This window comes from Mchenga conophoros, linkage group LG19 (genome assembly GCF_057382185.1).
Source record: "Mchenga conophoros isolate Kocher_MC1m ecotype Shallow Benthic linkage group LG19, M_conophoros_male_GT1.1, whole genome shotgun sequence".
In the NCBI taxonomy this organism is placed as follows: Eukaryota; Metazoa; Chordata; class Actinopteri; order Cichliformes; family Cichlidae; genus Mchenga; species Mchenga conophoros.
Genome location: NC_140544.1, coordinates 739228 through 806866, shown reverse-complemented (window position 1 = coordinate 806866; position 67639 = coordinate 739228). Strand labels below are relative to the sequence as shown.

Here is a 67639-nt window from a genome sequence, read left to right as displayed (position 1 = left end):
TTTGATATTAGGAAGCACATTTTCTCAATTTTGGTCACATTTTCTGTTTGTAGCATTTTCATATCAGACAAGTTAAGAATCTCTTCAAGCTCACATTAATTCGTGCGAGCCTCACGGCAGACGTTTTTACGTCTTATCCGACAAAGATACTTCGTTTGTAGTTTTTTACTTAATTTTCAATACTGCACCGTAACATTGTCTTTTTCAGTCTTATATTTGTACATGCTTTAACACTACACAAACACTTTGAGTCTTACTTCTTATTCGAGGTAGAACATGTAAGGATGTTATTACAGTGCACTATTGAAGTGAATCTTAAAAATCAGACATCTAATCATTTTATGTCATTTCCAACAGCTGCAGGAACGTGTAGTCGGACTACAGGTTCAAACCCAGGACGGCGACGTCTGTGTGTTAATGTGTTACAATAGCAGCCAGGCACAATCACATTGTTGCATTTCATAAGCTGGCTTGCCGAACACAGAAGCAAAAAGATATTGTTGTTGCTACGTTGCAACAGCCGTGCAGCCTGTAACCATGTAACAGTTAGATGTGTGACACTGATGCTTCCCAAAAGCTGTTAAAAACAAAAGTACAAAGACTCTGTTTGATTCTGCCATGTAGCTACAGCCAAGATGAGCCTTGCATCTGAGGTGTGCACCAGAAGTGTAACTTATGACAATTTTCCAAAATGATGTTAAAGGTGATATTTTTCCTTCTTCCAGCTCAAGCCATGCAGTGTTGGCTCCACGAACTCTGGTCCTTGTTGCCGCTTCTAATCTGGAAAGCACAAAAATCGGACTTCATTCCATAAATGTTTCCGTTTTGATCATTTTACACAGAGCAGTTCAGCATTCTGACAGGTTTGAATGTCCCCAGTTCAGCTTTCAAACTCAGCAGCTGCATGTGTCTCTGTATTATCAACGTACACCTGAGAAATGAACAGCCCAATAATGCATCGTGTTGATGCTCTTTTGCAAAATCACTCATGACCATTTTCCCATCTACATACTGTAACTCACATTTTTACTCATGCACCACTCAGTGCTCGGCACCCTGCCTTTGAGTGCTTCAGAAAATAGCAACCAGGCTTCTGACCTGAACTACGGCCAACCACAGGTTTGTAGTGAGTTTGTGGGTCATTCAAATAAATCTTCTGAAACTCTTCTTTATGGTGGTAAACTTTTATTTAACACAGTTGTTTTTTTCTGGGTATGCACTCACCATTTGACTGTTGATCACACGAGTGTTTGTGTACAGGCATGCATGTGAGGAGCTTGTATATGTATGTACATGTGCTGCATGCTGGAATATGCTTTAATTTGTGGATTGTATTCAAATTATAATTCACTTTGTAAGGCCACGTTTTAAAAAAGCTAACACATCCTGTTATTATTAAACTTTTCAGCCACATTTAGAAATAATGATCCACATTTCTAGATGGCTTTTCAACATTTTTCAAAGTGGAAATCTTTAATCTGGCAAACTCTTCCTCACAGTGTCTTTTGTTGGAGATGGTCAGCATGACCTTCATCTTGTCCTGAGCTTATTGTTTGTGTGCAAGCTTGTGGTTTTGTTTTAAAGCCAGTACTTCAGGACTCGGTTACTTCTAAACGAAGATGTCTTTGTCTTTCTCTAACGCATCGTCGTGATGCACCGGCTCCGCTCGGGCTGACACAGGAGTCAGCCACAGTTCAACCTGATAAGAGCTGAACTTTGGCTTCATGTACGTGGACTCACACAGTTACACAGTTACCATTGTGTATTTGTGTGTGTGAGTTGTCTAACATTTGGACAACTGCTTCTCTTCAGTATTGATCCTTCACTCGTCAGTATCTCACACCCTGACTTGATGCTGAAGAAGACTGACTGCTGTGTGTATCTGCACGTTTTCACCCTGACAAACTTGAGTCATTACATCTTATTATGTTTTCTAACTGAACTCCAAAGTCCTGCAGTGTTTGGGCTGCAAGCGCTAAACCTGTGCTGCTTTCCTTGTTTCAGTCTGTCACAGATTCTGCATCTTTATATGCTGAGCTAGCCTCACACTATGACGGCCTGTTTTCACTGTCTTTTTAAAAATGGAAGAAGACCTGCGTGGTTTGGCTTTCAATGTTCAACGCATTGTTCTTTTTTGTCCACATCAGGGCAGAGTGTGGGTCACACAGGCAAAAGTCATGTCAGCACTGGAGAAGGAAAAGGACACGAGAGGTTCTCCAACACAAAAGCAGGGACTTGGCTCAGCAGTGCTGGGTATAGGAGAAACGTCTGAGAATGGAGCTAATTGTGGTGAATACAAAGCTTTGGCAATGCAGGGAGCCTCTATCAGATGCCAAGGTTTGTGTGTGTGTGTGTCTGTGTGTGCATTCCCTCACTCATTTGTTTGCTTTGTCTCCCATCTTTCTCTAGAGACTCTTGTGGAAGTAGGCCTGTCAACTGGCTGCCAAACAAACCTGATTTAGCCATTTTTCTGCAGACAAACAATCACGTTTGGTCCAACAGCTGGTGAATGGTGGCTGGTGAAAAGCGGCTGAATGGCTTTGGTTTCAGAGGTCCTGAAGTGGTCTAGGTGGACAGCCTGCTTTAGATCTCAATTAGCCTCAATATACAACACAGTGTTCTCCGCCGGAGGGCTCGGCCACGATTTACATGCACATTTGAGCTTCACAAATGACAGACTTGTGTTACTGTTAGCTGTTGCTTCACTGCTGCTAACATCAAAAGCCAAGAGCAAGATGGTGCTTTGACTTTATAGTGTGTGTATGACTTCCTTCCACTTTATACCCTTTACATCCATCTATAAGAGACCAGAGAACATGTCATTTTAAGGCTTCGGGCCCATAAAGACTGGGCTGCGGTGCACATAGTTATCGTAAGGTTAAGTAATTATTCATGTAGAGATAGAAACAGACTTTTATTGAACCCCTACTTCTGAGAATTTACCGTTTGACATTCTGTTGCCCCAAAAAGTTATTAAAACCACCAAAGTCCCTGAAAATGCACACTTTCCTTCTGCTTGAAGAGATTTGGCTGAACTGCTGTTTTAGAAGCTGTTTGAGGCTGATGCAGAGAGCAAAGTATTTGGATGACTGGAGAAACAAAGACACAGATTAAACACATTTCTGTCAGTTATATGTGCACATTATGAAACTCGGAGCTCATATTTAAAATAACAGTTATGACAGTCGTTTCTTTTTCTGAGATGTTTCTGTGATGAAATTCGCCAGTTCAGCCTCATCCATCAGCACACCACCCGGCCATCTATGGTTAGGCGTAGGACTTGGATTTGGTTAATTCATTGTTTCACCCCCAAAATAATCTGTTTAGTGTAACATTGTGTGTGTATAGCTCCAGGTTTGACTCAGTGTATACAGCCTAAGTGGGCTGGTCCACTCAAATAGATTCTAATTGAAGGCAAACCTATTAGGACAGAACATGTCGGGCTGAGAGCACATCCTTTTTCTTGTTTCCTCTCTTGCCGCCTCATTATATGAGAATGAATAATGACAAACATATACATTAACCACTGCCATAATTGTGCTGGAATTAATGATTCTGAAAATAAACCTCTCTGAAAAGAGAGGAGGGAAGAATAAAAGAGAGAAAATAGGTCTTGAAGTGTGAGTGCGCACGTTTGTGTGAAAACGTGCGCACTCGTAATGAGAGTTCAGCGGCGCTAACTTGCTCTAAATAAATCCATCATTAGCATTTTCTCTTTAAACGGAATAATTTCAACTTTGATATTGGTAATTGTGCTTAAGGCCTTTAGCGCTCCTCCGCGAGCCCTCAAACACTCGCTCCTCAGCCCATGCAGAGACGATCAGAGTCGAGCTTTATTCACTTAGCACTCCATTCTGAAGCAATAATAACGAGGCTCGCTCAGCACCGTTAGAATAAACCAAGGCAACACCCAAAGAGGGCGTGAATCCAAGTAGGTATAGTGCAATATATATGAAGGCAGAGCCACAGAACACATGTTCAATAACACTTTCAAACAGGCTCAGACAGCAAGAACAAAAGAGTCTGCTGTCTGCACACGCACACAGGAACACATTCCCAGTGCCACAGAGGGGCTTGTGGTTTGCATGTGGCAGTGGATAACCAATAGAGGGTGGTGTTGCATTGCTGGTCTGAGCTCAAAGGGTCATCGTGCTGAGCTGTGAGGGAGCGAGAGCGGAGCTCATCACCAGCACTTCTAATCTGCTTTTCATCACCAACGAATGGATTTTAAAAAATGGAAAAAGCTGCTGTTAACACTGGATAGGTCAGCTGCTCTTTGATACACTGGATGTTATAAATATGAAGTGCAGTTAATGTGTGTCTTTAGCATTGATCTGTCTCAAATCAACAATAAATAAATGTAGAATTTAACCTCTTGTAACGTGTAGAAGTAGTTCAGGCTCAGGGTTAGGCTGCACAAGCACAACGTCAAAAGCTAGAAGATGTTAGAGACATGAACATTTCACTTTACAGTTCTCCACGTGGAGATTCAAAAGGTTTCTAAATTTAAAAAAGGAATATAAAGAGACCAAACTAACGATCACCTAAACAGGTCACCGAGAAGTGAAATCTTTGTGTGATTGTTCTTTTTAAAGGCTTCATTGGAGCTTTTTACCAAATCTCATAAAAGTGTGTGCTTATTGTGCTTATAACTCCATGATAAAAAAAACAGCATTTACTGGGCGTATCTAGCTTTAGTATAGAAGCTTCTGATTGGCTTCTCTCAGTGAGCTCTCCATGTTCGATCTCACATTGTTTCTCTCTGCTTTATCTGCCAGCCAGCATCTGAACAGATCAACATCAATATTAGCAGCGAACAGTTGTTGGCAAAGTGATCTTAAAACTCTAAAGGACATCTCCATGTCCCTCTAATTAAAATTTAACCACCCAACCGAGGTGATGGGCGATAGGAGGAGCGGTTGAGAGGATGGGGGTGGGGTGGGGGCTTATTTAGCATTAACATAAAAACAAACAGCCTCATATATATATGCAAATGAAGGAAGGGCAAAAGCAGGATGCCAGGAGCCATTCGCCATAACTCACACTGATGGCCTTTAAGTGAGAAATCGCTTTCCAAAAATGTCCAATAAGAAAGTGGAACGATGCACCTGTCGCCCATCTGACTAATGAGCCAATCAGGTTGCAAGGACAAGGAGGCACATCTAGATCGTGATGTTGGCCTGGAGTGTCACTTCATGCTGAAGGTGCTCATGATTCCAAAACAGTGAGTATTTCACTGCTTTTGATGATGACAAAAAATGGCCTAAAAAGTCAACACGGCTGCAAACCTGCAATTAGAGCAGATTTATTACTCGCAGGCTTTTCCGAGCAGAAACCTGAGAACCAAAGGCATCTCTGAAGTTTGTGTGCACGTGTGGACTGAATTTGAGCAACAATGCAGACGGCGTCTTCTTCTTTTCTGCTCCTACATGTACGAGGTGCTTAAAGCAGCTTTAAGCACACATCTTCATTTAAAAAAAAAAAAAGGCGCTGGCACCGAGTGGTGCCTTAAAACTGACAATGATTTACATTTCAACATAATGCTCTCTGTCGCCTGTTATTGTGACAAAGTGCTGCACGTATCCCTCCCAAATGAAAGTGGGTGTTCTGTTGTGTGTGCGACAAAGACATTTGGACAAACCTGCCATCTTCTTCTTTTTCTCGTAAATGAGCATGGGAAATCTGTTTATGTCCTCCTACAGTATACTGGTGAAATAAGCAGAGGCTGGTTGGGAGACAGCCCGAGCCGCAGTCGAGATGAGCCCCGTGAAGATATATTTGAGAAAGAGAAGAAGAGGGACAGACGAGGGAAAAAGTCCAAATAGATGGGGAGAGGCATTCTCGCTGAAATATGTGGTACTGACAACACCTGGCCCGGGAACAAGCTACAGGCTACAGGCGAGGAGGGAGGAATAAAAGGAACCCCGAGGCCTTCGCCACGACCATTCCTACTGTGAGGCTTAGGAGAGACTGAGACCCAAGTTGGGGGGATGTGTTTGCAGGATGAAGGATTCTCAGCTGAATGGCCTCAGCTTTAAAACTACAACAATAATAATAACACTGATAGTTTTTGTCAGGTGGTGTTTCCTCAGGAAGACTGACACCGTTTACACACATTCACCTCCAGGTTTCTCCAAATTTTACTTGTTCCTCTTTTCGTATCCTCGTATCCTCTCCCACCGACGACGTGTGGAAATCACAGCCTACCTCTCTGTTTAACAGTGGGTGCTGCAGCAAACCGTTTATCTGTCATCAGCCTGGAAACTAAAACACACACACACACACACTTTTCATCTAACTGTATTTTTTTAAATAACAACAACAAGATAATAATCAGTTTCTATAAATTCTTCTCTAAATTATCAAATGACATCAAACTATTGTTCACTTGAAATCCTCTTAAATCCTCACCATCATTGTTTCTTTCCTCCAGTTTGGCACTGAAGTCACCGTGAGGTCACAAACCTGCCCAATTTTTGAAAGTCTCGTTCTGAGCGCCTGAATTAAATCCCCACGTTCATATCGCTTACATAACTGATTAATGCTGTAATGCCATCAAACAGTTCCGACAGAATGAGGCGTGTATTTACAAACTAGAAGCTACCCACGCGGGTTATTATTAACTAATTTGGATGTGAATGAAAAACGCGTCAAACATGTGCGTGTGATCGATACGTTTGTGGGTAAATTTAGGCCACAGCGACGCACTGATCTGACTCCAAGTCGGAGTGAAATAAATGTGAAATGACATTTCAGGCGGTCTGCTGAGGAAGGGTGCGCATCAGAAAATATTTAAGGAGTACTTTTGTTTTTGCACACGTGCACGTTGAAAGGAGAGAAGAGCTGTACAGTTAGCAGGAAGGCCTCTGATGCGGTAAAAGTCACCTTATGCACTTGTCACCAAATTTGGTCAAATAAAAATGTGAATTTAGGACAAGTGGATCCGACAAAGTGAAGTAGCGTAACGTTGAGACATTATGGAAGTGCGTGGATTTTAAATGTGAGCGCAAAGAGTCCAGCATCATGTGGACAGCCGGCACGGAAGCCCCTCGGGTCACTCTTTAACAGAAATAAATGCGGCAGTGAGGCTTTATTGGCGGAGATTACCTGAGCGACTCTGACCACTGCTGCCGTGCGCACCACAGACCCGTGTGTGTGTGTGTGTGTGTGTGTGTGTGTGTGTGTGTGTGTGTGTGAAAGCTACCACTAGTCGCCCCCAGTGCTCTTCAGTCTCCACTTTCCCTTCTCACCGCAGACTGAACGTCACGTCCGCACTTGAACTTGAGTTTTCTCCCATCGTAGAAGCCAGAGAGCCACACAGAGCCGCTCAGAGCCGCACGCACAGTCCAGGGGATGCGGGACTCACAGAGAGCAAACACAGTGGCTTCGCTTTGACTCGAACAGTTAAAGTCTCACCCGCCCGGCCGCTGCTGTCAGTGCAGTAGAAGTGCCAGCCACTTGGCCACATTTCGAGAAGTGCCGGGAAGAAAACTGGATTCCTTTTTTACGCACTCCACCGCGCAGGAGCGGGCAGTGGCCGGATAGTGGACACAGGTAGACACTGACCATCAGGAGGTGACCTCTCGCCCCCTTCCGTCTCTCCATCCTTCACTCTCCGCTCCTCTCTCGGCTCGCCGCTGACAGATGGTGTAAAAGCGACGGAGAGAACAGCGACCCCCTCCCTCACCTCAGATCGAAGAAAGGAGGCGCACAGACACATTGGCACCAAACTCCGCACGAGCGCCCGGCGCTGCGCCACGGCCGGCCACCGCGGAACGCAGGAGCCACTGCCCGCTGAAGAGATCACCTCCAGGGCGAGATTCGGCCCAGCGTCTAGTGGTCAGCTCGGGGGGCCGACAAGCAGGCTGTTTGTGGGCGGATTGGTCGGTTATAGGAGCCGGAGCGGGAAGAGGAGGAGGAGAAGGAGAGCCGACCCTTCCAGCGCCGCTCTCCGGGCGATGCCAGTGTAAATGCCAGGGCGATGTCCCGACGCAAGCAGGGGAATCCGCAGCACCTGTCCCAGAGAGAAATAACGCGTAAGTGTTGACACGTTCAGTTTTTCACGCGTGACTGTGCAGAGGAGCTGATTTATTGAAGTACTTTTTCCAGGTGATAAAATGAATATTTTCAGAGCTGGAACAGAAAGTTTGCTTCCCCGAGGCCATCCTCTCCTCTCTCCCAGTTTACGGACAAAATCAGATAAACGCTTTATTTTGCGTTTATTTGATTTTTACTCTCTATAAATAATTACAGTGAATTTAGAGTAAAAAACGTCCACAGCCGCGTCGGACTTTTACTGTAAAAATCGCTCGTGGAGAAATTGTACTTTTTTCAAACTTTATTCTTCCACCTCTTGTTTGAAACGAGGGGCGAGCAGCGTGATCACTGCGCGGATAATTACACTTTATTTGTAATGTTTTTCAGCTTCACGCGCTCCCCGGAACACATTAAACAAAGGTTAAAAAAACAAACAACGCACCTCATGTTAGAAAAAATGCGTTCGAGCTAATTCTGCTAATTTCTTTTTCATGAAGACAGCGTGGATCCTTCACGCTGAAGCGTCGGAGAACTTTACACGTTTTCAACAAACAGGGTTGTCAAAAAAAAAAATCGTAATTTTATTTCCTCGCGCACATTTTAAAGCGGCTCCGTTTCACGTCTCTTTTCTTTTATCGCCGTCTTCTGAATTTTGCACGTTATAGTTTCCAGTCCGTCCTGTTCGTCTGTTTAATTGGCCCATCGCTCTCATGCTGTTTTCTGCCGCACGCATGCAAAGCTCATTCCTCCCGTGGCTGTAATATTAATGCCAGGTTTGGATTATTTAATCGGTCTGCAAAAAAGAAAGAAAGAAAAAGGGTTTCAGGGTTTCCCTCACGGCGCGTTAAAGCGGAACACAGTGAGTGACGGCGTCTCGGAGATAATTCCACAGAAGGTTAATTTCCAACACCTCTTAGCTTATTATTGATTTATTTTTAAACAAACTTATGCGACACATTTAACGTCTTAATTACTCAAATTAATTTCCAATGACAGGATCACTTTGCCACTAAACTTCTCAGCGTCAAATAATATTTTCTGGCCTCAGATCAGTTTTGTTGATGGACTTAAACGAAGACCAACAGTAAATCTTCACAGTGGTTTTATTTCTTTTTATTTTTTACGATCTGTATGTTTGGTACTTTACTCACCTCTGTGCTCCGGCTGCAGGTTATTTGGGGAGACTTCTCTTGTGTGAAGGCTGCCAGATCAGATCAACTTACACTACAGTGTATCAGTGTTCACCTCAGTGTGTGTAACATTTAGCTCTCAGCCTGAGTGCATGCAGGGGTTTGAGGCCACACAGGCATCTGTTTGCTGCGAGGCCATCGTGGTGTCGGCCCAAACAGAGACCAACACCTGAAGTCACTGAGTTAGATTAAAAATGTGCCCTCACATTAGCAGCAGACAGAGGTAGCACTGGTGCAGGCCCAGTTTCTAATGGGGCTCATTGTGATATCAGCCTTTGCTGCTCAGAGCAGACGGATAGACAAGAAATATGAAGGTGGAGGTTAATAAATGAGCAACGAAACATGCTTCTGCACATCCTGTAATTTATGATTTACACACACACATGCATTTATTTATGTGAGCGTAGACGTCAACAGACACACACACATATGCATATGAACACACGTGAGTGAATCCTCCACTCGTGCCAAAATTTTCAAAGAATTCTTCCGGAGCTGTCAGGTGATAAAATCCCTCTGACCTGGCTCTCCGTGATTTATAATTTGGATTTTGCAACACGACACACACCACAACACAATAGCTGTGCACTTTAGAAGAAGAGTTGCTTCTTAGTATATATGCAGGAAGAGCCAGGAACACCGAGGTAGATTTTGTGCACTTTGGCGTCACAAAGTGCATTCCGACGCTCCCAGTTTCCTGCAAATCTTCCTGATTCTGATCGCAGATCATTCACACAGTTTTAAAAATTCTTTCCTTTTTCCAGTTGATTAAATCAACAAGCGATCACAGTTTGGAGCTGATCAGCTGATCATTGCCCTCACTGAACACGGAAGAACCACTTGCATGTTTATCGTCTACATCTACACTAAATATGCACCAAACCCAGCGCTTCCCTATAACAGTAAAATCAAACAAGAAGCCACCCAGAGCGGAATTTGGTGCAACTATTCCCTCAGGGGCAGGAGCTTCATCAGTAGGACTTTATATTGTTGTGTTTGTCTCACAGATTTGGGGGCATTTTTTTTCTTGTAGCAGCAGCAGACAGTTTACACCTGAAGGTGCCTCCTGCTTCTCATTCACTCCAAATAAGCCTGGCTTTGCTCTGAGAGGCTGATTTAAGCATGAAAAGACACAAACAGGACGAGAGCTGCCATTGTAGTCTCTCACACACACACACACACACACACACACACACACACACACACACAGAGGGCTGTGTGTAAATTGCACTTGCCCACTTGAGATGCATGTTTCCTTTCGGCTTGTCAAATAGCCACGCACCCTGCTGGGGCTATGTCTTTGTTAGAGAGAGGGGAAGAAAGAAGTCAACATCTCCTTCTTTTAAGCGTTCTCTGGGTGAGGTGTGGTTCAAATAGCACAAATGAAAATGCACTGCTTCACTGTGGCTCATTCAGGGTCACGTTTGTGAACGATACGTAATGAAAATCCAAATAGTTTAATGCTCATTATTTTCAGAAACGTCTCCCGACTTAAAGGGTAAACAACAACAACAAACAAAAAAAAACACTTCATCATGTTATTTCCACGGCGACTGTAAACTGACATAAATAATGTCCGTGGTGATGTGGTGTGTTTTTTCTAAAGAGACGTAATTTACGCAGCTGCCGGGTTTTAAACCATCAACCACATTTTTTAGTGGTTAAAAATAAAATGTGTGTTTCCTTAAATTTCCCACAATTTTCCTTCCCTGTAAATTATGATTTAAGAGCTTTTTATTGTTGCTGGAAATTAGAAAACATTTAAACATTTATGTGAACAAATATAAATGTAACCTTAAAGGTGGAGTGTGTGAGCGGATGAATGCAGCAAGTTTGCCCCAAAGCATGCCTGAACTCATTTAACGTGCACGCAGTTTCACACCACTACATAACACACACACACACACACACACACACACACACACACACACACACACACACACACACACACACACACACACACACTCCAACATATCCTGCATACCTTTGTAAGCTGTCTGTCTTCTCTCTGTTTCTGCGCCTCTTCCTGCTAGGGGGAGCTCTCAGGCTGTCAGAGCCACAGTGCTCTGCCAATGAGAGAAGTGGAAATGTGCTCTGAGTGTGTGTGTGTGTGTGTGTGTGTGTGTGTGTGTGTGTGTGTGTGTGTGTGTGTGTGTGTGTGTGTGTGCGTGTTAATCAGATGACATCAGCGCTGAAAGACCACATTCACCTCTCTTAACTGTCAACAGCTGCACACTCGACTGTCTGCCTCTCTGTGGCACTTCTTATTTAGAGCATACATGTCGATTCACAGCAATGAGTGACTGACACATTTCATGTGTGTGTGTGTGTGTGTGTGTGTGTGTCATTGCGTATGACTGGAGCCACATTTTAAAGTTGTAGTAAATTCCTGTGTGTAAATATTTCTGCATGTATTTTTGTCCTGTGTGTTCTTGCTCTGCAGACAAACGTGCACTTTGTTTTAAAACACATTTCATAATATTTCGTTTTTCATTAGAAATCTGCAAATATAAGTTTATTTGATTGTTTTTATTTCTGTGTATTTTGGTCTATTTGGAACATTTAAATTTAAATGAGTAAAAGAATAATTGTAGTATTAAAATGACTGCATGTGCTGATTCTGAAAATGAGCCTTTTTTGCATGTTGCAAAAAAAAAAAAGAATTAAACAAACAAACAAAAAGCATTAGTCACTGTCTTCACCTGACAGAGGTGAAAGCTGGATGTTGAAGTCCACCTCACACTCAGTTATGCTCTTCGGCAGATGAGCCAGTGACACAGCTGCTCTGCGTGTTTGTGAGTAGCACTTGTTTTCCGCTGCAGCACCTCCTGGGCAGGTGGCTCTGCTCGCATCTCTCTGTAACTCGCTGTCGCTGCTGTGGCGGTGGACTCAAATACACCATTACAATCCTTTGTGCGTTTGGCAGCAGCGCGCTCCTGATTGGCTCGACATGGTCACCCAAACCTCACCCAGCACACAGGAGTTACTTTGAATTACCTTAAATTGATGTTTATTTCAAACTCGACTGACTTTGAAAACAGGTTGTGAGTAAAACTGCGTCCTCGCATATTTTAATCGCCTAAACACTGAAAATGATTCTTTGAAGTTTCAGCTAAAAGGAAACTAAAGCCAAACATTTCTGAGGCATTTTCAGTCTCATAGGTAGAAGAAGAGAGGTGACAGGAAGTGAGTGAAGATTGAAACCGGGGGGGACGTGATACCGGTTGCTTCCTTTAACACCTGCAAACAAAGCGACATGTTTACAGCAGAAGTATCGAGTTTAAAATGTTGCAATAAATGTTGAAAATGTATTTTTTATAAAAAGAACAAGAAGCTGGATTATCTACAAATAAATGAAACAACTTTTAGTCGCCACGTACAATAAATATACGTCCCAAACGCGACTGTGAAGTTTTAAAAACTGTATCTCAACACTGACTTTGTACGGAAAGCCACTTCCTGTTTAGACGAAAGTGTTCTGAGGGCACATCTTAATGTTGACAGTCTCTGCGGTGGCAGATTATTTTCATCACTTTGAGTCTTCACTCGTCTGCTATCACCGACATCTACGGTCCGTCACGTACGAGTCACGTCCAGGACCAGCCTCGGCTCTTCGCAAAGAAAAGTCGTTCTTGCAAAACAATAAAAAGCTCATAATTTTAGATAAATAAAGTGTGCGTGCAGCAGCGTGTACACGTGTGTAACAGTACACAGTGACGGTGCGGGTAAATAAACAGTTTATCAGTCGACGTGTAAGCGAGCCGCCGTCAGCTTTGAGTGCGTGCCGTGAGGGAGTGTGTTACTCTGTGTGAGTGTGATGTGCAGTCTCAGCCACAAACATTATATCTTGATTTAAGAGAGAGAGTGTGTGTGTGTGTACGCGGTAATGGTAAAAAACACAGAAGCCAAGTCGAGTTTTCATCATTTAAGTCGAGACCCGCGCACGCGCGCACCATTATCACTGGTCTCAACTGGCAGAATCTTTCTGGTTCTGGGAGCAATTTTGGTGCTTTTCCCATCAGCCTAAGTGTGGCGGCAGATAAAAGTAAAATCATGAAAACAGCTCTCGAGGAGAGGCGGAAACAAATATTTGATGGGCATGTGGCCAGCAATGTGCTCCCGTTTGTGTGAAGGATACGTGTGAGAGATTTCCATGGATTTACAGCACACGTGTGGTGAAAGGTGGTGAGACGGAGGGAACCAACCCCAGAGATGATCACCTGCTGAGGGAAAACATTTGCTCTGAATTCAAAACTAAGAGAACCTACAAACACCGAATTCCCAAATCCTTCTTCAGATCCGTCGGGTCGCTGGTGATTTGTGTAGGTTAGGGTCTTGTTAACGCACAGCTGACATTTAGCAGAAGAACAATGAAATAAATTCATCTATTCAGCGCACAGCTAACACAAAACTCTCTGGTCAAACCTTCTGCTATGTTATAGTATTGATATGCTGCCTGTCATATCTACGTATCGCTCTTACCCGACTCACCCAAGCCTCGTTAAACTGATGCAGACTTTAGACCAGCTCTTTAAAAAAAACCCTATCAGTCATAATTCTAATGTGAGGTGGGGGGGTCACCGTACATGTAGATTGGATTTGTTCCAGGTCAGCTCACTGGTTTTATTCTCTCTAATGTTTAGTACTGGGAAACATGCTACCACTGTACAGGACAGATGGCTGCAGCCTGCAGGCCACACGCACACACACACACGCACACACACACGCACACACACACACACACGCACACACACACACGCACACACACACACGCACACGCACACGCACACACACACGCACACACACACACACACACACGCACACACACGCACACGCACACACACACACACACACACACACACACGCACACACACACACACGCACACACGCACACACACACACACACACACACACACACACACGCACACACACGCACACACACACGCACACACACACACACACACACACACACACACACAGACTGATATCCTCTAACATATAATGAGTGCAGCACATACACTGCAGTGCAGATGAATGTTTGTACTGTGTTGTATGCGATACAAGTACAATATGGTCTTTGAATGTTTAACAGCAGACCTAAAACAGGTATACGGTGGCGTAGAGGGGTGGGGTGTTCCATCTGGAGCCTTCATCCACGTTTGACATCCCAAATCTGTTTGCATTTCTAATGTGGAGGCTGAGACAAACGGCCAGCCTGCTGCTAATCCATCATCTTGTATTAGAGACAGAGAGAGGTGATGGTGATGCGTTTGCTCTTCGTCATCGTCAGCATTCCCGTTTTACCTCAGAGGGTCAGTTGTTCCTCCAGCCTCGTTCAGACCTTCTCGCTCCTTTTGGAGACAGCCCTCACTTACAAAGCTCGCTCGCTGGTGAAGCTGTTGGCCTCTGCAAACACCACACATGTGCTGTCCTACTGCTGTTTCACAGCAACGTTCAGAACCCTGCCCAAAGCCCATCTGCTCACTCACAAACACTGAAAAAACCCTGCTTACGACTAATACGTGTGTCTTAATTGAGACCATGTAATAACTCCTAACGTGTACGGCGACCCACTTTGGGTCATAACCACATACTAAACAAGCACATTCTCAGAAATGACGAGTTTCAACTGAACTCTCATACATGCAAAGACGTGGACACAACCCGGGGTTCGATCTAGTTAGTGTAGAGCTTCTCACTTACAATTTTGCTGAATTCCCATTTTCCTTCCTTCCTCACAGGTGCGAGGCTAAATAAAAGTGTGTGTGCACTGCAGCAGTATGCGGTGTATATTGTGTACTTTGTGTTTGCGATTGAACAATTCTAAAATATATAGTTTGTGGTGTGTTTGAGATGGTGGCTGAAAATTCACCTTCTTGGACTTTTAGATGTCTTGAAAAAGCTTCGAAGCGTGATGGAGGCTTGACTGCACACGTATGAAGCTGCACTGTTGTGTCGGAGCCACCACACATTAAGCCTTATGTTAAGTGAGTGCCGCCTGGTCTAACAGGTCGTTGGTCACGACTCTGATCGTTCTGTGTTGTCGTCACCGCAGCGCTGTACGAGCAGCTCTTTAAGTGTGTCGCTCAGACACGTGGTAACCTAATTACACGTTTGCGTCATGTATAGATTTCAGCAGGCGATGAGCGAACATACACCCAGGTTAACTCTGACGTGTCTCCTCTGTTTTGTTTCTCGTGCAGCGGAGGTGGAGCATCCAGATGGCGCTTTGCTCTCCGAATCCCTACCCTCCAACCCACTCACCCTGCCCTCCAATCCACTTGGCCTACGTCCCCATCCTTTGGACCCCAGCTTGGCTCACACGCTGCCGCCTGGCCTCCACTCTGACCACGACCTGCTCACTTGCGGCCAGTGCCAGATGACTTTCCCGTTGGGCGACATACTCCTCTTCATTGAGCACAAGAAGAAGCAGTGCCAAACACCGCTGCTGGCCAACGGCTGTTATGACAAGATGAACGACCGAGGAGGAGGAGGACAAGGAGACAGTCCAACTCTGCAGAGCCTTCATCACTACGCGCAGAGGGTGGAGCTAAGAAAGGTGTTGGAGCCAGTAGAGGTCGGCATCCAGGTGACACCAGAGGAGGAAGAGGTGGGAGGAAGAGGGGAACGAGGTGAGAGAGGAGAGAAGACACCAACCAAAGGAATTTGCCCGAAGCAGGAAAACATGCTCTCAGGTAGACGTGACGTACGCAGGGAAACACACTAAAGCCTCTTCTTTCTGAGCACAAATACACAAATGTCACTTTTATGTGTAATTAAATTCATGAAGTCAGTTCAGCTTCAGCTGCGTTTGTTGCTTTTTCACATAAGGGCAGGCCAGGTAGGTGTAAATAGATCATTTTCATGAATAATTGAAAGCACAGTTTAAAAACTCAGGTTTTCTTTGGCTAACATGAACATTTTTGGATGATTTAAACAGAATTTAAGTGAAACTAATGTGCAAAAAGAGAAACCATCAGGAATGGAGCATTTTTGAGAGCACCGTATGTTCACTTTCTGCTGAACAACGTTGCTGTGCAGACTCGTCAGCATGTTGCCAGATTCAGGTTGAGGTTTGGTTTCTTTAAGAAAGGGGAAAAGCTCAAATCCTCCCACAAAAACCAACCACAACTTTTGCTTCTTCTTTGTCGCATATGTAGCATCTGTGACCTTTGGAGGTGTGAGCAGGTTCGTCCCAGGCTGGTCCCTCCGACTCAGAAAGTTCAAGCTCATTTCATCTGAATCAGCTCGTGTTCACAATGCACACACATGGACACGAGGCCCCTCTGACAACAGCTTTTCATTTATCAGCTGATGTGGTCTGGCACTGAAATCAGCTGCTGGGATAAGCTTGAGTTTGTGGCCTGCCAGAACCTGGAATAAACTGTCATTGTTATCCAGATGTGTTATAGGTAATGATTAGTTTTCCCGAAATGCTGAACTATTTAATTCCAAAGAAAAACCTTTAGGTAGTAACAAACCAGCAGTTTTTTCATCAGTCTAAATATATCCCTGTTTTAGTTTTAGTTTGTGTGATGGCGTCCTCTCGTTCAGCAGAGGAAGAGAGGCGTTCATTTTATTAGAGGACATGGACAGCAGAGGGACAGACGAGGAAGAGGGGTGAGACAGGCAAATTAGGGAGGCAAATCTCTAAACCCCCTCAAGGACTCGGTTGAAACAAATTGAGCAAAACATGACAGAGAGACTCACCCCGACTTTCATGGAGAAATCCAGTCTAAGCCATCTGCTTAAAAAGGTGAAAAGCTCATTAAAATTCAAATAAGCACAGGCAGAAAAAAACAGCACGAGAGGAGAAGAAAAAGTGGGAAAAGACAGGAAGAGGGATTAAAACGAGGCTAGTTTCATCCCCATTCAGCGAAGTAAAGAGGCAGTTTAGCATCTGTGTGTGTGTGTGTGTGTGTGGGACCAGCAGTTATCGCTCAAACCAGTCAAGACACTCGTAAAGAAGCCTGTGACAATAACCCTGTCGTGCTCTTCTAGAGGTCAGTTTGAGGATCGCAGGCTCGGCCTGCAGACCAACAGTCTGTTAGCACAGGCAGCATGGTTAGCATCGCTACTGTCTTCATGCATTATTCAGAATGAATAAATAATGAAAGACTGATTTCCTGTGAACCTACACATTCCTCAATAATCTCACCACCTATATGTAGACCTACATATGAAGCGAGCTGATTAGTGGAATCAGCTTAAACGCTTCATGAACGGAGCTAAAACAGAAGACAAATACAAATGCAACGTTTAGGGAGGTTTTAGTGCCGGCTCACCTGACTGAAACAGCTCTGAAAGCTTGGAAATGATTTTATTTTATTTTTATTTTGAAATGAACTTGATTAAGAAATGTCGTCACAAGTGGTAGATTAGACATCAGCACATGAACGATGTCAGAGGACGTGTCACTATCACACAGGGTTGGGCTGTTTGCTATAACGCCACTGACATCACGTCATGTATGTGTAACACGGTTATGACATTTGGATGGAAACATGAATGAATGTGTTGGCCTAAAGGTGAGCCTCTCAGTGAGCGGGACGGCGGTTTCGCCTGCATTGTAAACACTGTGTCTGGGCCTGAACTTCATCAATATTTTACCAGGCTGTTACAGCTCTGCTGGGCAGCTGTGCATTGCTGCTGTGGACAGCACAGCTGCCTGCACTCGTGAAGCTCGTGGAGCGACGCTCCAGCTTTGCATTTAATGCAACTGTCTGAATTGTGGGGTGCAAAAAGCTGGAGCGCAGTCCCCGAGCGTGTGCAGAGCTGTGCTCAGGCATGTCTGCTAATTGAGTGGCACTGGCCATGGCTCGGCATTATTACATTTATGTGCATAAATATATATCCACCCTGTGTTTAAATGTGTGCAATGTATCGAACTGCCATCCTCCCATGAAATCAACCCCACGTGCGCTGCGTTGGAAGACTGGAAAATATAATTGCACAATATTTTTTATAGCAGAAACTGCAATAATTTTCACATTAAAAGCAAAAACGTATTAGCGACTCAATTGGACGTGCACTGCAGCAACTGTAAACTATATTGCTCCAATAACATTTTATGTTTGAAAATTACCCACGGTGTTTCCACATGAAATATGTCCAACGAGCACCTTATTAACACGAGCAGGAGACAGAACAATTTATTAATCAAGCTGGAGTTTAATTTGGAGAGCGCGCTCTCAGCCCCTCTCATCATTACTGGGGGATTGAAATGCGGCAGGTGGAATTTTCTCTTTGTAACTCAGGGCGGCTTTTTCTTCAGCGTATGTTTTTAGCACCTTTCATTACCTGGTGAAAGAGGGAGGGACAGAAGCACAGGGAGGGAGGCGAGAGAGATGGGGAAAGCGATCGGGGACATGACGGACGACACTTCTTTGTAATTGGCTCCCAGCAGGTCAAACTACTCGTTTATTGTTAAGCTTTTACACTTTCATTTGTCCTCCATGTGAAATGGAACACGCACACGTGTGCACACGTGTATGAGCATCATGCCAAGTTTCTTTTAACCCCTAAATTAGAAGAAGTGTTTGTGCTGTGCGAGAGCTGCTGGGTTTTTCCTTTTCCTCTCTCCGTCTGTCAGGTAGCAGCGTGCAGAGAAATAACAGAGCACCTAGCTTTTCCATTCAGGCTGTGAAACACGTCGCTGCTATTGTGCTGAAGGATTACGAACAGCGGCTTTAGTTTGTATACACAGTGTTGTTCTGTTTCAGCTATTGTTTTTTCCCCACAAGAAGCCCTGTTTAAAAACCTCCTGATTCAGTTTGGAAAGGCTGATCAAAAGGAAAACGTGCAGTTGGTTTTTACCACGATGTGAATGAATAAGAGTTTTCCGGTCACACCCATCTCTCCTCTGTCTGTAGCTGAAACTCACTCAGACTTAGAAAAAAGCCGTTCCTCCGATTTAAAGAATTAAAAAAATCGTTTTTGTTTTTGCTTAAATGACACAAATCTTCTCTCATTTTTGAGTTCATGTAGATTTCTACATTACTTCAGCCTGAAGCTTCATCCTGTCTGATTTTATAACCATGAGGAGAATCACCATCATGCCTTGCAGTTAAAGACTGGATGTGCTGTGATGGTGACGTAAAACCATCATGCAGAGAAATTTGAAAGCGTACTTTTTGCTCTCTCTGCTCTCGTCACACACGGCTTCCTTCCAGACAGACAAACAGACACAGCTCGGAGGAAGCATCATCTAAACCTTCCTCACAAGGAGTGAATATTCAAAAACATCAAGCACAAACACCCCAAACCACAATAAGCCCAGCGTTCTAACAAAGGCATTAGATAACTAACCGGGCCGAGTTTTCGTACGTCAGCAGAGATGCATTCGAACAGCTGAACCAACCTTTTGTCAGCGCTGTGTAAGCAGGTGCACGCTGACAGGATACCTCGGCTTGCAGGAGGCTTTAGGATTTTAACTTGCAACCCTGACGTCCAAAGCCCTCCAGGCTTTCCCAGGTGACCAGGCGTGAGGTCTCTTGGCGGCTTCACAGAGGTGCTGCACTGACAGAAGTCATTTTTACTATGAGGCGCTCAGCCGCCATGCTGCGTACACTTATCACTGACGAGTGTTTAGCACCCGACAGCGCCGGGCCGGAAGCCTCGTTAGCTCGAGCTTAATTCAGACATTTAACCAAGTCCAGTTGGAGTGGACACACACACACACACACACACACACACACACACACACACACACACACACACACACACACACACACACACACACAGATTAAGAAAACAGAATAATTAATGCACTTTGTTTCCAATGGGGATGTGCAATTTTTCACATATTGAAAAAACACATTTTAGGAGTGTTTGTCTGTGTTTGAATCTCATATAAATATTCTTCACATGGACACACACACACACACACACACACACACACACACACACACACACACACACACACACATCTTCAATAAATAATGACTGAGCACAGTGGCATGTCCCTAAAATATTTACCATATGCTTATTTATCTTCCAAATGAAACTGTACAAAGACTTAACAAAGAGCCACGGTGCAGTGTGTGTGTGTGTGTGTGTGTGTGTGTGTGTGTGTGTGTGTGTTTGATATAGCAGCCTGTACTTTAGAGGCATTGCGGTCCCTGCTGCTCTTGTTTTTTCACATTGTTTCAATAAAGCTGGGAGGCCTCTCGGATGGAGCGACGGCCTTTTTGAAGTGGTAATCACTCTGGTTTGTGCTGCTCGCTCTCTCCCTCACTCTCGTTCTGCCTCTCCTGCCCACTGTGTGTGTGTGTGTGTGTGTGTGTGCTTTGGCTAGTTCGGGTTTGTGTACGTAAATGCGGCTGTTTTCACATCGCACAGGCCTGACGCATCTCTAATAGGCTCAGAGAGGTGTGGAATCACACAACTGAAGAAGTAAAGAAAGTGCGTTTAATGAGTCACACAGTGCCGGCCATCACTGATTATGACTCATTTCCATGATAGAAGATTGCCCATATGGAAAAGATATATATAAATCTTATAAAGTTTGTATCTGTCTTGTGTGAAACTTGTATGAAAAGCATACAAGAGTGAAAACAGATATAAGATCCCTTGAAAAATTATGTAATGAAACTTGTATGTTTTGGATACTTACTAAAACAATGTATGAAAGTAATGAGAAAGTGGCCACTTTCATGAGTAATCACATATAAGTTTTTACTATTTCTTTTCCATATGGGTGTAGCCGGGCTGTGAGTGTGAGTGGGTGAGGAGGTCCGCTGTGGACGGGTCGCACAACAGTCAGTTTCACTTAAAGCTTCCACCCTGAAACATCCACACAAGACGGGTGGAAGTTTCATGATAAACTTCTTCATATTTTTTTTGTCCCTGCATAAATTTGGAAATAGCATCAACACTGGCACACACACGTCAAACAACACACTCTGTTTAACATTAATAGACAAACCAATGCGACTGTCAAGCAGCTAGCCGTACTCATAGCTCACTGACCTTTGGATGCTGCATGCTAACAGGGAACTCATACGGTGCTAAAACCCTCCAAACACCCACAATTCATGCTATCCAACAAGCTCTGAGTGACATCATTATGGGTCTCAGTGGGATTCAAAGCTGTGCAGTGAACATGCTGTAGTGTGGGGATGCTCGTCATATTCAAACGTTAGTATCATCGTGAATGATGTTAAAATCCTTTTTAAACATTACATTTTCCTTATTTTGACTGACAGCTGGTTGGGTGTAAACAGTGCTGCTACCTCAAAGTGGCCGTAATGGACACGAAAGCAGCGTGAAAACACTAAAAGAGCCAACGATGACCGAGTCGTGCCGGCGCTCTGAGTCTCACTGAATTTGTCCCGTTTTGGACAACAGACCAATAAGAATCCAGATGAAGCAGCGTGCAGCCGGACTCACCGCGTTTAAGGAACTGAAGCCTGCATGGGCCCTGCTGAACCTTAAGCTTGCTCGTGTTTCTCTTTGAAGCATCAAATCCACTTCTTGTAAAGAAACTCTGGTGGACACTGTGTGAGACGGACAGACCTGCAGACGGAGGAAGAAAGAGCATATTTATCGTTAACGGAGCACCTCGTACGTCTCTGCCTGCTCAAAATCCCTTTTTGCGAGTTTTGCCATGTCGCCTCGCTCTGCTGTTAATCACTTTGCATGCACTCATTTAAATATTAAAATTTTCTTTAATCATCAAAGCCAGTATGCATCATGCATATTCATACCCCCACCCACCCCCCATTCCCTGGATCTCAGGTTCATTACTCTGCTGCTAGCCATTAGCCACTTCCCTAATCACACAGTTTATACACACACACACACACACACACACACAGGTAGCCACCAGCACTAACCAGTGGTAATCCGCTAACTAGACTTAAACACACAGGCATCCCTGCAGTCTAAACCGAGCGAGCAGACTTGTCATCCATCCCGGCTGAGATGGCTGGAGTATTTGTCAAGAGGCTCGGCAAAACCTTCATTTGCATAATGACTTTGTAGTTCTGCATTAATAAAATTTGCATATGAAGCCATGTTAATTACTCCTGATCAGCCTTTTTTGCATTCATGCATGGTAATTTTGGGCGACTTGCAAAAATTGATGTCCTGGCGCCTGTGATGAGATTGGTGGAGGAGGCGCTCTGTATCTGTGTGTAAGTGAGGCTGAAGGGATGTGGAGATGATGAAGGTGGAGCGTTCGGCTGTGTTTGGGGCTTTATCAAAGCAGAATAGACGGCAGATTGGTGCGGTTTGCTTTTCGGGCACCATTTCTCTTTCCGCTTATAACTTTTTTCTTTTTTTTAATCTTAGTGAAAAGAGCTTTCCAGTAAAATCCTCTCCTACTACTGTACAACACACACACACACACACACACACACACACACACACACACACACACACACGCGCACACACACACACACACGCACACACACACACACACACGCGCACACACACACACACACACACACACACACACACACACACACACACACACACACACACACACACACACACACACACACACAGAGCCTGGCAGGCAGCCATTTGTGAGTCTATTGTTTACTCTGGGTTCTACATTTCAAACAGCAGACTCCTCAGACTGTGCTGGGTTTGATCAGGACTTGATGCTTTTTTATATGTGATGTAATTTGATTTGCAGTTTCTCATTTTATCTGTAAATATAATTGTGATAAAACTCTACCTGTAATAAAGCCACGGCACGGCCTCAGCTTTCCTGGGTGACCGGGTCTGTCGAGGCTGTAACGACGACACAGATGTGATGTCAGCTCTTTTCTTTGGCTTGTTTCATAGCTGCAGAAATGCAGCTGTGTAAAGCAGCATCTTCATAAGTGAACGAAGGCTGATTTTAGAAGCTTTCTTGGCTTATTTGAATTCCCCACAGACCTGCTCAGGTTCAACAAACCTCACAGTTACAGTTTCTTCATAGTCCTGCTCCATTTCAGGCATTCATTTATTTTTTTTGCATCTTTGCTTTTCATATTGAGCTTTTAATGTAAGCATCATGTTCTGCTTCAAAAATCAAGCAAAACTGCAAGAAGAGAAATGTTTTGTTTTCCATTATTCCTTCGAACACAACAACAAATTAAAGCCGGACCCTGTTAGTGTCGACCCGCAGGCTGGATGCTTTACTAAAAATGATTTGACTTTTTAGGAGTCTCCATGTCAAACACTGTTTAGGTTTTTTATTGAGCGCACAAGTCCTGAAATCTGAAATCATGTGTGGTCTTTCTGAAAAACACAAATATGTGAAATGTCCTCTTGGTGCGTCACAGCTCTGACAGTGTGCGAGTGACACAAGATCAATTCACACAAGGCTGAAGGCCACAGTCATGCTCCTATAGTGGACAGTGAGGGCTCTCATTCCATGTTCACAATGACATACAACCATACAGTTACTCATAATATTATCACATAATAACAGTACTTCACTTTTAAATATAGGAGGTTACTGTGAAAACTGTGGCAGGTAACAGGTGAGGACATGCTGACCAGTCACTGCACGTGTCGTCAGAGCTGTGAGGATCACTTTACACAAAACCGATCGTCTGTGCAAAGTCTTGGTTTCTCAGTGAATAAGCCCTCAGTTAATGGGAGAGTCTCTCTTATGGCGTGTTGGCCTCTTTGACAATGGCAGATCAGATCGGGTGGCGATAAAGCACTTGGTATCATTTTGTTTCCTGTTGTGTGCCTGAGCTGTTGTCAGACAGGTAGTCTGTGAAGAGACGTGAATAGAGAGACGAGAAAGAGAAGGAGGTGGACTGGAAGGCTTTGTGGAGGTGACAATGACGGGACGCAAAGCTATACGTGCGTGTGCGTTCACTGACTGATGACATTTGAGCACCGAGCCCCTCAAGGAAGGGATACAGTGGCATTCTCTGTCGTTTCAATGTGTGTGTGTGTGTGTGTGTGTGTGTGTGTGTGTGTCTGTGTGTGTGTGTGTCTGTGTGTGTCTGTGTGTCTGTGTGTGTCTGTGTGTGTGTGTCTGTGTCTGTGTGTGTGTGTGTGTGTGTCTGTGTGTGTGTGTGTCTGTGTGTGTGCAATTTTATAAACACATAACCTCTGTAGTCGTGTCAAACGCAGCCGATTATTATCGTATTATTACAGCAGCAGTAATTTTGCTGTCAGTATCAACTTTGTGTTAAGTTGAAGTGTAGGAAGGTTCAGTGACACCGGTCACAATTATTTATCTGTAATTTTCCAACATTGTGACTGATCTGTGTTAAGAAACTGTCACAGTGCTGGTAAAGGACCAGTCTTTAGTCATGAGTGCACGAGGGCGCACTGCAGAGGGCTCGCAGATAAAACTGCCAGGTTCATAAAGAGTTCACAGCAGTGTGAAACATATTAATGTCACGTGGATGCTTGTGTTTTCTTTGCATGTTCAATGCTATGTGTTCAGTACCATAAAATATATTTAGCCTTTGCAACATCGAAATATGCAGACAATGCTTTCAAATTTTGCAAGCCTGAAATATACGAGAATCACTTCAATGCTGGAGCCGTAATTAAAATTTAAATACAGCAAAGTGGGATAAGTGTGCTGGGATTCATGCACTTGTAGAGAGGAAGTGCATCCCTGCAGTGTAAAAATAGAAAGAATAGCACTAGAATTCCACACTCACCTATTTGTCAAGCTCTATTTCTGGTATCTGGAAAGTGTTCCACACAAGCGCACTTTGTACAGGAAACTCCACTTGGGCTGAAATAAATAAAAGAACTTGTCGTTAGCATGAGACACTGGATTTTTGCATCTAATTTGCAGCAACAAAGGTGAAGCAAAGACGCATTTTTGCATTTGTAAAGCATATGCCTGCCTGAAACGTGCAGAGTCATCTGGGCTGACGCTGGTCATAGGAAACTAGCAAGCTAGTCAGCGTCAGTTTAGTCTAACAGAACTTTATTATTATTCATATTTGGTGTTTGGATATGCCTCCCAGCTTTGTCATAACACCCGTAATCCCAGACTTCTCTGAATTAACTGCTCAACTTTGCTCGGACTGAGACCAAGGGATGTCTCTGCTGTGTCTCACAGACAGCACCCTGCTTTGTCTTGTCTGCACCACCACAACAACCTACTTTATCTCACCAGCTTTGAGGATCTGAATCTCCACCTGTGTCACGTTGACACTGCTGGTTTTTGCTGCAACTCTGCATCCAAGATTTGATTTTGTGAAGTCGGATGGTAGCACAAGAGGGCTTTGGAGGATCGGGGAAGCATGTGCACGCTGCAAAGCAGACACAACACCTCAAAGACAGGTAACATATACAGCAGCCCAGTGATGCTTCAAACCTTTTTACACCAAACAGGGAGAGGCGTAGCTCTCGACTAAAAATAATTTGCCAGCACTGTCACTGCTCACTAGCAGGCAGCAGCATTCCCAGTCCAGCCGCACGGACACGATGGGATTATCCAAGTGTTTTGCTGAGTTTGAGGGAGACTCATGACCGCCCCTCTTCTCTACAATAGCCTGTCGGCATTTAACACTGGCCAAATCACCACTTAACAAAAGCTAATTTCTCACTTGGTTAAACTGGGAAGGATTAGGGGCCCTGTGTTGGTGCAGTCCATGTTTGGTGAAGAGTGAGGGATGGAAGGATGTTAGCAAAAGATTTAAACCTCAATTACAAGCGAGCGAGGACTTTTGTGCATCCGTGGCGAAGGTGGGACGCTGAGGTTTAGCCACTTTGCTGGAAATGTTTGCTGCCTCATTGTGTGTGCATGTAGGTGTGTGTATGTGCAGAGCTGAGGGTGACATAGCCTGACAAATACATGATGATCCCCTTGTTTAGAAGGCTTTAAATCTCTCCGGTTTCACATACTTACTGCCTTGGCTTTACATGAGGAGGTAGGACACATAATCCAAGCAATTTAAACCTTTCCTGTGTTTTATGACAGAAACTAAAGAGCTGCTGTTCTGTTGTGTGGCTGCTGCATTTTCCTGTAACTCTCTGAGGTTAGGGGGTAACCCTGACCTACACTTTGGAAATATGGAAAAATGCATTTGTGGATAGGTGAAGTATTTCTTAAAAGCTACAACTACAGCTTGAGGTTCAGGCTGAGATCTTCTGGTGACCTAAACCTGGATCTACTCCTTTAAATGAATTTGCACTTGTGTTTCCAAACAGAGACAGAAGAGCTGTGAGGCTAAAATGCTAAACGGGCTGTTTGGCCCTTTGTACAACATGCTTCATTCACTCACTCACACTGACGGATGAACCACAGAGGACGTTTGTCATGTGGGCAGGCATCAAACCAACAACCTTCCAACTGCTCTTCCTCCTCAGCTGCAGCCAGTTTGACCAGTATGCCTAAAATTCTCCAAATATAAACCAGCTCAAGCTTCTAGCATCACTTTTGCATCACTCGTTTAAAACTGCCAAAGAAAGTTCACAACAGAAGCTTTAGAGCGTTTTCTTTTCTCCCTTTGTGTTTTTTAAAATCCTGTAAAACCCTTAAAACCAGTTAGTGCAGCTCCTCTGCCACAGTAACACGTTCTCCTTTGTTGTGTTGTTCTTACACCGTCCAGTGTTTCAGCCTTCAGTGCTCACACTCACTTATTTTGTGTGAGGGACGTTCTAGTGCTGCAGAATCAGAGCGGTGGTCTCTCGCAGTCTTTGGACCCTTTAGCTGCTCTCAGTGTCTCATCTCCTCCAGACTTTTGGGGGGACAAAGAGAGAGTTAGAGTTCCCCCTCCTAGAAACAGCAAACCCTTTCGTTTGTATCAAAGCTTTGCCTCACCCCTGCTGACACCCCTGAATTATTCACTTAGAGGAAAGGATAAACAAAGCTTGCTAGCTACAGTTGTTCTATTGATTTCTCTGAGCAACATCACAGATAACAAAAAGAGGGCTGGAGGAGAGAATCTCGGCTGCTGCCATCTCTCATGCTCCTTAAAAAATAAATAAATCTGTAAATAAATCAATAACGTGGAGTTTTTCTTCGGAGAAAACAGCCCGCGTTCCTGTGAAACGGGACGCGAGTAATGCATTCATAAATATTTGTTGTTATTTAGGCAGCAAGAGCACATGTGAGCATCTCCCCCGTAGGAGCGGCCTTTCTTACCTGTGGGTTCGACTAAAATTGCCAATTGTTGGGATAATTTGGTGTTTAGAGCGAGGCTGAGGGGGCCGGCCAAGTAAACAATGCTGGCTGTAGGCCAATAACTGGCAGCAGCCCTCTGATGAGAAACAGGCAGATCTTTTCTTCAGCGTTTCTCTCTGGCCCTTCTGCACTGGCACTTCAAAATAAAAGCCCACCTTGTTACTTAAATCTCTCTCGTGCACGGAGTTACTGGGATCGTTAATTTTAGGATCACCTTCATATGCACTCCTGTGTTTGTGATCCTGCAGGATCCTTAAATTCCCCCTTTTTCTCCACTTAATGTTTGGCAAATTAAAGGCATGTGAGATCATTGTAATTTGGCAGGTGTTCCCTCACACCCCGTCTAATCGTCAAAGGGCTTGTCCATGCATTTGCTACCCCTGCCCCACAGCACACTACTATGGCATCTAAATGCTATTTGACCCCCACTGACGAAAACTGCAGTGTCTGAGGGATTTTTTCAGCTGTGGGTGGTCAGTGGATAACGTGTGACAGGTGGCCTTAACCTGTGTGGACTTCCTAAACTGGCTGCAACGAGGAGCTTCAATGGCGTGGGAAATGTGCCGAGTGAGTCCTGATGCGATCGTGCTAGCAAAACCAAGATAAAGCCCTCACATGCACAAAAACACTCGCAGCAGAGCAGAACCAGCAGCCTTGAACGAAATGGTCCGTACTTCAGTCTAATGAGGATGGCTCACACCAACCAACTCTAACCACACAGTTTTCTGATTCTCTGTCCTGTATAGTGTCTGTAAGAGAGAAAACAGCTGCTCGGGCTTTGATACAAACCTCACATATAGATGCAGACATACACCTACAGGATTCACATCGTCTTCCAACTGAAGGATGAATAACAGGGTCTGAGTTAGTATGAATGAAAGGTTTGTTAACGTGGGGCTAAAGTCAGTGGGCGTTGGGAATGGCAGGAGGAATCATTCAGTTTCTAAGGTAATGATGATCTTTGTCACTGAGTGATAGTTTTCCTCAGTTTCCTTTTCCTTCTGTAAGTTAGCTGATGTTCAAACTTCTCTTCATGCTAACCTGCAACGAAAAACAAAGTAAATGCGGCCTGGCTTTGGTACAAGACTAACTACTAAAATACATGTTTGGCTGTCGTGCATTCCTCCTACAAAACACTTGAGCTAACAAGCTGCTGTACTTTAGCACTTAACCAGTGTTGATGGTAACAACCAGTCACACCATGTCAGCTGTTCACAGATGGCCGACCAGTTTACTGTCTGTCGTAACTGGTTCTGTGTAAGTCACGTGGTGATTGTTAGATTTTCTAAGCTGCAGTTAAACTAGTTTTCATGTGCTTTGAATACAGACATGTGAAACTGTTACGATCCACCCAGTCACCACTCGGGGGCATCTCAGCCACAAACTAAAGTTGTTATGTTTCAGCTCACTTACGCGCATTTTGGCCTTTTAGCCTTTTTTCCGTTATAAGATTTCACTCGGAGCATGCCACCAGCAGGTGTAAGTGTATCCTGGAAGGCTCTGTGCTCACTTGGTGGATGAAATTGAAATCACTGCATGCTATGAATCAGTATGACTCTGCTACATTATATAATGGGCCCCCCTGCCTGCAGGTATATACTTGAGCGTTAACAACGCAGCCTTTCAGGAGCTCTCCAGTCATGTAGCCCTTATAAGGGCCTCCAGCACAGACCTGTCTCATCATCCCTCCATCCATGTCCTCCCCTAACCCCCTTCTGGTCTGGATCTGCTCTCGACCTGCCCCACTTTCCTTCCTGCTCCTACTTCTCACTGCTGTTTCTGTATAAACAAGTGGAGTCTGACCAAAACATTCAAAGCCCAGTCTACACTCCTCCACCATTAACCCCCTATTGTACTTCTGCTTCTGCGTCCACAGATTAAGTTGGTCAAGTCAAATATGTCTGTTTTAGGGGAGAAGACGTTTAAATAGCTGCTAAAGATTACCACGCTGTGGTGGGTGAAAAGGTGAAGCTGATCACGAGGAACAGTGTTAAAGTCATGAACCTGGTTTGTGATGAAATGAGGGAGAAAGGCACCAGAACAACAGAGAGAGAAATTCTTCTCTTGCTGGTGTCAGGCAAAGCTGTAATATGTCTTATTCAAACAGGAGGTGCGCCGCTACATCATAGTCTTGGACGGAGCTGCAAGCATATGTGTGTGTTGTGTGTTCCAGGAGACTCCCACTTGGCAGTGTGCAAGAGGAGGTGGAGGATGGGTGGGGAGGGATTTGGACGGGACAGGTGACAGGGAGACATAGAGGAGATGGCGAGGGGTTCCAAAAATGTGTTGGACTGCCGTCTTAGTGGAATCAAGCTCGTGGCAGCGTTTCTTTATTGTGGCTACAGAAACCAAACCAAGTCTTCACCTGACAAGATGTCGATGACTTCACCTCCACAGACAAAACCCAGACTCTCCACGATCCTGAGCGCTGGGCATTTTTTTAAGTAATGCAAACATGTTTGTTCTTGTTTCTCCGTTTAGCAGAAGCAGCACAGACACGGACGGATCAGCTGTTGTCCTGGAGAGTTGGGGTGGATTTACCTTTTATGTGCCACATCTGTACTCTATCAGTTAACCACGTATCTAAGTGCACCTCCCACTTGCCAGATCATCCTTGCTCCTGTAAGGTCCCGGCTTACTTTCAACTGTAAACACAAAGTCCACACGCTGAAAGAGTGACAGGTATCAGGTGCTTCTCCATGCCATGTGCATATGAGTGTGTCCAGGATTAGGCGCACCCCCCACAGGCTTCAGAGGCTGTGTTTGGGCAGGATGAAGCCTTGTGTAGAGTCTATTGGTGACAGCTTCTTCCTCACACACACACACACAGCTTCATGCGCGCTCCCCAGGTGCAGTGGTGCGGGCCAGTGTGTGGGATTAGCTGGTATGCTCTGGCACTCTCCTCTGGTAATCCCTCTAATTTGTTAACAGGGCACAGAGACAGGGACACACACACACACAGCTTGCTGCAGCAGTTTGTTTTGGATTGCATCTCACCCCCTCATTTTGACTACAGGACCACTTGTCATGTGGCGAGAGGGACGGAGCATCTCGTCTTTGTCCTCTTCTTTCTCTCACTGCTGCTCCACTTCCCTAATGAGCTAAATGCATTCTAATTTGGCTGTGATGAGCTAAGCCTTCCTTTAACATCCCAAGAATGTCAAAGCCCCCTCCTTGATTTGTCATGAGTGCACGGCTTGTATACACATTTGTGTGCGCACACCTTGCACAACCATAATCCTTTGTTGGCTGGATAACGTGCAGAGAAGATGGGGTAATGCTAAAGTTCAGCACATGCTGAGACAGAGTGAGGGAACAGAGAGCAGCAGTGTCTAAATAATGTTGATTCTGGATGTCGATGCACTTTGTTCCAACTGTCAGGTTGGACTTTTGAGGTGTTGCTTTTTAAGCAAAACACGGCTCCTCCAGCTACTGACAGCAGTGACTGCAGTAATCTCATGTAGTATTTGGGAAAAACAACCCAGCTATTGAGAGCTGAGTACAGTCTTTGAAACAGTGATACAGTAAAAGTCATGGTTTGCCTCTTCAAATATACATACGTGTCACTTTTACGTTTGGGCCTTTCGTCCACACGTACATGGCGTTGTCGATCACTGAAAACTGCGATTTTAAAAACTCTGTTTTTACGTTTACGTGTGGACGAGGAAAACAGAGATTTACTCACGTAACGTCAAAGGTGTGTTATTGTTTACATGAGATTCATTTCTACAATAGAAGAAGAGAAAATATTGTTGCTGTTAATCTATCGGCAGTTTTTACACACATATACACACAGTTACTGGAGTCAGAGTGAACTTCACAGACGTTCTCACAACGTCGGTTTTAAATAAATTAAATTTTTTAAAAATTTAATGTATGTACCCTGTATGCATTTGATTTATTCCTAAGTTCCTGAGACAGCCAAATACTGTCTTTTGTTATTAACATTTGAAAAGTAACACGAAATTAGCTGCTTTTCCAGAAAAACACAAACTTTTCAGAAGTACTTCAGGTTTTGTGAGGGTACAAAACCCTGTTTAGCCGTTCCCTCCCAGGCTTCTGATTGGCCAACATTTTGTTTTTAGCGTTTACATGTGGACGGAGATATTTTTCCAAAACTGCACGTGTGGACGGGATTAAAAAAAAAAACGGAAACGGAAAATCTCAGTTTTCAAAAACACCCGTGTACGTGAGGACGTAGCCAAAGTGTTGTTACTGAAAACAGTTGGTTATAAGCAGCTCGTACAAATAAGCTGAGAAAATAGTTTCTGAGAGTCTCCAAAGAAAATGACGTTTTTATCACCAGTTCATGAACTAAGGCTATCACTTATTATGAAATTAGCACAAAATCCAAACCAAGCACTAAACTTTCCATTTAGTGTTTCACTTTGGACAAATCAAATCACCCGGCTGAGCGTGTAGGCTGACAGCAGGAAGAGCTTAGACTTTGGGTCTTTAGCCACCAGGTGAGTCAGTCCAACAAATCACTAAAGGTTGATGCTGGAGAAAAGAACAGGTCCTCATATTTGCACAGCTAAAGTGATTTGATTACAGCTGCTGCTGTGGTGTTGTTGTGATTGTAGTTATGGACACATGGTGGACGGCGTAAAAAAGCTGCACTCTGCACACGTCATTGAAAACTAGCAGAACACTTTAACTCTGCACCAGATGAACTTGAAACGATCCCATTGGCTGGAGACACACACACCAAATAAACACCTGTTTAGAGAAAAAAGTGTCCTCTACCGTGACAGTGAGGTATGTAGAGTGTCCACACGTGTAAGAGTGGACAAACACGGTGCCTGATTTGCTTTGCTGCCATGCTATGATAGTGAATCGGCCGTGCAGGAGGAGAGCTCTGTGTGTGAGGTCAGGGGGCACCATGGAAGAATAATAACGCAGCTTAAGTATGCAAAAAAATGTCAGGAAACTTTTTACAAGTGGGACAAAAGGCCAAGAGGAGAACATGCACACACAGATGTACACACAGAGTCCCTGCGCTCCCGACTCGTCACAGCTTTCGTGCTTTTTGGTGTGGAAAAGCCTCACAAAGGTAAAACAAACGTGTTAAACGGCTGCTTAACCTCGTGAAGTTAAAATCAACCAGGTTGTTCTAAACTGTCGGGTCAGAGTTCGTGGTTGGATTTGGTCGATGTGTTATTTTGTTCCTGTTAACACGTAAACGGAAAGCTTTTAAGAGAAATCAAAATGTCTGGACCTTTATTGAAATGGCACATTTTCTGCTGCTGAGCAGCGTGTGGCTCGAATAAACCCATGTTTAGGTGTTGAACGTTCAAACATGATGGCAAAGAAGACATCGGGAGGACGATATCTTTATAATGGAACAAACGGTGTTTTTTCCTGATGATGGTTTAAGTAAACTAGCTAAAGATGATGAATCACACTTTATGAAGGGAGCTTTTCCCCTCAGATCAGCCTTCTTTGTTCTTCTTTTTAGAGTATTGCAGAAATTGCTATTGCAACGAATAACATTAGGTGTTTGAGTTAGCATGAAGTGAAGTGGAGTGGAAACTTTTAGGCCTAAAATTACTTTATCTTTATTTTTGTAAAGCTGCCTAATTTGCATTAGTTTTATCTATGAGCAAAATGAAGACTGGCCTGACGCTGCATACCAGTCTACTCTATCTTTGTGAAACCTGCCGCGGGTTATTTCAGTCACTCAGTGTGTGTAAATACTTATAAAGCCATATATGCAGGGTGCAGTTTGCAAGAACATCAAAGGCTAGATTTGGTCTTTCACAATAAAACAATAAAGAAACAGCGTGCATTGATTGTTTCTGCTTTGCTGCAGAACATCATCTCTTTCACCCTCATCTGCAAATCTGTGGACAGAATCTTTTGGACTTTGAGCTCTGAAATGTGTTTTACAGCATCGTGGCCCACAGGCTCCAACTTTGAGTGGTGCAGTGAATTAAGTCGAGGATGGGGAAACTCTTTTCACACTGAGCGTGGCTGCTCAATCACTTGCAAAGTCAACAAACTGTGTGTATAAAATTTCTTCAGGAACCTTCAGCGACGTTTCTACCTGTGAGCTGTGAGACAGAAGCCTCGGTGCATAACTGCAGCTCAATAAGCTGAAGTTAGAAGCTACAGATCTCATTTTGTGAGTGATGTAGATTATCCAACGTGCAGTTTAGACTCATAAGGAATGTTTCCAGGACTTTTCTGTCAGGCTCTGAATCCTTTGCGTTTCTACATACATTGAAACAGCGATGCTTGACAGCACAGTGCAAAGTCAGAACGTGATCTCCGAGTCTGCCCTCGTGAGCTCGGAAATTCAATTTGAAATTCAATTTAAAGTCAATTTCTGATTTGAGTATTGTTTGTGCTGCAGTGTAAAAATCAGAGGGTGGGGATAGAAATGTAACCCCACTGAGGATAAAAATAATTTAGCAGAAGCAGGGGTGGGTGGAGCGGGAATTTGCTCCGATCCAGGAATTTTACTTTGATCTTATAAAGTTGCGGGGCGACTGGAGCTGGTATTGCTGACATTTAACTGCAGTTGTAGTAAAATTCATTTGATATTTTTCTCTATATAAGAAAAGCAAAGGAATAGCTGCAGCTTGAGAGGACAGAAAACACTGGAAAGACGAGTCTGACTCTGTGTCGCCATAAAGGAAAAGGATCTTTATAGGACACAATAATCCTCACAGCCTCGGCTGACACTCACTGCATTTATCGCACACATTTGTGTTGATCCGTGCGTCTGCTTTAATTGTACATCTCTTCCTCCCTCCTTCAACTGTAATAGCTGTGATTTAATTTGGCTATTTAACCTGTAATTCCAGCGATATTTATTGAGGACCGAGGAGGAGAAAATTGGGCCATTAGCCGCCCCAGATGAATACACTGAGATGAAAATGAATGCTGCTAACTGCCAGTTGACCTTTGCACCTTTGCTTTTCTAGACATTCCCACTCTTCCCTTTTTTTTATTAGCGGCAGCAACAGTAATTACGGCAAATTGAATCATAGTGAAAATTGGAATCTGACAGTAATGAGAGTTTTATACTGTGTGAAAGTGAACCCGGGAAGAGAAATGAAGAAGAGAGATTACTTAAAACGTGGCTGCTGCATATGTGCCGCTGGACACACACAAACCAGACACCATTATCACTGGTTTCAACTGGGAGAATCCTTCCAGTCCAGACGACCCGATCGCTGCGTATTTGTTTGAGAGGAAATAAATCATATTAAAATTCATCTTCCTTACTGCTCATCACACTGGGTCGATGATATTTGGTGTCCGTAGGGTTGTGTCTAATAATGTGACATTATACATACTGAAGGTGTGTGTGTGTGTGTGTGAGCCAAACTAAACACAGGCAGAGAGCCAGACTACACAGCGTCTTTCGTCTTAGAGTTTATGGACGGATGGGTTTGAATGGAGAGTTTAAGTTGCTTAGTTTTGTCAGCACCTCTGAGGTTTACACATTTAAAGATAATTATTTCTGTTTCCTGTGATCGAAACATGAACTGATCCCAGAGCATATATATGAGCTATTGTTATCTGTCGATTTTAAAACTTACATTAAGGTTTATTGTTCATTTATTTCAACAAACAAGTCACATATTTGATGCAGCTGCCACTACTGCACAGTAAGGCCAATGGCCAACAGTGGCTCTGATGTAATAGTACACTTTCCTGCTTTTGACCTCATTTGGTCATTTTTGAAAGAAAATGGCACATTGGCCTACATCGTGTGATTAAACATCTGATCACAAATAAAGCAAAGCTGCAAGTTAGCTCAGCAGGCGACTCAAACTGCACCATCACTCGTCCAATCTGATGAACGATGAGTCGCATCATTTCCAGGGGGGATATTTGGGATCACTCCCCAATTTTATTTGTAGCATATCTGCAGAGACAGGCTGGGAGCCTGGATACCAAACTGCAGCTGTAATTATTTCATCATGAATCATTTCAAATCACTAAAATAAAGCCAGTTCAGACAGGAAACACTAACATCCCTCGTTCTCGTCACATCACAGAGCAAACACACCCTCTCGATCTGGAAGTCTATTTAAGCCACAAAAGATGCTATTTTGTCCTGTGATGTGTCAGTGCTGCTGTTGCCCCGCATCTCTGCGGTGAGAGCAGTCAGAGGATTTTCACACAGTTTTTGCTTTTGTCTGGCAGCTGAAGAGGGCATTTGAACAGCAGGAGCACATTAAGGTAGTGTTGTCTTGGCAGATGGACACTGAACAGTGAGACGTAAAACCAGCAAAGTCGAGTTAAATAACAGCAAAGTAAGCAAACGTTATTTTTTTACATGGCAACATAATTCAGCTAAGTTAAAGTTTATCTGTCATGGAAAATAATCTATTCTATAAAGGACAAAACTAGGTGCTCAAAATGAACTACTATAACCTTTACTGAAGCACGCGGCCCACACTTACTGTAAACAGACGTACAGTGGGTCGTAACTCAAGCCGCGTGTGCGCGTTCGACACAAACACACAGGCACAGTGTATCTGTGCAGATGCTGAGGAGGGGAGTGTGTTTTCTCATCCCCTCCATAAAGCACGGCCCTCTGCATTCTACCAAATAAAGTGATGAGCAGCTCCCTCGCTCTCCCTCGCTCGTTCTGTTTTTTCATATGGAAATAGGAAATAATGGGGTGATTAAATAGAGTCGTATATTAAAGTACAGCTGACATTAGAATTAGCATAATGTGCTCTCGCCTCAGGCTGCATACTTTATTTGCCATCTGCGTTAGACTCCTTTCCCCTGGGAGGGCGCGCGCGCACACACACACACACACACACACACACACACACACACACACACACACACACACACACTTCCCCCAAGCAAAAACCATGACCCGCTCCCTCCACTGCGGCCAGAGTGAAATGGCGCGTTCTCTATTACTCGCTCCCTGTTTCGTTTGCTCACGCACACACACACACGCACAGACACACACACATTCCAATGACTTCTGTCAGCAGAAGAGAAGGGGGTCAAGCTAACAGAGACGGTGGGGTTGGAGGTGGTTTTTTTTTGAGTGTTAAGGGTCTTAAGATTCACTTAAGATTCAGCACTAAAACAGCTTGTGTGTGTGTCTGTGTGTGTGCATGTGTGTGTGTCTGTGAGAGAAACTTGCCAACAAAAGCTGAGACACGGGGAGCTGTTATTTTTATTGTGTGTGTGTCTGTGTGTGTGTGTGCGTGCGGTCTGCTATAATTAAGTCAAAAGGCTATACAGGACTGTGGAGCTAAACAGCTGTTCCACCTCTAGCCACTTAATGCACACACACACACATGCACACACACAATCTTTTGCAAGCAAGAGATGGTGAGCAGTATTTTTCTTTAATATAAATGAATAAATTAATGATTAAATTGATGAATTCTAACAAAGCATTATTTTCTTTCTGTAGATTTTTATAAAAAAAAAAGATTAAATATTGTGTGTGTTTCACAGAAATTTTAAAAATGTAGACTAATAATACATTTCATACATTCCTAAAATATATATTTTTAAACAGGCAAATAGAGAAAACTGTATTTATACTGGAGAAATGTGAAATGAAAAAATATTAGCTTCTCTGTGACGTCTGATAAAAACACATCTACATTAGAACCAGTATTTATATATATGTGTGTGTGCGTCTGTGTGATTTAGTGCGTGTGTCTTTGGCTGCCAAAAAGAGTCATGGCCATGTATACACACACACACACACACACACACACACACACACACACACACAAATAAGGCTAACAGGGCAACAATTAGAGCAGCATATGTTTTGCCCAGTATCTGAAATGAGTGTACTAGGTCAACACTTCACTGAATACAAGAACAAGCGTATAATTACCATTATCTCTGTGTGTGTTTATACTTGTGTGTAAGGTTTGCTGTTTGGATTTAGTTATATGGCACATCAGTGGTTCTTTAATATTTGAAACTCAAATCTGTTAAAAAATTAAAAAACAAGGTTTCTTCTGAAAATCTGCTGATTTTAACGTGTGTGTTTCTTTTTTGTGGTTTTCTGTCATTATTTTTTTCACTTAATTTCTGCTGCATGACTGACAGATTTGTCATTCTGCTAACACTTATAATAAATATAAGTAATGAATTATACAACTTCACCTACTTTATCAATTTACCATTTATTAACTATGATTATTATAAAATTATTTTAAGAAAAAGTGTTATCATCAGCTATCGCTGCCTCTTGGTTGTTGCCCAGCTACACAGTCAATACATAAGGTTCAGCCCTAAATAGGGTTTAACAAATCTTGGACTGCTCAGTGTTACAGGAAATCACAACGTAGTGTTTTCTGCTCCACGTTATAAAACACTGAGGATTTAGATTAGTTTATTCAGATAAACACATGATTTTATTTTTCTGTCTATGAGTATTCTTGTCCTAACTAATATGACTTTAGCCAATTTATTTCTGTCATCCTTGGAGAAAATCATCTAGCCTGCTTACACACATAACGGTTTATCTATCAAACACACAGCAGCCACATATAGTACACTGTAATAGCAGTTGTTAGTGAGAGAGTCCCTGGACTAAGGGAGCACCTCTTGGTACATGGATTGAGTGTGTGCTGATCTAATGTGACTGTGGAAATGCACTTGTCAAAACATGATTAGTATTAGAATTTATGTGACAAGCTGAGTACCCATAGTCTTTGCAGCTAGTAGCAGTCCGAAGCAGAATATAAAACACTCCAGCACCTCACTGCCTTCCAGCCAAGAAAATTTTACACAACGCGGACACGTTTTTAAAAAGTTATTGTTAAAATCAATTAAAATCATGAATGAGGTCACATTAATGTAGCCTATCTCACAGAAAAGAATCTGTGCTCACATATTTAATTTATTGTTTCTGTGTCTGTTGCAGGTGGAAGAGATGAGCCCTCAAGCTATACATGTACCACCTGTAAGCAACCCTTTCCCAGCGCCTGGTTCCTGCTGCAGCATGCCCAGAACACCCACGGCATTCGCATTTACCTGGAGTCCAGCCCCTCCAGCGCAACCCTCACCCCACGCCTCACTATGCCTCCACCCATTGGCAACGACTCCATCCCACAGTCCCCCCTCACCAACTTTCTAGGGGATAACAACCCTTTCCACCTACTGAGGATGACAGCACCCCTGCTCCGTGAACCTCCTCCAGGCTTTGTAGAGAATCGTCTCCCCAGTACGCCTCCATTTGTCACTCCACCTCCCCGCCATCACCTGGACCCCCATCGCCTGGAACGCCTTAGTGCAGAGGAAATGGGCCTCATCTCCCAGCACCCCAGTGCCTTTGAAAGGGTGATGCGGCTAACACCTATGGCCATGGAGTCCCAGTCTATGGACTTCTCCAGGCGGTTACGAGAGTTAGCAGGGAACACTAACAGCACCACACCACCATTATCACCCAACAGGCCTAACCCTATGCATCGACTACTAAACCCTAATCCCTTCCAGCCTGGGCCAAAATCGCCATTTCTGAGCACTCCTCCATTGCCACCAATGCCCCCAAACAGCACCACCCCTCCCCAGACGCAGAACAAGATCAAGTCCTGTGAGTTCTGTGGTAAAACCTTCAAGTTTCAGAGCAACTTGGTGGTACATCGGCGCAGCCATACTGGAGAAAAACCATACAAGTGCCAGTTGTGTGACCACGCTTGCTCTCAGGCAAGCAAGCTGAAGCGCCACATGAAGACCCACATGCACAAGGCTGGATCCCTGACGGGGCGTTCAGATGATGGCTTATCCACCACGAGCTCCCCAGAACCAGGCACCAGTGACGTGCCAGGTGAGGGCATGAAAAACCGTGATGCTGATTTCCAGGGGGAAGGCAACGAGGAGGAAGAAGAGGAGGAAGAGGAAGAGGAGCTTGAGAATGAGAGTCGACCAGAATCAAATTTCAGCATGGAGTCTGAGTTCTACCGGAACAGGGAGAATGGTTCTAAACCTCTGTCAGAGGAGAAGTCGTCCCTTGGCCTTGAGAAGATAGTGGAAGGTGGGGGGCTCAATTCTATACAGCAGTACAATAATTTGATAGTTGACAATCGTAAACGGATGCCCTTCTCTAAGAGAGCCCTGGATGGCCAACGGGATACTGGAGATGAGGATTCAGTGGCTGGGGAAATAGATGACCACCAACAGGAGAGGACAACCATTAATGGCCGGAACTGTGGCTCCGGTGATTCTTTCTCAGGTCTGTTCCCCCGTAAGCCCACCCCCATTACCAGCCCAACCCTGTCCAACTCATCAAATAAGAGGATCAAGATAGAAAAGGACTTGGACATTCCCCCTGTACCCCACATTCCTTCTGAGAATGTGTACTCCCAGTGGTTGGTTGGCTATGCTGCCTCACGCCACTTCATCAAAGACCCTTTTCTAGGCTTCAGTGACTCCAGACAATCGCCCTTTGCCACCTCCTCTGAGCACTCTTCAGAGAATGGCAGCCTGCGCTTCTCAACCCCTCCAGGTGACTTGCTAGATGGGGGTTTGTCTGGCCGCAGCGGCACCGCCAGTGGGGGCAGCACACCTCATCTAGGTGGTGGCCCTGGTCCAGGTCGACCTAGTTCCAAGGACAGCAGGAGGTGCGACACCTGCGAGTACTGTGGTAAGGTGTTCAAGAACTGTAGCAACCTGACGGTGCATCGGCGTAGTCACACTGGTGAAAGGCCCTACAAGTGTGAGCTGTGCAACTATGCCTGTGCCCAGAGCTCCAAGCTCACGCGCCACATGAAGACACATGGCCAGCTTGGTAAGGAGGTCTATCGCTGTGACATTTGCCAAATGCCCTTCAGCGTGTACAGCACCCTGGAGAAACATATGAAAAAGTGGCATGGAGAACATTTGATGACCAGTGAGGTCAAACTTGAACAAACAGAGAGGGCCTAAAGCTAATTCCCTGTTTCCGTACTCTTTGACTTCAAAATAACAAAAAGGGGTAGCTGGATACTTTTTTTATAAGATATTAATTTTGGGTTAATTTTAATTGTGTCTTTGATTAAATAAACTGCCAACTGAGAAAAAAAAAGCGTGAAAACAGAGATCAACTGAAGCTGTCTAAACTGCCTTATGTGGCATTCGTTTTTAAACAATCCGTCAGTTGAGTTATAAAATATATGGAGCCTTTAACTGTGCAATAATTTCTGTATTTATTGGATTTTGTATTTTGGCATGTGCAGGTACATTTTTATTAGAATTTTTTTTATTGTTTTCTTTTCATTACTGTTTTTTTTAAACCCACGTGATATCCTGAGAGTTCCTTAGAGGACACAAATCCATTTCTCTCTTTTTTTTTGGCCACTTCTTGTAGGAAATTGTATATTAAACTAAATGTGTAATTTCTTGAAAAGCTGAATCAATCTTCAATTTGAAAGTGGTGTTAACTGAGAATGCTAGAATTAGTCTATTTTATGTGATACGCGAACAACAATCCTTTGGCATTGTAGCATGAACTGACTGTAAAACATGTCAATATAATTGGATATATAGCACCGAGTGTCATATTTGACGATAAATGTAAAATGAAAGAGGATCCCAAGGTTCGTAAACCCGTCTCCTCATGAAAACACCCTAACCAGCCGCAAGAAGCTGATGATAGGTAAGGCAGCTGCTGACTGGTACATAGTGCCGAGCTCCGACAACGCTACAACATCTTTCCCTTTGTTTTGTGTTAATACCATCTCATCTACATTCATACACCCATGCACTCTTTTGCATGAAGCCATATGATCTGTGTTATTTATTAGGAGAGAGCACGAAGCCATGACGAGTATGCGTAGCAAGAAATAGAACAATGAGACCGAGAGAACACAGGGACATCTCAGGGTAAACTGTACTACTTTCCTTTATTTACCTGTTCACTCCTGTGTTGCCCCGTGGCAAACAACTTGCAAAGCATTTATTTCATCATAGGTTGTAATCGTTAGAGACAGTTTTACCCCTCACGTGGCTAAAGTTTTAGCCTTAACATCCACCAGCTCACAAGTGTCCTCTTTAATCTTATGATTAGGTTCAATTCTTCCACGTTGTATGGAATCTGTATGTATTTGGCACACATGGATGGCAATCTTGTGATGGAAGGGTCATTAAGAAATTTACATTTAGATTTGCATAAGCAAAAATTACATAGAGACAGTGCACGTGAAGCCTAAACAGGTCACTGGCAACCTAGTGGATGTTAAGACCTCAAAGTTTTATTTCTAAAATAATAAAAATAATAATAATAGCCAGGTCCCTATGCATTTTGTGCTAAAATACATGACAATTTGTTGAACTTGCATTAGTAGTAAATTTGGACTTATTGCATTCTAGTGCTTGTACAGTTTGATTGATGAAGCCACCTCTCTAGAAATTTAAATTATTGATTGTTAGTTGAGTGCTGAAATAATAAAATTAATTTATCAGTTTGCCTCATGTCCTGTTGTTATTTTAAAAACCATGAATCAGTTTTCTTTAAGCCCTTTTCACCTTCATAATGGCACTTTTGTCAGTGTACGAACTCGCAGCTCTGAACAACAGACGCACACGTACAGAAATGTACTAAAGGGCCTGGAGCTTGGGATCACCTGGTACTAAAGTGCCCAAGGTTGCTAGGCTTGTCTTTCCCAATGTTGGCACTGTAAATTAAGAATAATAATAATTTATTTGGGACAGTTTTTGTACTGCCGTTCAAATTGACATGAGTGTGCCTTGACCAATGACCTTCCTATTTATTATCTTTGACAAATGCAACATTTGTTATGAAGTAACAAATTAAACGAAAGCTAAAACGTATCAACTTTACTGTGTAATGTGACCGTTAAACAGAAAAATCTAAATTAATACAAACGTAACAATGCTGAGTTTACAATGACGAGTACCCAGCACAACATCAATGTGTCTGTGTGTGTATATATGTATTCATATGTACATATAAAGGCACAAACCTATATAGAGAGTTATATGAAACGAGTCTGTCCCTCAACAGAAAAGTCAAGAAGAGGACAAAAAGCCACACAAAGAGTTAGGGAAGAGACTGGACAAAAATCAGGAAAAGCAGTAACTAAGAAGATCAGAATTTAGTGCACTCTGTCTTAAAATAAGTTTACAGTATTGATACAAGGGTAAAAATAATATGTGTGTGTATGTGAGTTTGAAACATTTCTTTCAGGTTTGCTTTGAAACTTTCTCTGAATGCCAAAGTGGCAACGTGTACATTGTTTTTCCTTTCTTGTGTTCTTTTTTCTTTTGGTGATGGGGTTTTAGTATATAAATATATATGAATATATATTACATTTTTGTTGTTTACTGTAAAAGTATACCAGTATTTGTAATATTGGAGAATGCCTGGGCATTTTACAAGACTATAAAAAGGTTGTTTTTTTAATTCTTTTTACGTTACAGTCCAGTTTAAATTGTGGGTCTCTTAAACTGTTTTTGTCACTGTAATTGTAAAAGTCTTCAATTTTAGTAACTTTTATTCTGCCTTGGGTGTAATTAAATTAAAAAATTATAAAATAAATGAATTAAAAAAATACTGAGCTGTAACACACTTGGATTTGACAGTAGGGTGGTGAGGGTGGAGGGTGGGTCCCATTTTTTTCAGGAAAAAACACACTGAGAATCCTGACTTGTATCTATTTTTCTTCTTCTGGAACGGAGTATTCTTCATGGATGGTTTGAAATACATGTGTAGGCACTTGCTGTCATTCCTACGGAGCTTGTCTTTTAAAAAAACAAACTGAAAAAAAAAACCTTGTAGACTATGTGCATCCTTTGTGAATAGGGTACTGTGAGTACCTCAAGATGTGTTGATCTTATATGGGGATGCAGAGGGGCCGGTTCGTTTAATGACACATCCCAATCCAACGACGGGCTGTCACAGCCTGTTTCTCCTCTCGCTGTGTGGGACAAACAGAACCTGATGAATTTGTACTGTTGTAATGAATCATGTTGTACAGAATGGGATCAAATAAAGGTTGTTAAGCAGCCTTTTTGCGACAAAAACACACACTGATGTTTTGTTTACTGCTCCATTGGTTGTACATAGTTTTTTATGATGACGCTGTTTTTCATTTTCTTTGACTTTTTGTGATTTCTAACTGGCACTGGCAGTGAATTCCCTGTGTTTTGGGGAAGAGGGTGGACGTGGCTGTTCTGTTTGACCTTTGTGACCTCCATGTCAGTTTTCAGGCACACGCCTCCCACGTTGATATTTCTCGGCATGAGAACAGAGCACAAATACAAGCTGTTACGTTTCTTTATCCTTTGGTTGTTTGTCTCAGTTTGTTCTTTGAGCTGGTTAAACACAAAGTGACCACAGGAAAAAGTCAAACAAATAACAAAAACACCAACAGAACAACACAATGAAGTCATCAGCCTCTCATGCATTCTTAACTAATTTACTAAAGCTCTGAAAACATTGAGTGTAAATTACAACTACGCACAATTAGCACTGCAGCAGTGGACCACAGAAACCACAATCCCAGGAACACAGCCAGCGAGCACAGCGCTAAAGCAAACGCTTGGATGTGATAGCACACATTTCCTGTATTCACAATCAATCAAAAATGCCATACTGGCAGCTTTCCACATGTTTGTGCTGAAACACACTGATAAATATAGTTCTGAAAATACAACGCAGAATGAAGTGAGACGCTGTCACTGTTGGTATGTAATAATGTTTGAAAGCAGAGGGGAGGGGCTTATTTGGAGTAGGGTTGTAATGCTGTTTTCAAAGTTCCTTTATTTAAATACACAAACTCAAAGGCTGCTGTTACATCGCTGAGGTCCGGCCTGTGGATGCCATTGGCTGATTACAGTAAACGTGACTTTCAGACTTCCTCTGTCTGCTTCTGCTTTTTTAATCAAGACCACTGAAACCAGTCAACTCATCAAAGTTTGTTTGTTTGCTATTTTCCACACGGAGTCATTATTGAATATTTAAAATGTAATTATACAACATGATAAAAAATAATGTCAGTGCAACTCATAAATAACTTTAATATTTTACCTAATTTAATCAGGTGTTAAACAATGTACTTTATTACTCTGTCGACATGATTACACTGGACGAACACAGCATATAAAATAGTATTTTAAATGAATAATAACGTATTTAAAAATGAACTGAAAATTATGTAAATAATGAAAAATGATGATATCATAAATAACTGTACAGTTATAGACTCTCATCTCATTTCAGTCTCTTTTCAGTTTAATTTGACAACACACACACACACACACACACACACACACACACACACACACACACACACCAACTGAAAGCAGAGGCGCTCTGATTTATTTTTTTGGACCAAGATAATCAATAAGTAAAAATCGTATATTGTGATTTTGTCTAGTTTTGTTGTCAAGTGTAATTTTTTGCATCTGTAGTTAAAACTACAGTGGAAACAGTACACACAGGCCTTCACAGATAAACTATACATACATACAACATTTTAAGCACTACATTTATTTATCAAGAAAGTGGACAAAACATATACCTTATTGATAATATGATAATATAAACAGAATCACTGAACGTGGGAGCATACTTCAATCCCCATTTTAATTACTACAAGTACACCTTCAGTGAAAATATAACATCCAGTTTATTCATCGAATTTGACAATAACCATATTTTCTCTTGCTGCCACACAAGAGGTGGCACTGCTACCTCTTAAAATGTTGAACCCTGTAATCAATCACAGAGGCTCAATATGTTTCAGATATGACAGTGAACAAATGACAAGTCAGAGTAATTAAATTGCATTCAAAGACACAGAGGAAGTGTTGTTTTTCTAATAAAAGAAGCGCAAACCAGACAAGAGGAGATCGTTTTGTTGTTTCCGTCTCTCAAAGCCCTGCACTCCTGCGACTGTGAGTGGCAGCGTTTACAATGAAAATACAAAAATCTACACGATAGCTGCTAAGATAATACATGTGTGCATCAGCCTCTCCGTCTTCTTAGAAAGGCAACACACGGGGAAAATCAGTCCCTAAAATGAGGTCATTAATTCTCTCATCACCTGCTTCAAAATTTTTACATTTTCCCTCTTATTTTGATTTAATTTCTTCTTTCCAATTCCACAGCAGAGAAGAGGGTGAAAAAGAAATCCAGACCCACAATTAGACCGAGGGAGGTAGGAATGCGGCGTTGGACAGACCCAAGCGAGTTGTGATTTGGCTTGAGTTTCAAGGCAAATGGGTAATTAAGGCTTTTCCCTGGCCGGCCTGCACTTTGAAGTCCCCTACAGGGGGGATTATCCCAGCCAAGAGAAAGACAGTGAAAGCAAAGTAATGAGACCCAATAAGAGGGGAAGAAACGGAGAAAAGGAAGGAGTGAAGGCTTGCTGAGGAAAGAGATTAAAAATCTAATCATTCATTTTAACACAGGCATGCATTGCAGGCAAAATAATGCCTAAATTCCAAGGCCTCCCAAGCAAACATTGAACAATCGTGATTTAATTAATGGTTTAATTGACATAAAATTAATCGAAGATGATCGAGTGGAGATTACGGAGATATCTGTGTTTGATGTGAATAGTTTGTCTCTGGAACATCTGGTCGGAAAGAAAAGCAGAAACTTTTTTGACAAAATGTGACTAACACACACACACACACACGCGCGCACACACACACACACACACACACACACACGCGCGCACACACACACACACATATTTACTGTTTTTCAATTGTTCCTTGCATCGTAGTATATCGGCTCTCTTAACATCTAGCAGGTCATTGGCATGGTTACATTTGGCTTTGATGTAGCCACATAGGAACACAAAGTAGAAAATGTTACATTTATTCTAATTTGACAGTTTTTTCCATTTACAATGAAAATACAATAAATAAATGTGGAGGATCTTAACCAAGCCTTACCTCTAGCCCTAGATGGGTCTGGTGAATGTTAAGAGGATATTATGTTATCACAAATCCTAACAACTGGGATACACTATTGTTTTAATTTGAGTTAACGAGTGTTCTGCTGGACTACAAAACTACAGACCAGGCTGCTCCCCTCTCTGCTATTATCAACCCCTTAACCTGCTTTTAGAACTACCTAAAAGTGTGTGAGCAGTGGGGGGGGGGGGGGGGGGGGGGATTAAGGCAGACAGACACCTCTGGTTATTCCGAGGGATGGAATTATTTCAAGACCCTGACTGGCTGTCAGCACACGCAGCGCCTCCTCCCTTCTCGTTATAAAAAAGCAACTTCAAATGACTTAAGCTGCTGGTCGTCAGCACCAAAGCCACACTGTTGACAGGTACAGTAGGGTCTTAAGCCTTTAAGATCAACGGTGCTATTCTCCCTGACAAAATCCCCCCGAGGGCTCCTCCCTGATTGGATGGCAGAGGAATGAAGCATGGAAGTAGAGAGGTGTGGCGGAGACTGAAAAAGAAGGGTCAGATGAGAAGGTGCGAGGAAAGGGGCAGAGAACCTGGGGCCATCTGCTTAATTATGGCAGAGGTTTAATAGCCAATCGAGGAGGATTCTCTCAATGTGTCTGCTAATTATTAACATTATCATTCAGCGGCCTCATCCCTTGTCCAATCGGTTGTCGTGCCTATTTCACGGCTCTTTCCAAAAACACGGCTATCTGTGCCACACTTTCACTGTCAGTTTCTGCCCTCGAGACTTTTCCCAGATTCACAAATAAGAGGAAGAAGCACCGCTGCCTCATCTTCACGTTGCAAACCTAGGAAGAGAAGTTAGCTAATTGTTAGCTACGTGCTTTATACGTGCAGTGACTTGACTCAGCGTGTTGCTGCAGTCATTTGTTTCTTATTGTATCTGTGCATTGTTCCGACACAAAGCCTTACATCGCTGTCTCTGAAATAAATAAATCTTAGTGACAAAGGAGAAGCTATCGATTTATTTCAGCTCACAATCACAGCCACTTAGGTGATTACCCAGATAGTGTGTCATTATCTGACTGAATCAAATCTCCATATGTGGGAAAACCAGCTAAATGTGATGAGGATTTATGCTCTGTAACATCTTATATATTTGAGTCCTTGTTCTGTTCTGAATGCTAGGAAAGTGATCGGCAGGGTGACTTCTTGAAGAAAAAATGGCAGAGAAGGAAAAAGAGGGAGTTAGCGCTGCAAGTCCTGAAGGCGCAGTATAAGAGGTGCACTGTGTCTTTTTGATATTCAGATTTGCCTGCCTACACACAGCATTATGACACATTTGGATGATCGCATTGTAGGATTAACGGGCCTGCCTTGTCATTTTCAACAACAATGCCACGATTTAGGGATGCTATTTCACACACGGCGCTCCGCATTAACGCTGGCCCAAAGATTTACATAAATCTTTGTCTTAAGATGAAAGCAGAGAGGGGCTTGAGACAATGAAGTTAAGCTTTAGAAATGAGAGATGAGAGGAAGGAGAGCCGTCACCGGGCGTCGGTGGCGGAGGGAAGGAGGGAGGAAAGTTTGAGGATAAATCAACCAGTAGTTATGTTGATTTGGCGAAGACTGTGCCTCTTGCCATTCTAGTTGGTGTCCATGTGGTAGAAATAGAAATAGGAAATTAGCATTTCCATATCTAAAAAGGGGTCAAAAGGAGGTTAGATAAATGGAGGTGAAGGTGATGAATGTGTGTGATTTAGTGTTGTGTCCCTGAATGAAAGCCTTCTTCTTCCACATAGGAACTCTGTCTTTTAACCCCCCTCCCCTCGCTCCTTCTGTCCTCTAATCTCCTGGCCTGCAGCAGTCACTGGAAAAAAGTAGCCTAGATTGTTGCGCCTCCCCCCTTCTCCTTGATTGGATTCATCCTGGCTGATTGAGAATCTGCTTACATTAAAGCCAGTGAGAAAAGCGATAGGATCAGATAGATCTGACCACTGAAGGCAATTTTTTTCCCTTTGAAATTCAGAGGAGGTTCTGGTGGTGGGGAAGGATGGGGACCAGATTATGGGGCAAGTGAGACAGTGACAGAGAGGTGAAGCATGAGTGACGCTATCAGCTGCATTATCGCTGTGCTCCAACCTTGTTTCATTGCCTTTATTTCACAGACTGGCCCTGTTGAAGCTTTTCAGGAAAAATACGAGCAGGGGGTGAGCCAGTGTTCTCTGAACCGTATACACACTGACAACAAATGATCATTATCATATCAAATACAAGAATATATGTGGAGGAGGTACATTATAATTTAGACAAGCAATGTAACAACGCAGCTGCAAAACATATGAAATCCACACGTTTGGTTATCTTAGTGGAAGTGGAAGCTGTAAAAGCCTTTAATGTTTTAGATACATAAATATATACCTGGTGGTTCAGCAGCTGATTTAACCAAAAAAATCTGTGAGATAGATTTTATTGGTAAGTGAAGACTGATGTAAAAATATTTGATCACGTCTGGAGGAAGCCATGCTTTCCCATTATTCACTGTCACAGTGACAACGCAGTCAAGGCCAGCACGCACACACATACAGATGGACACACCTTCCCATGTCAGCCGCGTCCCTCCTTTTCTGTTTTCAAGCCCATCTGTCTCCTTTAGATTGCTTCTCTCTGTCATTCGGCATTATTTCTCTCTCACTCTTCCTCTATCTTTCCTAATCGCTCTTGGTCATCTCCATTTTTCCTGCCTCATTCTCAGTGTGGTAGACATCCTCTCTCCTTACCCATACCCCAACACCCCCAGTTCTACTCTATGTCCTCCTTACAGACCCCCACTTCTATCCCCCTTTCATGTGATAATAAAATACACTAATGGAGCTGGAGTGACGTACCACCTTGAACCAGCAGGGAGGTTATTTACATCATGGAAGCGGGCTGGTGGCAATTGTGATGGGCTGCCTCGATCAGTCAGCCATGACAGGGTAGGCGAGACTCATCTGATAACGGAGAGAGTGAGGAAGCTGAGGAATGGAGGCGAGCTGATGTTCTGGAATCTTTTCTCTTGTTCGGTTGAGTCTTTTCATGCCCCTCTTTATTTTCTCCTTTGTCACCTTCCCTTCATGTTACTCTTACCTCGACTTTTTTTTCCATCATGTCTTTTTGTCTCACATTCTCTCCTGCGCATCTTCCTCCTCACATTTCTTCTTTATATTTCCTGTACATACTATAAAGTTTATGGAGCTGAAATTTCTCCAGGTAGACACCTAACCCTAAACAGGTCACTCATGCATGTTAAGAGAATAATAAAATAGTCTCTTTGGACGCCTGGAGCACTATTTTCCCTTTTTGCGCCTTGTTATTTTAGATATATATCCAAATGGACTCAACTTTGATCTCCAGAGTCCTGTGCTTGAGTTCATCCTGCCTATTGGCCTTGACAGAATCAGTGTCCGATGTTGGGTCATGTCAAATGACTTGACTACAACTACAGAACAATGCAAAAGGTTTTATACTTTGTTAGGAAACTTGGAAACAAGTGCAGCAATTTCTTGAAATGTGTAAACATACATGGGAATACAGTAGGCTACAGGCTATGTAAGGCAAGAACACAGTTTATGTAAATGTACAGCGCTTTACACATCCAGTCATTCACACTGGTGATGGTATGCTACGTTGTAGCCACAGCTGCCCTGGGGCGCACTGACAGAGGCCTCTGACCACCACCAAGTAGTGTCTCGCCCAAGGACACAACGACCGAGACTGTCGGAGCCGGGGCTCGAACTGGCAACCTCCCGATTACAAGGCAAACTCCCAACTCTTGAGCCACGATCGCCCCATGCGTATGTAATTCTAACAAGCTTGAAAGTCAGTATTTGGTATGACCACCTTTGTTCTTCAACATAACCTGAACTCTCTGAGACAAGACAGTGTTCTTGTAATTTTTTGAAGTTGTCAGGTATACTTCTCCAGGCTTCTTGAAGAACATTTTAAAACTCTCCTTTGATGTTGGCTGTTTTTTGTTCCATTCTTTGTCAAGATAATCCCACACACATTCAATAATATTGAGGTCCAGGCTTTGAGTGTGTTTTCTATTTAGTGATGCCAGAAAGCACATTTTCTTTGCATTAGGAGAAATGTTTCGTTACTCATCCGAGTGACTTCAGCGCAGGCTGACTGCAGGTTTCCTCAATGTTAGAATATCTCATTTGGATAATAACCAAAACTAACAATGTGGCATGAGTTCATCTCATTACTGCTGTTGGGCTAAATTGTCACGACCATTGATCAATAACCTAGAGTACCAATCACAGAGAGTTGGGGAATGGCTGCAATCACAAAATTGTGAGATGATGAAAGATGTGCCTTTAGTTCAGAGATGTTTACTCCCTTTCCACATAAATGGCCTTTTTGACTCCGCGCTCAAACCAGCGTTCCTCCTTGTCCAGGAATTGCACATCTTCACCACTGAAAGAGTGTCCACTGGCCTGTTGGTGTACATAAACTGCAGAGTTCTGGCCTGATGAGGAAGCTCTTCTGTGTCGTGCCATCCCCTTAGCCAGAGGTTGTTTAGTTTCCCCAACATATAATACATGGAAATTAATATTCCCCAGTAACGATGGCAAGATTAAAGAAAGAAACTAAGAAGGCTAAGGCTGAGAAACTAGCCTGTCATCTTTTGTATCCTCTGTGGTTTATTTGATGCTTGTCCACTGAGTATGTGTGATTCTGTAAATTGTAGTACTCACTCAGATTGGATTTTTACTCAGGTCTCCCTTTTCTCTTTGTAGGGTAAAGACTAGAGATTTTTTTATGTCCGATACCGATACCGATATCATAAATTTTGATATCTGCCAATACCGACATGAATCCGATATAGTGTTTTTTTAATCAATAAAACTGTTTTTTTAAATATCTTGCTGCTTTTTGTATAAGTTCATACTCAAGTTTAAATAAACAACAACACTAAAGCTATTCTGTTATACCTGTATGTAATAAATACAACAAAATATTTCATAGTTCAGCAAAACTGATCAATCTAATAAACTTAAACCTCCACCATCCTCCCTATTCTGGTATTTTAAAGAGTACTTAGCAGAAATATTAAGCAACCTAACTAATAGGGTTGCAAACTCCCAGCAAAAAAAAAAAAAGGGAACCACCGCCCACCCTCCACCTCATGATGCTTAATCGATGTAATCAACCTTAATTTGATGCAGTGGAGAAAAAAAAAATGCACAGAAATAAATTATTTTTCAAGAATAATTAAATAGATTCAACATCTTTCTTCAACAGAACTGCAGACTGCACAGATAGTATCTTCCCAAAGGAAAAAGTAGTATAGCTTACTAGGGTATATTAGACTTAACAGTTACTATATACAGTAACGGACTTCTATACATTTTACATCAGATTAAAACTTTGGGTGTGAGATTCGGATAATTATTTATTAAAAGCTCGACATTTTAAATGAGAATAAGAAAGAAAAGTATGTCTTTGTGCCCCCTTTTCCCTGTTAATGCCCTATCGGCCCCCCTGGCTAAACTTTGCTAGATCCGCCCCTGCACAGTTACCAGTCGTCAGCTGCGTAGAAAAAGCTCCTGGTGTAGAAAGTAATATTAAATACATTCTAACAACAGCTGATCAAGCTTAAACGTGCTGCTGTTGTTCAGCCGCTGGTTTCCTCTTTCTGGTGCAACGTGGGCCAAAAACAAAGAAGAGAGACGACCAGCTGATCATTGATCAGTTTCATGATTGAAGTAGCAGCAGGAGAGGGAGAGAGAGGCAGTCGCTCCATATATCGGTTGTTAAGCTTAACGTGGGAATGCTTTACAAACATTCAGAGATGAACTTACACACTTGCTTTACTTCTCTCTGGGATAACTTCCTCGGAGATGAAATGCTGGTTTGGTAGCGAGGCTCCAAATACACACAGCCGCTCTATCACGTGAGCACACTGCTGCGATGTGCTACGGTTATGAGCCGAGTTACGCCGTGTTGCCAGTTTTGTGAGGTGCTTTTTTGATATTTAATGGATCGGATTACATTTTTTATTTCTTTCTGATATCCGATCCAGTCATTTAGGTCAGTATCGGACCGATACCGATATGTAATATTGGATCGGTCCATCTCTAGTAAAGACCATACAATATAAAGCACATAGAGGCAACTGTTGTTATGGTATAGTGCTAAGTAAGTAAAGTGAACTGTGTTCAGTTGCAGAACCAAGAACACCAATACACAAATACTGTATGTATTTTAACAAAGTTGGTACACAGGTGTTTATGAATCTTAGGTAAATCATATTGACCTTGCATAGCGCCTCCTGGGTTTAATCTGGTATGAGTTCTGGTCAGTAGCATTGTCCTGTACCTGCTCCAGACAATGTATCACCCTTTTCTTGTAGCCACCACCTGGTCTTGCTTCAGGGGTTCAACTATTGTTGTCACTACGCAGTGGCAAAAGTTTCTCATGATACTCAGTATGGTTTAACAAAACTGTGCACCTACCCTTATCTGCTGCAACGATGATGGCACTGTCTTTATTACACAAGTGCCTTTTCGATGTTATGTTGGATGCTAGTTTTACTGGATCTCAGTGCAGCATTTGATACAGTTGACCACAACATATTACTCAAACGACTGGAGAACTGGACAGGTCTTTCAGGAACTGTACTAAACTGGTTCAAAACATACGTAGAAAACAGGAAATACTTTGTATCAATAGGTAACTTCACATCTGAGCAGACAAGTATCACATGTGGAGTTCCCCAAGGTTCCATCTTGGGACCCCTTCTGTTTAACATCTACATGCTCCCACTGGCACAGATTATAAACAACAACAAAATAAACTATCACAGCTATGCAGATGACACACAAATATATATCACAATGTCACCAGGAGCCCGAGGCCCTGTGCAGGCTCTTGGTAAATGCATTGAGGAAATCAATGACTGGTTGTGCCACAATTTTCTCCAGCTAAACAAAAACAAAACTGAGGTAATAGTCTTTGGCGCCAAAGAAAAACGATTACAGGTCACCAGAGAACGTCAATCTATACATCTAAAAACCACAAACCAGGCGAGAAATTTGGGTGTAGTGATGGATGCAGACCTAAACTTAGAAAAACACATTAAGACAATAACAAAGTCAGCTTACTATCACCTCAAGAATATATCAAGGATAAAAGATCTGATGTCTCAACAGGACCTGGAAAAACTAGTCCATGCATTCATCTTTAGTAGGCTTGATTACTGTAACAGCATCTTTACAGGTCTACCTAAAAAATCAGTCAGACAACTACAGCTCATTCAGAACTCTGCTGCTCGAGTCCTCACTAAGACCAAAAAAGTGGACCACATCAGTCCAGCTCTGAGGTCCTTACACTGGCTGCCTGTCCGTCAGAGGATAGACTTTAAAGTTCTGATGCTGGCCTATAAAGCTCTGAATGGTTTAGGACCAAAATACATCAATGACCTCCTGACCCAGTATGAACCATCCAGATCCCTCAGGTCATCTGGATCCGGTCTTTTATCAGTTCCCAGAGTCAGAACCAGACACGGAGAAGCTGCATTCAGCTTTTATGCTCCTTATATCTGGAACAAACTCCCAGAAAGCCTCAGATCAGCTGAAACACTCAGTTTATTTAAATCCAGGTTGAAGACTCAACTGTTCTCAGCTGCATTTGAATAAAGCACCAAATCCACACTTTAAGCTTAAATTTCAAAACTTACATTTAACTACTGATTTTATCTACTGTTCTGATTTTATCTGTTTTGATTTTATATACTGTTGTTTGTTTGTTTGTTAATTAGTTAGTTTGTTTATTTGCTTGTTTTATTCAATTTTAAATCATGCTTTTTATTTGTTCTAGTTTCTAATGTCTCTGTAAAGCACTTTGAATCACCTTGTTGTTGAATTGTGCTATACAAATAAACTTGCCTTGCCTTTGCATTGCTGATACAGACCAAAACCTTTTTCTTTTAGCTGATTCTGTGACTGTGATCAGTTCCACTAGTAGAATTTATCTCAGCATGACAGTAAAGTTCAATTCTTTTGTAAAGATGTCTTTCTCTGCTTGATCAAGTTGTGTGTATGTACTATTTATGCAAATGTTTATAAAACTGGGGAAACCTGCAGTCAGCGGATACTGAAGAAGTAACTTGCATGAGTGACGAAATGTTTCTCCAACTGAAAACGCTACGTCCAAATGAACAGAATCAACTTTCTAGGGTTTTCTTACCTGGATGATTGAGGATGCATCTACATGCTATCCAACAGAGGTGGGACCAAGTCATTGTTTTGCAAGTCTCAAGTAAGTCTCAAGTCTTTATCCTCAAGTCTCAAGTCAAGTCTCAAGTAATGTCAGGCAAGTCAGAGTCGAGTCTCAAGTCACTGGTGTAAAAGTCCGAGTCAAGTCACAAGTCTGAAACTTTGAATTTCAAGTCCTTTCGAGTCTTTAAAAAAAACAAACGAAAAAATAATGTTGCAGTTATGCTAAATGTAAATATTAGACCATGTAATTTTAAAATCTGTGTTTTTCTCAACACATGACAAAATAGTGAACTTAGAAAATATACACAAATTGTGAAATTGCACCTCTTTAAAATGCAGCTCAATTAAACCTAGCTCCAAGAATAATTTTCACCGACAGTTCTGAGATACGCTGCATGTTATTCTTGGATGCGGTTGTAGGACCGGCTTTAAAATCGCATGACAAAAATATCATACACATTAAAAAAAACTGCATCAACAACGTAGCCTGGAAAACATTTGCTAGTTAGATGAAGTCAGCTATCTCATCTTAGCATATTTATATGCATATTTATAATTATACGGTTCTTGGAGTGAGTGCATACACTCATGAAGTTTAGTAACTTCAGGTCACTGCAACAAGCCCAGGTACAGTTTACCGACGGATGGGTGCAGGACCTTGAAACGCACGGTGTAGAAAGTAAAGACCATCGTACGTATCATAAGTTTACCAGTCTCACAAATCGTCGTCATAAATACACATTCGTTAACCGTTTATTAATATAACCTTTGAGCTCAACGGTAATTAATTAGTAGTGGAAATAATTTCTGGTAGCATCACAGAAATGTAGCAGTGACAATAATACTGTATGCTGTAATCGTACTGGGCAATTAGTGATACAAAAAACCTGTTTTATCCTGTGAATAAAAGTATATGTTTTTGTCAATGTGCCATAATAACAGAAGCGAAACGCAATATTGTGTCAGGACAATTTACTATTTATGCACAATAAACAAAGGAGCATAGCGCGACAATTTCTGTTCAGCGCCAGACTTGCTTGTAACCTATATCACCAATTATGTTATGAAAATGACGCATTAACTACAACAGCAGACTGACCTTCGTGTAAATGCTTGGAGCAGACTAACCTGTGAGCTGGAGTGTTCTAGGACGTTATATTTGATCTTTGAATGGCTGCAATCCAGTCGCCTCTTTGTTACTTCGGAAACATGGCTCGAACAATTTCTCTTCAACGACGTAATCCGATAACAACCGATCTCTTTACCCGTCGGCTTCCCGTGGCTGTCATGCGACCGGCTATTGCAGTTAATAATACAACAGCTTCTTGACATTTTTGTGTTTCTTTTTATCGCTGTGTGACTGATTTCAATTGAAAGCCTGCGTGCGCTAGTACCGCTTGCCACGAGTTCCCAGAATCCTTTGCGGTTCTACCCGTGAATGACGTCACATTTTCAATCTCCATATAATATGCATGTTAAATTTTATATTTGGGGTAAAATATCAAGTCTTTTCAAGTAAACCGGTTCAAGTCCAATTCAAGTCCCAAGTCATTGGTGTAAAAGTCCAAGTCAAGTCACAAGTCTTAGAACATTTTTTCAAGTCAAGTCTAAAGTCATAAAATTAATGACTCGAGTCTGACTCGAGTCCAAGTCATGTGACTCGAGTCCACACCTCTGCTATCCAAGCTTTGATACACTGACAGTGTGAGTCAGATCACTGCCACACTGAAAAATGAAGCCATTTCCAATCCTTTCCAGATGGTATTGCACAGTACATTCAAATCAGATGGCACTTTTTCATAATTCCATCAGTTTTGACAAGATCCCCAACACCAGTGGGTGAAATGGAGCCCCAAACTGTGACAGGGCTTGCAGTGTGTTTTACAGATGGCTGTGGACATTTGCTCTTGCATTTTTCTCCTTATCTCCTCCGTATATACTGATGACAATTTTAACCAGAGTTTTCAAATTTAGATTCATCCCTAGATCTCTGATTTCGGTCCAGTCCCCATGTAATTTGGCAGGCCTCAGTCTTTTCTCATTTCCTTAACAATGGCTTCTTGACAGCCATGCTTAGACTTACACCATTTGTGGATAAACTTCAGCATATGGTAGATGGATCATATGGTAGATGGATCACCATCTATTGAAAATATCAACAAAAAGCCCTGTTAGATGAAATATTTTTAACTGCTCTAAAAAAAGAAAGTCGACAAAGTCAGCTAAACATGGGACAGGAGACTGTTTCACAGTCTTGGTCCTTTCCAGCAAAGCCTTCCCACCAGAGATGAAGCTCTTATAACTACACAGGTTGGGCAGACATCACATTACCCCTTTGGATTAACAATGGTATGTCACTCATGTTAATAAGCCTATGAAGGTAGACAAGCAAATACTTGCTCCTCCACACGCTCCTGTGGTGCCGTTTCTGTTGGCCAACCTTGGAAAAAAGATATGAGAGAATACGTAACTGCCTGTTCCAGATGTATGAGTAACAAGAGCACTGCACAGCGTTCTTCTGGTCTGTTACAACCTCACAGCTCCCCATAGACACAAGTTACATGATCAGCTCATGTACCTCCAAGCTTCCAAGTAATGTCATACTTCGGAGCAGATTCTATTTTGCAATATTATGAAACCACTAACTGGAATTAATGTACCGTCGGGCAGAGCTGGTGTGTCTTCATGATTTTGTTCCAGATGATTTTGAAAAATGATGAGTCTAATCTTAGAAACTCTTAGAAGACAAAATGTGCTACTTAACAAAACAAAAACCAAAAAAACCAAAACTGCACTGAGAGACCTAATGAGGGCGCTCTGATTAAATGTCAGCATTTTAACCTAAATGATATCAGGCTGCTGCTTCTATTATGACAAAACTAGGACTGATAGTATATTTGCTCTATTTCCCACATTTCACTGATTGACCTGGCAGGAGGTGCCTTTTAATTAAAGGTCAAAATTTCAAATTTTAAGAGGCCAGAAATGCTATGGCAAAAGAATTGGAGAAACTTAAAGAGGTAATGTATCCCGCTCTGATTGGCCTGCAGGGTGTCTACCGCATTTGGGAAAATGTAATTCTTTAAAATGACCTAGAAATAATTCAACTTTTCTTATGTGTATTCCACATTTTTTAACACTGATTAACCAGCTCTGAAAAATCTATACTTTATATTAAAGGACCGAAATGTTTATTGAAGTTGGGAAAGAAACACGAAGCGCTGACCTACAAGATGTATGACGTCTTCAGAGAGAAACGCTTTGGTTTCTTATCTCTTTAAGCACTGACTTTGTTTGCTTTGTTAAACGAACGGGAGCTTTTAGTGCTTTTCTACTCTGAGCGCTCACAAACACACTCTTATGATGCATAGGTGCCATTTGAGATTCAGTATCTTGCCCAGCAACACTTCAAATAACTCGAGAAGCTGGAGAATAAACAGTAACTTTCAGATTAATAGATGACCCTCTCTAACTACTAATTCATCGTCTGCTTACAGTTTAATGCAGAAACTACAAACAGAGAAAACAACAAGCCAGCATACACCTGGTTCATACTGTGCAGATATCAAAACTCTTTAGCCACAAAACACACTGGGACAAATTTGTTCAAGATATCATTTTAAATATAATAATAGTGTGGTGAAAATCTGATATTGTGACTGAGCTTTTTTGCCCACTTGCACTTTATGTGGTCCTGTGTTGATGGTCCGTTATATGTAGCACCATGGTCTTGGAGGAACGTTGTCTCGCTTCACTGTACTGTACCAATGCACATGGTTGAAATGACAATAAACCCACTTGACTTGACCTAGAAGTAAAAAAGGAATTCAGCTGGAGACCATGAACCATGTAAGTTGCCTTTAATGTTGTGGTCAGTTGGTGCATTGTCCTTTTTAATAATGTTAAATATTTTCAGTGGTCTGTGGAAAAAGGAATGTGTTAATTATCCAAGGTGATGACTTAACTTTTGCTGAGCTCTTGGTGAAAAGTGTTAAACTGAATACAGAGATATTACTAATGCCAACAATACAAACCAATGTGGGTATTTGTTCTCACTGTAATTTGTTGATGTGTTTTTCATGTTAGTGTTTCTGGAAGATGACAGGCACCTTCTAATTAGTTACTAATTTACAACCAAATGGATCTGCATCCAGGAGGTTAATGCTGCCTGATTCCACAGGAAACAACTGGCCCGACTCCAAATGGGAGCACGGGCTGAGGCATCACATCTTCCCTCCCTAAGGAAGAGTGGTAACATTAATAATTACCTTGTGGACTACAGGCCCAGCTATCTGTCCACCTTTTTATGAAGTCCACAAATTGAGGTCAGGTGGGAAGGGAGAAGCATAAAAGGTGTATGCCACTGTTTAGAGGGAGTTTTATTGTTGAAAATGCAGATGCGCCTGGTAAATGTCCTCGATTAAAATACTGCATTTTATTCTCTCTGTCTCTCCATTTGTAATGTCTTATGGGAAAGACAGAATAGCAACATTAAAAATCCAGCTCCATGACTGCTATTGCTGCAGGTGTGACAAAGACCACTGCAGTCAAAACAACACAGCAGCACCAAACATGTTCCATCTCTGCTCTATCATCCTGTCTACCCAGCAAGTCTGCACGCACGCACGCACGCACGCACGCACGCACGCACACACACACACGCGCGCTTTAAAGCTGCAGCTCAACTTCTGACCTTCTGACTGCTGCATGCATTTTTGGAATGCCCCAGAAGTTGCAGTCGGTTGCTTCCAGTTGGATAAATGGTAGTAAATGAATAGCTAGATAGATATAAAGCTGTGACAGTCAGAAGAAATTAAATTAAAAAATGAATACTGAATTTCTAAGAATAGAATCAACATGATATGTGCAGACTGTATAAAAAGATTCTTGTATTATGTCAATTTGTTTTAAGCCTTACGTTTGTGGTTCAGTTTAAGGATACAAAATTGTGGTACTGTGGACATCTTGGTTCCTGACACTTCAGGAGTTGTGTGGTCCGTGTCTAGATGAGTTTTTCAAAAAATTCTATCACAAATTATGCTGGAAACACTGGACTGCCCTCCTGCCTGGATAAATTTATATTAGTATACTGGACTCCCCTGTAACAACATAGGCACAGCATTGTATATATAAAATATAGATATGCTTTACTCTGCTGAGTGGTACAAGTAAAGAACAATGCTTCAACAATATCTGTTTTATGTTCACCTTAAGAAACTAAAAAAAGGAGGGCAGTGGCTCAAATCACTATATAAAGCAGATACCATGTTTCAGAGCTCTAAATAAAGAAAATAAAGAAACGAAGAACATTAAAGAAACACTGTAATCAGAGTATAAGATCAGGCCAGTTAAACTTCTAAGATACTCATCTGGTCAGTTAAGTAGCAGAGGGGGTTGTTAATCAGTTTCAGCAGCTTTGGTCTTAATGTCTTACACGGCTCTCTGCAGCTTCTCTCCTCCTGTTATCCCCTCAAAACCCCATCCCTTTAAAGACTGTCTCGGGTCCAAAACAGACAAAGTCAAAAATCAGCAAAAACAAGTTGAACATTAAAAAAAAAAATCACAAGAAAGAACAATATAGTATCCACATCTGAACCAAAGAGTAAAACAGTGAAATGTGGATTTTTAAACATATGTTCATCTCTTCCAAGTCCCTGTTAGCACAAGAATTAATAATTGATCAACAAATCAATTTACTCTGCCTTACAGAAACCTGGTTGCAGCAGGATGATTATGTTAGTTTAAATGAATCAACACCCCCGAGTCATTCTAACTACCAGAAACCTCGAAGCACAGGCCGAGGGGGAGGTGTGGCAGCAATCTTTCACACCAGCCTTCGGGACGACTGTGGCTCAGGGGGTTGGGAATCGCATCTGTAACCGGAAGGTCGCCGGTTCGATCCCTGGGCTCTCTGTCCTGGTTGTTGTGTCCTTGGGCAAGACACTTTACCCTACTTGCCTACTGGTGTTGGCCAGAGGGGCCGATGGCGCGATATGGCAGCCTCGCTTCTGTCAGTCTGCCCCAGGGCAGCTGTGGCTACAACCGTAGCTGCCTCCACCAGTGTATGAATGTGAGAGTGAATGAATAGTGGTATTGTAAAGCGCTTTGGGTGCCTTGAAAAGCGCTGTATAAATCCAATCCATTATTATTATTAATCAACCAAAGACCCAGACAGACTTTTAATTCATTTGAAAGCCTGATGCTTAGCCTCGTCAAACCTAGGTGGAAAGCTCCAACAATTAAGACTCTAAACCAGTCTTATTTGTTATCATCAGAGTTTCTGATTTCTCAGACTTTTTTTCTGATTTAGTGCTGAGCACAGATAAAATAATTATTTTCGGTGATTTTAAAAGTCCCTGTAGATGCTAAAGATGAAAGCCTCAACACTGAATTTAAACTGTTATTAGACTCAATTGGCTGTTGTATTATAAGATAAGATAAGATAAGATAGAAGATAAGATAGAACTTTATTAATCCCTCGGGTGGGTTCCTCTGGGAAATTCGACTTCCAAAAAGCACAGCAACGACCGAAGTTACAGTTACAGAATTGTTATATATATATATACACATATATATATATATATATATATATATATATATACACACATATATATACACATATATATATACACATATATATATGTATATATATATATGTATGTATGTATATATGTATGTATATATGTATGTATATATATATGTATGTATATATAAAAAAAAAAAACACCCAGCACGCCCCTGCGGGCGGTTTATCCTTCAAGCTCGGGTCCTCTACCAGAGGCCTGGGAGCTTGAGGGTCCTGCGCAGTATCTTAGCTGTTCCCAGGACTGCGCTCTTCTGGACAGAGATTTCCGATGTTGTTCCCGGGATCTGCTGGAGCCACTCGCCTAGCTTGGTAGTCACCGCACCTAGTGCTCCGATTACCACGGGGACCACCGTTACCTTCACCCTCCACATCCTCTCGAGCTCTTCTCTGAGCCCTTGGTATTTCTCCAGCTTCTCGTGTTCCTTCTTCCTGATATTGCTGTCATTCGGAACCGCTACATCGATCACTACGGCCGTCTTCTTCTGTTTGTCTACCACCACTATGTCCGGTTGGTTAGCCACCACCATTTTGTCCGTCTGTATCTGGAAGTCCCACAGGATCTTAGCTCGGTCATTCTCCACCACCCTTGGGGGCATCTCCCATTTTGACCTCGGGACTTCCAGGTTATACTCCGCACAGATGTTCCTGTACACTATGCCGGCCACTTGGTTATGGCGTTCCATGTATGCCTTGCCTGCTAGCATCTTGCACCCTGCTGTTATGTGCTGGATTGTCTCTGGGGCATCTTTACACAGCCTGCACCTGGGGTCTTGCCTGGTGTGATAGACCCCAGCCTCTATGGATCTTGTGCTCAGAGCTTGTTCTTGTGCTGCCATGATTAGTGCCTCTGTGCTGTCTTTCAGTCCAGCTTTGTCCAGCCACTGGTAGGATTTCTGGATATCAGCCACCTCCTCTATCTGCCGGTGGTACATACCGTGCAGGGGCCTGTCCTTCCATGATGGTTCCTCGTCTCCCTCCTCTTTCTTGGGTTTCTGCTGCCTGAGGTATTCACTGAGCACTCGGTCAGTTGGGGCCATCTTCCCAATGTATTCTTGGATGTTCGTTGTCTCATCCTGGACTGTGGTGCTGACACTCACCAGTCCCCGGCCCCCTTCCTTCCGCTTAGCGTACAGCCTCAGGGTGCTGGACTTGGGGTGAAACCCTCCATGCATGGTAAGGAGCTTTCTTCTATATATATATATATATATATATATATATATATATATATATATATATATACACACACACACACACACACACACAAATACAGAGACAAATATAAATAAAATATACAAAGGGGATAAATAGAATAAATAGGAATAAAAAATAAAAATACAAGTGAATTGCACATTTCAAGTATTGAGTCTATTGCACTGTTGACTATTTACAAAAAGTATTGCACAAGGTATTGTACAGTGAGGTGAAGAGGCACTGCAGCTTAGTTGTTCCCCCCTCCTTTGTCCTCCTGTTTCCCCTCCCTCTCCCCTCCAGAGAGGAGTTAAACAGTTTGATGTATTATTGTAGGGACCTTATAAAAGAAAGCACCTTGAGGTGACTGTTGTTGCTTTGGTGCTATTTAAATAAAACTGAAATTGATTTGAACTGAAATTTTGTACTAGATTGGCATCAATGAGACGATGCCCAAAACAAATTATTTTATAGGTGATTTAATAGGCCACATATATTTTGTCATTCTCATCTTTCCTGACTGATCTACCACTTTTTTTTGCATTTGGCTAGGGTCAGTGTCCCTACTGGTTGCATTATGTGATATCTGGACCCTACAGCGGTTGCAAGGGTTTCTGGGTTTCCCAGCATAGTCTCAACGGCATAGAAGATACTCCAAGAAATGGGCAATTCATCCAGGAGAGCTGGATCATGCCACAGAAGGTCTTTAACCCATCAGCATGACTGGTATCTGCTCCTTTGTTAAAGGAGGAATGGGATTAGCACTGCTAAGCCCTACAGCTCTCCAGCAGTCCACTGGTGTGAATATCTCAAATCAAACCAAACAATTAGACTTCATGAGTTTGGCCTGAGGACCTGATATTCACTAGTTGGCCTTGTTTTTGATGGAGATAAAGAAAACATTACTTTTCTTACCATACTTCAGAGATTGTATTAGTTTTTTCCCTTAAAAAGCTATGATTTGATTTTACATAATGCCACAAAGACCAGAGAGCTTGCAATCACTGATTTGCCTATGAATTTGGATCACATCAAAGACTGCACAAAGCTGGCAGTACATTTGTCTTCTGCCTTCTTTACTGACAGAAGAGGTTACCTTTATGTAAACTCTGGGCTGGGGTTTAGATTTAGTGCCTATTGTGATATGCATGTGTTGCAAGATCAAAAGAAAACTGTCACGGCTGCACAGCAGTCGTGTGGTGAATTGAGAAAAGGATCCAAGATGCAGGCACTGACAGGGGTGCGAGTGAATGTTTATTTGCAGAGGTGATAAGGTGACAAAAATAGGAGGAGCAGAGCGGGGAGTAAACCAACCTAAACTGGGGAAAACTAAAGAACTCAACTTAAACCAAACACGCACGGGAGGAGGAACAAAATGCACAATGAAAGATGGCGGAGAGACGCAGACTGAACACCGGGTTACACAGAATGATGCAGACGGACATGGAGTTAAACGGACGACACGACAGAGAGCACAGGAAAACACAGGGCATAGTCCAAAAAGGCCCAGACGGACAAGTTCAGTGGGCCGACCCGGAGGCCGACAGCGCCGGAGGCCAAAACAGTTCAGTTCCGGGGGCCGACCGTGTGAAAGGCAGCGGCAGTGGGGCAGGTCCGGAGGCCGGCCACACAGTAGGCAGTGGCGTGGAAACAATTCTGGGGGCCGACCGTGCGGACGGCAACAGCGGCATGAAAGCAGTTCTGGGGGCCGACCGTGCTCACGACAGCGGTGGCGACAATGCAAGTCCGGAGGCCGGCCACGGTGGCGAAGATGCCCAACATGCGGCCTGGCAGATGACCGACGATGTTGAGGCGGCAGCTGGGGACCAGACGGCTGCGTGACCCCCGCAGTACCAGGTGAGAAGGAGGCTGGACCAGGCGAGGCTGAAGCGGAGGCTGGGCCAGCCGGAGGCGAAGCCGAAGCAGAGGCCGAAGCAGAGGCCGAACCAGGCGAAGCGGATGAAGCTGAAGCAGATGTTGGACCGGGCGACGCTGAGGATGCTGAAGCTGGAGCTGGCGACGGCGTGGGTGAAGCTGAAGCTGGACCAGGCGACGGCGTGGGTGAAGCTGAAGCTGGAGCTGGCGACGGCGTGGGTGAAGCTGAAGTAGAGGCTGGACCAGGCGAAGCTGATGAGGAGGCTGCAGCGGGCGAGGATGATGAGACTGCAGCTGGCGAGGATGATGAGACTGCAGCTGGCGAGGATGATGAGACTGCAGCTGGCGAGGATGATGAGACTGCAGCTGGCGAGGATGATGAGTCTTGGGGCTGGACGGGCTCCTCGGGCCCTCCAGCTGACGAGGCAGGAAGCTGGCTAGGTTCTCCTGAACCTCCAGCTGACGAGTTTTGAGGCTGGACGGGCCCCTTGGGCCCTCCAGCTGACGAGTCTTGGGGCTGGACGGGCTCCTCGGGCCCTCCAGCTGACGAGGCAGGAAGCTGGCTAGGTTTTCCTGAACCTCCAGCTGACGAGTTTTGAGGCTGGACGGGCCCCTCGGGCCCTCCAGCTGACGAGTCTTGGGGCTGGACGGGCTCCTCGGGCCCTCCAGCTGACGAGGCAGGAAGCTGGCTAGGTTCTCCTGAACCTCCAGCTGACGAGTCTTGAGGCTGGACGGGCTCCTCGGGCCCTCCAGCTGACGAGGCAGAAAGCTGGACGGGCTCCTCGGGCCTCCCAGCGAAGACAGTCTCAGAACCAGTGGGCACCGGAGCCCCTGGCACACACAGAACAGAACCACCAGGTGCGGGGACCTCTGGCAGGGACAGAACAGGACCAGCAGGTGCGGGGACCTCTGGCAGGGACAGAACAGGACCAGCAGGCACACGGGCCTCTGGCAGAGACACCGGTAACTGAAACTGCGCAGGGCACTGGCTTTACCCAGGCAGCGCTGGCACGGTGCAGTTCTTAGCTGGCGCCTTGGCTTCCAGGGGTCCAGAGTCGGCTGAAGGCAGAAACTCAGCCTCTGGGGAGGCCCTGGGGCAAGTAACAGTCTCTAAATTAGCCAGTTTCTGAGAAACTAGAGTGGTTTTAATGGGTTTGTCTGTCCGCTTAAAATGGGTGCTAGGAACAGGATTCAAAATGGGTGGCACAGACACAGCCTCCAGTATGGAGGGAGCGGGTGACCGGGCTAATGGAATAGATGCAGGCTGGGCTAATGAACTGGCTAAAGGCTGATATACTGGTTGAAGTGAGACTGGAGTTGGTGGTGGAGTGGATGAAACACAGTCAGTTACTGTTATGGATGTTTTGAAAATGCCAACTTGTGAGAGGTCAGTTACCACGAAGGTAGGTAAACGCCGTGTACTGTCTCTACTTTCACTATGAACAGCCCCAGAAAACACAGTCCCAGAAGCACCAGCGTCCTTAAAACTCACCACAGATGGTCGCACAGGAGTCCCTGAATCCGGCTGTGGGGTGAAGCGCCGGTGGCGCGAACGTTGCTTCCCCACCGCTGACGGCTCCGACGGGCAGGGCAAAACCTCCGGCGGGTCGGGCCGTGAAACCTCCGGTGGGTGAAGCTGAGACGGCTGCTTCGGGACGGTCGTAGTCCACTGTTGCTGGGCAGAACCCGCCACTTCCCGAGCTTTCACCGCCTCCCGGGCTTTATGCAGCTCAGAGATTAAATCCGTAAATCCCTTGACCTGGTGGAGATAGGGATTTCCATCCAGAATAGCCTCAATGGCATTTATCCCCACAACCTTCGCTCGTGCGTTGGAGGTGTGGGTTACCCAGTCCACCAGGCGTAGGGCGCGTGTGAGGTCGCTCTCCCCGGTCGAGGCCGCTTGATCCATCTTGTGGTCGCGTCGTACTGTCACGGCTGCACAGCAGTCGTGTGGTGAATTGAGAAAAGGATCCAAGATGCAGGCACTGACTGGGGTGCGAGTGAATGTTTATTTGCAGAGGTGATAAGGTGACAAAAATAGGAGGAGCAGAGCGGGAAGTAAACCAACCTAAACTGGGGAAAACTAAAGAACTCAACTTAAACCAAACACGCACGGGAGGAGGAACAAAATGCACAATGAAAGATGGCGGAGAGACGCAGACTAAACACCAGGTTACACAGAATGATGCAGACGGACACGGCGTTAAACAGACAACACGACAGAGAGCACAGGAAAACACAGGGCTTAAATACACAGGGAGTAATCAGGGAATGGGCCACAGGAGGGAGACACAGCTGGGAGCAATTAGGCTAACGAGACAGGGGAGAGGTAAAACTGAACACACTGACATGAGACATGAACTTTCAGAATAAAACAGGAAACTAACAGACAGAGAACCAGACAGGACACTGAACTTGACCGGCAGACTCATAAGTAGACACAATAACACCATGGACAGACAGAGGGAACACAGAGAAGTGGGAGCAGGCAGGCAAAGAACAGAACCCTAACAAATGGCAAAATCACAACAGAATACACACTCGGAATGAACAAAAGCATAAGGAAACACAAAACACTGAGTCCTCAGACTCAGGACCATGACAAAAACTGGCAGTCTGGAACATGCAAAGTGGTATTTCTACATACCGATCATGCTATCAAATGAAAATTTCCCTCTAGTTTAGTTACCTTTCAATTTTTCTACCAAAGAGAGGGAAAGATGGGAAGTATTAGGAGCTGGTGGGCATATGTGTGGTGTTTTTTAGTGCTGTGTCGGTCGCGAACGAAACGGCGTGAACGGCACAAATCCAATATTTTCAAATCCGACCTTGGTCACTTTCGTATGTGGTACTGAATCCGATACATATCTGATGTTTTAGAAAGTGACTGCTGTTTGAATGGTCACGTCACATAAATCACTGACACAAGACAGATGCCAATTATCAGTGCCGGAGAAGACACGGTGAACGCTTCCTGGCCATCCAGTGTAGACGTTAGTGAAACTGTTGGGAAGACAACGTTGGAGAAATGTGAACATTTTATTTGTACTGTATAATCTGCAGATTCTGACAGAAATCTGCAACTATCCTTTGAAGCACCGCTCCTCTAAAACAGCAATAAGGATCATTATTGGGTTATTTGTAAATACCAAAATACCTTAAAGCAAAATTGGGAAACGTAAAGTCCGAAGTCTTTATATTAAGGCCATCAGTCAAACAATACCAAGGCTCGCAAAATCGCTAGCCTGACGTCCCGGAGCTAGCGATATCTAGAGCACGTTTGCTGTCACATTTAATTTGTAGTGTGAACAAGCAGACAAAAAAATCAGATGTGATTAAAAAATCTGAATTGAGCATTAAGACCTGCAGAGTGAACGTAGCCTTAGAGTCGGCTCTTTGAAGTGAAAGACGCGAGCCGCCTTTTTTTTCCTTCTTTCTCTCACCCTCTCTCTCTCTCTCACTTTTTGTCGCTTCACGTGGAACATGAGCCTTGTGCTTGCACTGAGCAAAGGGGGGGGGGCGGTAGTTACACTTGCAGTAGCACAGGAACAGAGCAGGAG

At 43.3% G+C, this 67639-nt stretch overlaps 1 protein-coding gene across 1 annotated transcript; it reads left to right on the top strand.

Annotated features, from left to right (window-relative positions):
* Nucleotides 1–7256: 7256 nt before the first annotated feature.
* Nucleotides 7257–43565, top strand: bcl11ba (BCL11 transcription factor B a). Its single transcript, XM_085256991.1, has 3 exons — nt 7257–8036; nt 15431–15922; nt 38213–43565. Exons 1-3 carry the CDS (start codon nt 7982–7984, stop codon nt 40210–40212), a joined length of 2547 nt encoding a protein of 848 aa, XP_085113117.1. The 5' UTR covers nt 7257–7981; the 3' UTR covers nt 40213–43565.
* The last annotated feature ends 24074 nt before the right edge of the window (nt 43566–67639 follow it).

Excerpts from the sequence above, each read along its gene's own strand:
- bcl11ba (XM_085256991.1), top strand. The coding sequence starts at position 7,982 with ATGTCCCGACGCAAGCAGGGGAATCCGCAGCACCTGTCCCAGAGAGAA. Across the intron at positions 8,037-15,430 it reads GTCCCAGAGAGAAATAACGC|CGGAGGTGGAGCATCCAGAT; the intron begins GTAAGTGTTGAC and ends TTTCTCGTGCAG. Across the intron at positions 15,923-38,212 it reads GCAGGAAAACATGCTCTCAG|GTGGAAGAGATGAGCCCTCA; the intron begins GTAGACGTGACG and ends TGTCTGTTGCAG.